Source organism: Lycium barbarum, chromosome 6 (genome assembly GCF_019175385.1).
Source record: "Lycium barbarum isolate Lr01 chromosome 6, ASM1917538v2, whole genome shotgun sequence".
Classification (NCBI taxonomy): Eukaryota; Viridiplantae; Streptophyta; class Magnoliopsida; order Solanales; family Solanaceae; genus Lycium; species Lycium barbarum.
Genome location: NC_083342.1, coordinates 102548821 through 102620909, shown reverse-complemented (window position 1 = coordinate 102620909; position 72089 = coordinate 102548821). Strand labels below are relative to the sequence as shown.

The 72089-nt window shown below is 36.3% G+C and overlaps 2 protein-coding genes across 8 annotated transcripts; one reads left to right on the top strand and one right to left on the bottom strand.

Moving 5' to 3' along the window:
• The first annotated feature begins 24448 nt into the window (after window positions 1-24448).
• Window positions 24449-54723, top strand: LOC132645111 (uncharacterized). 7 transcript variants are annotated; one of them, XM_060361889.1, is made up of 26 exons: window positions 24449-24603; window positions 26210-26290; window positions 27871-28004; window positions 28344-28454; window positions 28704-28754; window positions 28885-28985; window positions 29964-30057; window positions 32934-33065; window positions 33309-33572; window positions 33672-33750; window positions 34669-34757; window positions 34842-34925; window positions 35322-35396; window positions 35514-35561; window positions 36245-36340; window positions 36479-36708; window positions 42818-46302; window positions 46409-46488; window positions 46676-46756; window positions 50553-50624; window positions 50699-50804; window positions 51061-51115; window positions 51721-51849; window positions 51940-52057; window positions 52727-52800; window positions 54004-54723. In XM_060361889.1, the coding sequence occupies exons 2-26, from the start codon at window positions 26260-26262 to the stop codon at window positions 54416-54418; spliced, it is 6234 nt and encodes a 2077-aa protein (XP_060217872.1). In that variant the 5' UTR covers window positions 24449-24603; window positions 26210-26259; the 3' UTR covers window positions 54419-54723. The 7 variants fall into 7 exon arrangements, with proteins under 7 accessions (XP_060217872.1, XP_060217874.1, XP_060217871.1 ...); XM_060361891.1 differs by lacking the exon at window positions 24449-24603 and adding an exon at window positions 24688-25006 and having other exon boundaries at window positions 27867-28004; window positions 53959-54091; XM_060361888.1 differs by lacking the exon at window positions 24449-24603 and adding an exon at window positions 24696-25006 and having other exon boundaries at window positions 27867-28004; window positions 54007-54723.
• A 2625-nt stretch (window positions 54724-57348) lies between these two features.
• LOC132645109 (uncharacterized) lies at window positions 57349-61387 on the bottom strand. The gene is made up of 3 exons (XM_060361886.1): window positions 60919-61387; window positions 58440-59100; window positions 57349-58171 (listed from the first exon to the last, which is right to left on the bottom strand). The coding sequence occupies exons 2-3, from the start codon at window positions 59045-59047 to the stop codon at window positions 57484-57486; spliced, it is 1296 nt and encodes a 431-aa protein (XP_060217869.1). The 5' UTR covers window positions 59048-59100; window positions 60919-61387; the 3' UTR covers window positions 57349-57483.
• Between the last annotated feature and the right edge of the window lie 10702 nt (window positions 61388-72089).

Here is a 72089-nt window from a genome sequence, read left to right as displayed (position 1 = left end):
GTCGCAAAGCGGTGCTGGCAGCTATGATTAGCACGACCAGCAGTGATATCATTGATGCCATCAAGCAGGGGATGCAGCATGATCCAGTGGCCCAACAACTTTTTGCCTTGGCCAGTCAAGGCAAAACGAAGAAATTCTGGGTAGATGACGGTGTCCTCTACACTACTGGCAGGCGCATTTATGTGCCAAAATGGGGTAATCTTAGACCTACCTTGTTCAAGGAGGGGCATGACACGGCCTGGGCAGGCCATCCAGGACAGAAAAGAACCATGGCGTTGCTAGAGGCATCATACTACTGGCCGCACATGAGAGACGACATTGAGGTCTATGTCCGCACATGTCTTGTGTGCCAACAAGACAAAGTAGAAAACAAGGCACCTGGAGGCCTACTCGAGTCGTTACCCGTAGCTGAGAGACCATGGGACAGCGTCACCATGGACTTCATCACATGCTTGCCCAATTCCGAGGGTTTTGGCACCATTATGGTGGTGGTTGATCGGTTCTCAAAATATGCAACTTTCAGCCCCACCACAGCTAGTTGCAAAGCAAAGGAAGCTGCGAGGTTGTTCTTAAAGGACGTGGTCAAACACTGGGGCGTGCCGAGGCATATCATAAGTGACCGCGACCCACGATTCACATGAGCGTTTTGGAAAGAGCTATTCAGTTTGTTGGGGTCTGAATTACATTTCTCAACTAGTTTTCACCCACAGACTGACGGCCAAACGGAAAGGGTCAACGCGCTGCTGGAGTTATATTTGCGGCACTTTGTTAGTGCCAATCAGAAAGATTGGGCCAAATTGCTTGACACCGCCCAATTTTCATACAACCTGCAACGGAGCGAGGCAACAGGGAGGAGCCCCTTTGAGTTGGCTACTGGGCAGCAGCCCAACACACCGCAATCGCTGCCTGTTTGAGCGGAACTGCGGAACCCAGGGGCATTTCACATGGCCAAGGCTTGGGAAGAACAAATGGATATGGCCAGGTCATATCTGGACAAGGCAGCCCGGAAGATGAAGAAGTTTGCTGACCGCAAGCGTCGCCCGACAGACTACAGAATCGGCGACAAAGTCATGGTAAAACTCAATCCGCGACAGTTCAAGTCCTTGAGGAGCTTGAATCAAAGTTTGATTCCACGATACGAGGGCCCCTTCGAAATCGTTGCCAAGGTGGGCAAGATTTCTTATCGGTTGGACATGCCTCACCATCTGAGAATATACCCCGTCTTCCATGCAAGTCAGTTAAAACCATACTTCGAGGATAAGGAAGACGAGGGTCGAGCTCAAGCCAGCCGCACCAGGATCTTTGAGACTCCTGCTGCTAAGGACAAAGAAATTGAAGCTATCATTGACCATCAATTAGTCCGAGGCAAAGGATGGGGCAACTCGAAAGCTCAATTTCTTGTGCATTGGAAGGGACAACCACCCGAGGAGGCTACATGGGAAACATACGAGGATTTATGGCAGTTCAAAGATAAGGTCCATGAATTCTTGCAATTGTGTGGCGCCGCGGTCGTCGCCAAAACTGTTGAGGGAGAGTGTGCCGCCCCGCCTTCCTCCGCCCCTCATAGTTCGCAGCCAGCACCAGGCACGGGTCAAAGTCATCATGCCAAAGGGTCCACAGGAGCGGGACACCAACTGACCAGACAAGAGTGGGAGACCAGCCGCCCATCTGTCTGCACAATAATGGGAGGACAGTTTGCTAGACAAGAGTGGGAGACCAGCCGCACACCTTTCTGCTCGTGGGCCACTCTCCAGCTAAGGCAAGCACTGAATCTGCCAGCCTGTGGTTCATGACAACAGGCTGTTCAACAAAGGCAGCCACATGCGTAGGGCCTACTGGCCAACTTAGGGAATATTTTCCAGCTATAAATACTGTAAGCCTTGAGGGCAGTAGTATTCATTCAATTCACCTTGCTTACTTGTAAAGATAGATATAGGAGATATATCAAAAACGGGCATTTGCCTCCCAAATCCGTGTGCCTCTTACTTTCAGTTCTTGTGTGTGTTTGCCTTTGTATTATTCACTGTTTCCGCCAGTGACTAAGAGTTTGGGCTGAAGCTTTGAGCGGTAGTTAAGACCTTCATCGCTGCCCCACGCTGCCTTAGATTTTAGGCCCGTGACACATGGCTTGACTGTCGTGCAGGGGCAAACCTCGCACTGTCTGACACTTAGCTTAATTAGAGAGGCTTTGAGATATGCGTAACTTCTAACCTTGTGTGTTTTCAATCGACTTGCATCTTGAAAGCAATGATTTAAATGTGATACCATGCACGTGAAGAACAGATTTGCATGATTTATTCCTTAATTAAATTGTGATTATTTGACATAATTATAAAAGGATGAGTTAATAATGTGTATGATATTTTCTCATGAGTAAATGAACATGATAATGTATAGTAGTATATTGCAATATATACACATTACAAACACTTGTTTGTTAAATAAGATAATATATACATTTTCACAAGACTCTTGACATAGGTTGAAATGTAACACTTGACAATTCTTAACTTGAGAGATTAAATTGGAAAAAAGGTCACGAATCATAAAATGGAATGATAATTGTGAGATTGTCAAGTGTTGCCTATCCACTCGAGAGCGCATATTGGACATTTTGGATCTTTGATGCTATCACGTCCTGAAACTGGGCATGGACGTAACACGGTACTCGGTGCATGACTGCATGTGATCAAGCGAACCACATCTCTTGCTGAATCAAAATGAGATATGTACTGATGCAAAATATAACTTACGACATGAATAGTCTGAATAAAATATTTGACGGCATAATATTACTAAAAAAACAGTTTTAAAACATAAGTGTGGAAATAGTCTGAAAACATGATAGTGTAGTCCACAAGGCTAAACATAACTGAATAGCCAACATGACATGATTGACTGGTCTATGAAACCTCTGACATGAGTCTGTAATACTGAACTGTTGCTGGGATAAGGCCCCCAACATGCCTGACTCTAACATGACTACTGAAAATAAAAACGGTGCTCCGAAGAAAGTAGGGCTCACTAATTAGCTGATACGCGCGAATCCTAACTCGTGGTCTTGTCGTCTTGAAAATTAGTACCTACATCGTGAAATGCAGCCCTCGGGCAAAAGGGTCATAAGTACATTTGAGTTGTACTTGTATGTAAAACCAACTGAATGAATAAATAGTTATGGGGTACTCGGGGAAAGGGAAATCCAAACCAATCAACATGAACATACTGAAACTGAAACTAAACATACTGATAGATGAACTGAACAAGAGAAGAATAATAAGTGCTCCCTATTCTGAATATGAAATCACCTATTTTAAACTGAGTTTATATTCTATGGCCTCGACCAAGAATAAGTGCATAAATCGGTGGCCTCGGCCAAGTATACGTATACATAAAGTTGCGGCCATAATATTCTAATGTAATTCGTAGTAATCATGATGAACGTGGCGTGGGGAAGATCAATAATATTCCCACACATAGAGAGTTAGCCTTACATACCTATAATCTCTCCAATCTAACGATCTAAGCTGTTTCTTTAACGAAGAACACCAAAACCCTATCTTTGAATCGCTTGAGAAGGATTTACCTTGAAAATCCTATATTTTGGTTGAAGAATCATGTTACTAATCATGAATTAATGTTAGAATTTCTTAGGAATTGTTAGAGCAATATTACCTTGGCGTTGGAGGATGAGGACAAGAGAGAAACGATTGCTTAGGGCTTTAGAATGAAGTTGGAACGTCAAAAATGACATAAAATCGTCTAAATGTCTCTTTTATAGGCCTGTGGCTAAGTACCCCTTGGATTTCTAAGTGAGCTCCAGGGCGAGCTCAAGCCTTGCTTTGGCACTCGCTCGGCAAGCTTCCAGCTCACTTTGGGGCCTGTCGAGCACGCTTCAGTAAAATAGGGATAATTTTTTGTACAAAGATCTGTTTGCCATCTATTTTATGTGGATGGAAAGCTATTTCAAAGGTTTACAACTTTCATACAGGAAGTTTCCCAAATTCCTAATGAATTTTCACAAAATTAGGCTGGAAGGCAGACCTACAGTAAACTTAGTCGATTCTATCGAATCTTATGCACCTCACGATTCGTCTTGATTTCAAAACAACTATTTCCATCCAAACTCATCCCGATGGGACTTCATATGGCTAAAATATCACATTAATACTCATTTAACATATTGACACCTAATCCGAATTTAGGAGTGTTACAGATGCATACAAGATGAAATCTGGCCAAGGTATAAATGTGCAACGCGTTTTGCCTAACCACCCGAGGTGGATAATGGGTCTTCTTGGATTCTTAATAGATATGTATAACCTATATGACGGGGATGAGCACACCAAACATCGTAGATGACATCCCGATGCATATATCACCACTGTTATGAAAATCTTGAGACATGCACATTGAGAATGAGAATTAAAAAAAGTTATAATTGCAACACTAAATTGGTTCAGTAAATGCTTTGAGACAGAATTGATGCTTTTATATATTATTTTGTCAATCAACATGATTTTAGGCACTCGTGATAATTGAAATATTTATATTAAATGCTTTGGTAAACTAATATGTCAATTATTTCCTTTTATATGATTATTATAGTTTTTTTGCAAAACTCTTGTTCCATCTTAGTGGTCCGACTATGATGCATATCCGACTATTTTGATATTCAAGCATCGTTTGTTTAAATGGTGTTAGATTTGACAGACGGTTAGATTGCAGGGCAGTTAACGTATGAGCTAAAGTTCATGCAACTTGATTCTTTTGGTGAGCCCACATTTCGTGGATCACTACATTTCAGTTTTATATTTTTGTATAGTCAGGTTAGTCCCGTAGATTTATTATTTCATTCATAACATCATAAAGGTTTTATAGATCACTTTGTTTCTCTCATTATTAAAATGTTAGTATTAATTTAATCAAATGAATTATGTGAATACAGATGAGATATATATTATGCTACAATGGTTCACTCGGTGCAAGTTGGTAGGCATTGGATGCTGGTCATGTTGCAAACCGTTTTGGGGTGTGACAATAGGTATGTTTCGTTCCCTTTTTAACACCTGCACTCACTATAGTTATACACCTTCAACTGGTGTATATGCAAGTCAACACAAGGCATGACCAAATCATTTCAAGGGACCTTTTCTTATTTTATCTTAAATATTGTTACTTGATTCTTCTAATTAACAAAAGTGATTTATTCTGTGCCACTTTTTATTTTACCCTTTTCTTGATATATTGGGAAAGATAAAAAAATAACCTACAATTTTTGATAAGTCAAGAGATCTGGGTCCGTCCGATAACTTCCAGCACAATCTCTCAAATTATATAATCATATTTATCTTCTGAAAGTTTGTACTTGTGTGCCTCCATCTAGGTATTTATATTCACAATATTATTAGTTTTCAGTAAATACTTACAATATTCAATAATAGCCTAAAAGGATGTTATTGTATGCATATTTTAATTAGTTTTACCTTAATATATGTTTCCCCTTCTAGACTTCTTTATTTTACTTACGGAAAAGGTTCAAAAATACCCCTAACGTATGAGAAATGACTCACAAATACCCTTCATCTACCTATTGGTCCAAAAATACCCCTTCATCCACCTATTTGGTCCAAAAATACCCCAACCTATTTTTTTGGCTCAAGAATGCCCCTCAAACTAACACCATAATTTTGATGGTATTTTTCCAATTTTAAATTGTCACGTGGCTTGTTTTGATTGGCCACATATATTATTTAATTTAAAAATTGCCCCACCCATTAAATCTAACTGGGCAATTGGCGCGAATGCCCCTCTTTTGGGCTGGTCTTTAGATTTTGCCCCTCAAAATGGTGGTCTTTAATTATTGCCCTTCCGAGCAAAACTAACATAGTAAAAAGACATTACTACCCCTAACCGTTACATATAAAACACAACAAAAATCGTTATTCTCAAATCCTTCTATCGTTAACCCAGCCCAACTTCGTTCCCAAACTAGATTTCTCAATTATTCAAATTGTTGTTTCAAGCCAGATTTCTCCATTGATTTTGCTGCTACAACATCAGTAAAAGGTACAAATCTTAATTCAACTCAATTTAACGATTTTATTGAGTTTAGATTGTTAATATTTGAAAAATATCATCTTCTACGACCTGATTATTAAGAAACAGATGACATACAGCTCAGATTGAACATTACGCATGATAAAATTATTCAGCAAAATAGAATCGATTGGATTTAATGCTTTGTTCTGATTTTAATTACTTTATACCTTAATTAAATTAGTATACAATGCTTATTTACTTGAAATTGTAATTATAGTAAATTCAATTTAAATCAGGCAATGCTTATCGATTTAAACTTGAATTAAGGTAAACTGTGTGCAAATTTAGAACAAGTATGCCGGAGGAGGCAAAAGTTCAATTTACAAAAGAGTAGAGTATGCCGTTAACGGCAATGTTTTGAACCAATTTCATAAAAAGTATGCCAGAGAAGGCAAAAGTTCTGGTTTATGTAGAAGTATAAATTAGTCCAGTTGCGTCAATCCTCTAATTGGAATAACTGTTGCAGGCATTTGATTTAAATTGGATGAAGGTAGAGGAGGTTTTCATTTTTATTTTATTTTTTTAAACCAAAAACAGTTACTGCATTATCATCAGCAAAACAAAAATTGATTATGCCGGAGGAGGCAAAAGTTATATTTACAAAAGAGTAGAGTATGCTGTTAACGGCAATGTTTTGAACCAATTTCATAACAAGTATGCCGGAGAGGGCAAAAGTTATGGTTTATGTAGAAGTATAAATTAGTCCAGTTGCGTCAATCATCTAAATTGGAATAACTGTTGCAGGCATTTGATTTAAATTGGATGAAGGTAGAGGAGGTTTTCATTTTTTTTTAACCAAAAACAATTACTGCATTATCATCAGCAAAACAAAAAGTGCTTATGTCGGAGGAGGCAAAAGTTCAATTTACAGGAGTAGAGTATGCCGTTAACGGCAATGTTCTGAACCAATTTAATAACAAGTATGCCGGAGAAGGCAAAAGTACAATTTACAAAGTAGTAGAGTATGTCGTTACTAGCAAAGTTCTAAACAAACTTCTGACCAAGTATGCCGTAGAAGGCAATACTTCTCTTTAGAAGCCATTAAAGTAAAATTCTACAAACCTAAAGAAACTTACACTTCATTAACATACATTTAAATATATATAAATATATATATATATATATATATATATATATATATATATAATCCTAACTTCATAAGTACCAAACTACCATCATCAGTTCTAATTTCACGTGTACCCATTCCAAATTGCCTCATCGTCAACTTGGCCAGTGTGCTGGAATAACCTCTGCCTTACAAATCGTAATTCTCTTCGCAGATCATCATTTTCTCTACTTAGAGCACCGTAAAGAGCCCTCAGAAAATTTATATCTCTTTTGATATCAGCAATTTCATGAGTAATTTGTAAATTTGCAATATTAGGATGGATTTGGTTATGAGGATGGGCATGTTCATGTGCTTGCCCGTGGCCACCATTAACATGTACAATATGTTGATTTTGGTTCATTTTGTATGTGATTATATCTGGTTTTCAGAAGTAAAGTGTTTTTTTTTCCTTCTTCCAAAAGTTGTGTTGGTTTATATAGAAGTATAAATTAGTCCATTTTAAATTGGAATAATTGTTGCATGGATTTGATTTAAATTGGATAAAAACATAGGAGGTTTTTCAGTTTCATGAAAATAACTGTTGCAATTTCATTGGAATAACTGTTGCAGAAACAGTTACTCCGTTTTTTAAGAATGCTGGTAGCAGCAGAACTTCTGTTTACAAAATGGTAGAGTATGCCGTTTCAGGCATACTTCATGACTTTACATACAAAGCCTGCTGGGAAGGGCAGAACTTAAATTTTCAAAACTAACAACTTAAATACATTTCATTTTGGTTTTTTCTCAAGTGAATCTCTCTTTATGCAGGAAGTTTAACAAAAAAAAATGACACCAAGATGCATCTACATAGCCTTCAACGGCAAATGGGACGCCGCCTACAATTATGTTAATCATGAAACCAAGCTAATACTTGTCAATGATGGTGTAAATTTTCAACAATTCACTCAACAGATATTTGCGGGGCATACACAAGATACTCAGCAAAAAGAGGCCAACATATGGTTTGACACCAGTGAGAAAACATCCAAAGGGATGCGTGTAACAAACGACATTGATCTTCACACTTGCTTGTACCTGCTCAACAACAATGACAACTTCAGGAATTCCCGTTTCATATTAGAGTTCGATTCAGCTGATGCGGAGGACAACCCATTACAAGAACATCATAATGAATCTATCCTAATGACAGAAGGACAAACCATAGAGGAAATTGACAGACAACTCTGCATTGCTTATGAAGAAGACATGTCTGAAGTTGGATTGGATGACGAACAACACAGCCCTATTGGACATAACCTTGGGATTCCACTTGAGCAGAGCGAGATAGTAACTCCTAACCAGACACCTCAGCAGCTACAATGGCAACCGCCAAACATTGAGCAAGTTGTAAACAATGACCTTTCTCAGCATCCAACTTCAATGAATGTTGTATCACTTACTCAGAGCATGACAGTTGAAGAGACACAAACACAGCCATGCAACAAAACAAAGACACTAAAAAGGAAGAGGATACAAAATGATACACAAATTTTGACACCTAGTGCATCGATTGATCAAATAGAAGTTGTCATTTTATTCAAAGACAAAGATACCGTGAAAAAGTGCATGAATAACATTGCAATTACTCGTCATCAACAGTACAAGGTAGAAAAGTCATGCACGCAACGGTATTACATCAGATGTGTTGATCCAACCTGCATTTGGCGTTTCCACAGTTCAAGGTTCAGAGGATCAGAACTTTTCAAAGTAGTTAACTTTGAAAAGAGACATAGTTGTTCAATAAATTTCATCACCTCTGACATGAGGAATGCAACTTCAAAAGTCATAGCGGAATACATTACAGACCTAGTACGCCATACACTACAAGAGATAACACCCAAATTTGTCATTGAAGAAATGAGAAGCAGATATGGCTTGCACATTGGTTACCACAAAGCATGGCGTTCCCTCCAACACGCTTATAATGTCATAAGAGGAAGCCCAGAAAATAACTACACACTTCTACCGCAATATCTTCACATGATGAAATTAAGAAATCCTGGAACAGTTGCTAACATCAAATGGACCGCTGACAATAAGTTTAAATATGCTTTTTTCGCGTATGGAGCATCAATTGAGGGTTGGAAGACCAGTAATGATGGTGGATGCAACCTTCTTGAAATCAAAATACCGCGGTGTGCTCTTGATAGCAGTAGAAAAAAATGGAAACAACAGCATATTTCCTCTCGCATTTGGTATTGCTGACTCTGAGAATAATGAATCCTACAGGTGGTTCTTCAGACACGTGAAAAAGGTGTTTGGCACGCGCAAAGACCTATCAATTCTTTCCGATTGCCACTCGTCAATTGCAACTGCAATCAAAGAACTGTATCCAAATACCCAGCATGGAATATGCATTTACCACATGGAGAAGAACTTGCAGAAATATTTCCCATCCGAAGCGATCCTATCACTGTTCTACAATGCAGCAACTACCTACAAACAGGCAGAGTTTCGTACCTATATGTCACAGATACAACAAATCGACCCAAAAGCTGCAGAATACATAGAAGCAGAACCACCGTAAAGATGGGCACGTTCATTCCACACCAACAGGCGTTACAACATGCTCACAACAAACAATGTCGAGACAATGAATTCTGTATTGAGGAAAGCAAGGGAGTTTCCAATAATGGCATGTATTGATTACATCCAGAACAAGCTGCAAAATTGGTTTTACCAGAGAAAATTGGGCGCAACAGGACCGTCCCATGACCTGACATGTTGGGCTGAAAAGATTCTACTTGAAAAGATAAGTAGAGGCTTCACAATGAAAGTAAGTACATTTTACCAACACACACTTCAATATTAGTTTGGTGAGAAATACATAGTTTAAATTTAACCAAACACAAAAGTTATGCTGGATAAAGGAAAAACTATCACCCTATTTTTATACTTCGTTCTGCCGGAAGGGGCAGACACTTATATTAACTAGCATGGAATTATGCCGGTGAGGGCATAACTATTACACTGTTTTTATGCTCACAATGAAAGTAAGTAGATTTTACCAACACACTTCAATCTTAGTTTTATGAGCAATGTATAGTTTAAAATTAACCAAACACAAAAGTTATGTTGGACAAAGGAACAACTATGACCCTATTTTATACTTAGTTCTGCCGGAAGGGGCAGAATCTTATTTTCAATGTACAGGAAGTATGCCGGAAAGGGCATAACTCTCATATAATCTGAAAATTGCCACAAAAAATATCACTCATTTATATTGTCAATTTCCACAGGTAGAAAACATAACTCCCGTCAAATTTGTTGTGAAAGATGAAGGATATCAATACAATGTAGACCTGAAGAATATGACTTGTGAGTGCTTGGAGTTCCAAACTGACGAGTTACCGTGCACACATGCCATGACAGTTATAGACAAAAGAAGTTTGCCAAAATCTACATACTGTGCGGACTGGTTCAAGAAACAAGCCTGCCAAGAGACATACAAAGGTGAAATACTATCAGTTGGAAATCAAGACTCATGGATTATTCCACAAAACATTATGGATATTAAAATAACGCCGCCTGATGTTAAAATAAGACCTGGAAGAAAACAAACAAAAAGATATCGCCCAAGAAGAGAATCAACAAAGTACACATACAGATGTGGTAGATGCAAGTTCTTTGGACACACTAGGGCAACCTGTAACCACAGTCCAGCTCTCAATCCATATTCAAGAAGATACAGGAAGAGGAAATTGTCATCCTAACATCACACTCTTATACATGGTTTATATGAATTTATCTTATGATTCTTGACGCATAATGCACACTCTGCCTGAAAGAAATGGCAAAACTTTGGTATTACTAAGACTGAGACTTCAAGCATCTTATCACTCATTTATTCTTCTGTCCATTCTTTCTTTTATTATTTTCTTTTATTAAGTTGTTATCTTCTTGTTGCTGATAATAAAAGACTATATAATAGCAACAGATAAATGTCCCTACATGAAATTTACAATTCTCTACCATAAAACATTGAGGAAAAAGAAAAAAAATCATCAACTTTAATTATCCAGTTTTATAATTTATGCCTCCTCTGACAGGTATAACAGTTTTTGCCGGGGGAAATGGCAAAACAAAATTGGTATCTCAAAGACTACATCCTGGTAAGTTTAATAAATGTGTGCCTTGGGACATAACAATATTCCTTCTCTCTGTTGTTTTCTAGTTTTACATTTATGCCGGAACTAGCATGTCTTCCTCTTACAAAATAAATAAGTATGCTGTTAGGGGCATACTTATGTGCTTTGTTGTTTATAAGATATTTTAAAATGCTGAAAAATTGGAAAAAACATTCAGCACAGCACAATTAACATTAAGTAAAATATTTCATTCATTTATAGTAAAATTTCATTCATACAAATTTTGGAGAGCAACAAAAAAAAAAAAAAACATAGACTAAAAATAAAAATTCATTCATACTAAAACAAAAATTATGAGCAGATCTAGTCTATAACTACAATCTCCTCCTTCTTCTTAACAATAATCCCGATGCTAGCATTGCACTCAACAAGCCTAAAGCATAGAGTATCTCCTTCCTGCAGCCCATTGGTATCAACAAAGTCTTTCCACCCCTGGCAAAGGCGTCGATATGCACCAACTTTGTAAGTCATCTTGTAGTAATGCCGACCATAAAGCACATAGGCTTCACATTCAGAATTCGGAAGACTGTCTGAGATGTCATTTGGAAGGATCTGCAACGAAATAAACACACAAAATTATTACTAAAAATAAGGATGAATGGAATAAAAACCCAGATGAAAACAAAAAAGTTTCTTGATAAAATTTACACATACAAAGTCATCGTTAAGGACATAGGACCAGCTTAACCTTTTCTCAAAATTCACATCCATTGTTATGTGGCAAAAGTTGTATAAGAAAGAGATAAAATGTGAGTGAATGTAAAAATGATCTAATTTATAGTGTAAAATCATAAGTATAGTCAAAATACATTTAATTAAAGTTAATAAATGTGTTTGACTGCCCAAATAGTTGGCGTCTCAACTAATCCCAATAAAATGCATTCTGACTGGTCAAAAAAGTTAAAATGTTTTGTCTTTCTTGCTGATTGTGGCAAGTTCTCTGAACTTAATTTCTGCCTGAAAGGGCGGAACTTCTATTCATAAAATGACAAAGTATGCCGACCCCGGCAAACTCCTATTACATAACCATCATAAAGTTGTGATGCAAAGGGCATAACTTTGGTTTTCAACAAAATAACAGCATTACGTGACAAATAATCCCCAATAAATGCATTTTGGCTGGTCAATAACTTCAAAGGGTTTGTCTTTGTTGCTGGTTTTGGCAACTTTTCTGAACTTAAATTATGCCGTAATGGGCAGAACTTCTATTTACAAAATGAGAAACTATGCCGACCCCGGCAAAATTCTATTACACAACCACCATGAAGTTGTGATGGAAAGGGCATAACTTGGATTTTCAACAAAATAACAGCTTTTATGAACAGATAAGTTGAGATTAAAAATGAACACCATCAAATTACAAAAGGGCTTAAAGTTGAAATTTATAACACAAACAAACTATACAAACTTAATTTCTGCCGGAATGGGCGGAACTTCTATTCATAAAATGACAAAGTATGCCGACCCCGGCAAACTCCTATTACATAACCACCATAAAGTTGTGATGCAAAGGGCATAACTTTGGTTTTCAACAAAATAACAGCATTACGTGACAAATAATCCCCAATAAATGCATTTTTGGCTGGTCAATAACTTCAAAGGGTTTGTCTTTGTTGCTGGTTTTGGCAACTTTTCTGAACTTAAATTATGCCGTAATCGACAGAACTTCTATTTACAAAATAAGAAACTATGCCGACCCCGGCAAAATTCTATTACACAACCACCATGAAGTTGTGATGGAAGGGGCATAACTTGGAATTTTCAACAAAATAACAACTTTTATGAACAGAGAAGTTGAGATTAAAAATGAACACCATCAAATTACAAAGGGGCTTAAAGTTGAAATTTATAACACAAACAAACTATACAATCTTATAACATTTACAAAAAACACAAAGGGCGCACGAAAAAAAAATTACATGGTGCAAAAATAACTAAAACAAACTATTTTTTTTCTTTCTTCACAGATCTAGCTCAACTAAAACAAACTATATTTTTGCTTTCTTCACATATCTTGCTCTCTTTTTCATCTCATAATCACACTCCATATTGTTATGCTCATGATAATCACTTCAAGCTGTATCTGGTGGCGTGTCATAACCCTTTTTCAGCTTATCTTTCACATGACAAACCAAATTAATTGACCACTCTTTCATGTAGTCCATCAAACCAGAACCATCCTAATCAGCAGGATTTTCACCACTAATCAGCATATCAGCAAACTTGATCAAAAAACGACCACAATTATAATCTCTGAAAGTCATAAAAGAGAGATGTTTTAGAACAACAGAAAACCAAAAACAATAAACAAAAATAAAAATCAACAAAAAATAATGGAAAAAGCTAAAAAGGATAAGAATGAAACGTACGATCCTTGCTTTGGACAGGCAGCCCAGGTATATGTCAGATTACTGAAGTTATTGTATGATGGCCTGAATAATTGAAAATCATTGACCTCCAACGACTTAGGGATCATACCACAGTAGGCCTCGAGAATGCGAACCAAACGATCATCATTATGATTGAGTGAGTTATAAACTACCAATTTACGCTCATCAATCATAAAAATAGCAAGTACATAGTGAGAAATTGCTTTAGGATCATCAGATCTTGGGCGAATAGGAATTAATACCCTGTCGACATTCTCCCACGATATACCACATTTTCCTCTTTGCCCATACACAATATTACTCAGCAAAAATGCATCATCACTGCTGCCAGCATACCAGTGGTAATTAACCGGGTCTTGGTAGTATCTATTGATGTCAAATTGCACAAGCTGATCAAACATCATATCTACGGTTGTGTACTTAACAGCATTGGTAGCTGGAGGATGATACATCATTTTCTTCCTCAAATAATATAGCATCACATCAATATGTTGTGTTAAGGAGAAAAAAAAATAGCGATTCAGCAATAAAGAAAAAAAAAGCAAGAAGCAATAACTAATAGAAAAATAAGAAAAGAAAAAGTAAAAGACAATCACGAACCTCATCATTAAGCGCATAGACATCATGGTACAGCTCCAAAAAAAACATCCTATATTTTGGCTCAACATCACCCAACTTATAAACTTCACTCAGTTGGTTCAACTTTCCAGGATACATTACCTCATCTTCTTCCCTAATTAAAGAAAAGGGAACAAAAATTAGAAAAATACAAACAGAAGTTTGGTTCACAGAAAAGAAATTTTATGAATAAGGTTTGCCGGAAGAGGCAAACCTTATGCTTGAAAAAGGGAAAAGTATGCCGGAAGGGGCAAGATTTGGGTTTCAAAAAGTAAAAGTATGGGGAAGTGGGCAGAAAATAACTTTTAAGAAAGCACGCAATAACTAAAAACTTACCCAGTAGGTCGAAATCTACTTGCTGAAAGATTTTGAGGATTGATAAATTTTTTCCAAAAGGTCACGACAATTTTGCTTTTGAAGTAATGGAATGGACACATCCTTCTGTACTGTTCATCCCAGTCACTTTCGTCCTTCCGTGACCCAAAAGGAAGATCGTTTCGTCCAGAATATAGCATCCATCCGGGTGCTGGGGTATCACCCACTACTTTCCTTTTCCTCTGGCGCCTTGTCTTCAAGGAAGATAGCACTTTAGCCACTTCAACAACAGGTTCTTCTTCAGCAATAGGAGGGGTTTGACTAACAGTACTCTCTTTGACAGCGGAAGAAGCGACATTTACAATATCTTCAAAGGACACATATCGAAAATTGTCCTCCATTCCTTGAGAGTTCTCACCCTTTCCATCAACAACAGCGGACTCCCTTGGAGTACTGACTTGAACCGGGTCTGCATTGGCTGGTTCGCTCCTCAATGGCTCAATCGTATTAATAGGCTCGGGCAGGTCTGCATTGGCTGGTTCGCTCCTCAATGGCTCAACTGCATTAATAGGCTCGGGCATAACCCCAATATGAGGAACAACATCGTGTTCATTACCCTCGTTAGAAACTTGAGCTTCAGGTGTTTCATGTCTTATATGCTCAAGATTTTCAAGTGTTGTTTGCTCAAGATTTTGAGCCATATCTCCTTTTGGTGGAGATACAATGGATTCTTCGCAATTGGCGTCACCAAACTGTTCAACGCCCAATTGATCCTCCTCAACAACCTACATAAAGTAACAAATTAAGAAACACAACATCCGTCATCAAAGCAAAAATATTAAAATAAAAAATAAACAAATTCTGTAAGTGGTAAAAGATTGAAAATTATGTCGAAACAAGCAGAAATTAGGTTCACAAAAAGGAAAATTTACGAACAAATTTCGAAAAATATGCCGGAAGGGGCAAACCTTATGCTTGAAAAAGAAAAAAGTGTGCCGGAAGGGGCAAGATTTACGTTTCAAAAAGTAAAAGTATGCCGGAGACGGCAGAAAATAACTTTCCAAAAGAGATGAGTATGCTGGAGAAGGCAGAACATGAGTTTCCATATAAAATGTGAAAGAGTGCCGGAAGGGGCAAGAGCTAAGTTCAAAAACTAAAAGTATGCCAGTGTAGGCAGAAATATAACTTTGCGAAAAAAGATAGTATGACGGAGTAGAGAGAAAATGAGTTTGCAATAAAAGGGTTGATTATGCCAGGAGGGGCAACACTATCATTTGCATAAGCAAAACAGAAAAGAGTAAACAAAGTATAGAATGTAAATTTACCAAAGGCAATTCAGCCTCAACATTGCCAGTTGCATTTCCTTCAGCTTGAGATACAATGGATTCATCATGATGAGGCGACACCAACATATCACCCTCTTCTATCCTATCATCTCTGGCGGGAGATAAATCTCGTTCGAGATGATCAGAAACCACCACATCTTCATCTTGAATTTGCTCAAGATTTTCAAGCATATGTTCTTTCGGTGGAGAAACGTTGGATTCCTCACGATTTGCGTCACCAAACTGTTCACTGGCAAATTGTTCCTCCACAACAACCTACATAAAGTCACAAATTAATAAACACAACATCCATCATCGAAACAAAAATATTAAAATAAAAAATTAACAAATTCTGAAAGTGGTAAAAGATTTATGAACAAGTTTTGAAAAAATATGCCGGAAGGGGCAAACCTTATGCTTGAAAAAGGGAAAAGTATGCCGGCAGGGGCAAGATTTAAGTTTCAAAAACTAAAAGTATGCCGGAGTAGGCAGAAAATAACTTTCCAAAAGAGATGAGTATGCTGGAGGAGGCAGAACATGAGTTTGCATATAAAATGTGAAAGTATGTCAGTGTAGGCAGAAATATAACTTTGTGAAAAAGGTAGTATGCCGGAGTAGGCAGAACATGAGTTGCAATAAAAAAGGGGATTATGCCAGGACGGGCAAAACTATCATTTGCATATGGGGAAACAAAAAAGAGCACACAAAGTGTCAACTACCAGAAAAGTGTGTCAGGCAACTTAGATTTAGAAAACAACAAAGTATAAATGTAAAATTACCGAAGGCAATTCAGCCTCAACATTTTCGGTTGCATTTAGAGATTCAACTTGTTCAACATCTGTCTCCATGGGACATGTCACATTTGCTTGGCCTTCTCCAAAAACATCTTCAAATGCCACATTTAGAGAAGCGTTTGCATCTTGTAATGTTTTGCGTAATTTTATTCTCTTGTAAAACAGGATTTTGCCTCCCAACTCTGTCTCATCAACAGTTCTTTCACTAGAACCGGCTTGCACATCTTCCATCTGAATTTCTTCATTACTTTCACCCTCAACATTAGACAAATCAACACCGTTGCCCCCCTCGTCTCCGGTGGCAGTTTCAGATTCCCAAAATGCCTGTTCAAGATCAGCAACATCTTCCTCAACATCAGACTGCATCAATCTTCTTCATTGCCCAACGGAAGATTGCTCAACATTTTTACGAGGCATGGCTTGTTTAGTTTTCCTTTTAGCAGCAGCACTTTTACGAACAGATCTTGTGCTCTTGCGCCTACCCTTTTCAACATGACGAGGAGAATCAACATGTCGACGAACATTTTCAGCATGAGAAGCAGTTTGGGATTCAAAATTTAACCCTGCTTTTTGCAAAGCAGAAATCAGCTGATCCATCCGGGCCTTCTCCTTCTGTTGGTTATTCAAAATCCTATCCAATTTAACATCACAAACATTTTCCAGGAACTGTGAATATAAACAAATACAGCAAAGTGTTAAACTCGAGAGAAAAAAAAAAGGAACAAAACTTTTACAGGAAAAACAGAGAGGACCCGTGAGAAATACCTCAATGTGACGCTCTAGAGAAGAGCTTTCACTGGATTTGCCAGCAATATTGGCATCTTCAGATTCACTTTCATCAGCACTTGAATTGTCCGGAGATTCATCAACCACCCCTTTACCTCGCTATTGAAATAAAATCCATACAACAATAATAATAAATAATGACATCAAAATAGAAAAATAAAAACCACATTAAAAGTTAAACGAAAAGTAAAGGGCAATAAACACCATTACCTTTCCACTCATGTACTCTTCGGATACAAGCAATTTCTTCACCTCATTGAAATGTGGAGATTTCTTGCTGACATACGACAACATCAGAGGTTCACGACAATTGCCAATAATATCAACATATTGTTTGCGATAGTCATTGAACCTAGACCAAACCCAGACACTAAAGCCAAAAACAAAACCAACAACACCATAATCAATGGTATGTTTGTTTGTCCCTTGCTTATATATTGATTTGAAACACCTCAGGAGTTCGGCAAAACACAAAGACCCCCAATTAAACTGCTCAAACAATTCAGTGTCCTCTATGTATACAATATGCTGCCACAACACCTTTTTATCATTTCTACCGCCCAATAAAACACGACCAAGAATGTATACCTCTGCTAGCATCACCGCATCAAGGTCATCTTCAAAATCTACATTTTCAGCACTCATCACATTCTTCAAATCCCTCATTTCCAAATTCCTTTTACCATCTCCAACACCAAAATATCTTCTCAAAAGACGACTGCCATTGGTTTTGTTATATTTAGCATAGAAAGATCTAGGAGGTTCAGTAATTCATAACCCAGTGACTCTCTTAAATGATTGCTCTGTAAATGTCACAAGTTTATCTTGTATATTAAAATGCATTTCATTGGTTTCAGAACACTGAACTTCCGACAACAACATAAAATTCACCAAGATACCCGACATTTTTATATTATGTAATTCCATAAATTTCCCAAAAGGACGATTCTTCAAAATTACCAACTGTTCTTTTGTAAGAAATTTCTCAACAAATTTAACAAACTTTTCATCCCCTCGCCATACAACACTGATGCGTGTGTCCGTCCACTCTTCCGGAGGAATATAATAGTCAGCAACTTGTCCAAATTGTCGTCTCATGATTTAGCACACTGACATGAGCAAAACATAAAATTCAATCAGGAAAAAAAAGGAAAAAAAAACACATAAAAAACATTACCATCAAAAATACATTACCAAAATGCATTACCAAAAACGTAAAAAGGAAAAAAAAAACAAAAAAAAACAAAAAAAAAAACAAAAAACCCTATTCAAATAAAATACAGACACAAACAATTGAAGGAAATAACTTATCAACAAGTAATGAAATAGTAACTAATAACTTACAGATGAAATTGAAACCCCACTAAGAGAAACCAATGAATGATAAAGATGATATAGGAAACGTGACAAAGCAACTGCCTTCTTCAACTTTAAAGTGAACAAACGAAAATAAAAAGTAAAATACAGGAAGAGCGGGCAATATATATTGAACAAAAAAAATAATTAAAACTGCACACGTGCTAACCACGTGACAAAACTTATGCCGACAGCGGCATAATATAAGTGTGTTAGGAATAAAAGTTTGTCGTTGTAGGCATAACAGTGCGGCTTTATATAGAAGTTCAAATTAGTGCATTTTAAATTGGAATAACTGTTGAAACGATTGGATTTCAATTGAATGAGGATATAGGGAGTTTTTGCAGTTTTTTCTAAAAAACAAAAAAAAAAAAAACAGTTAGTGAAATTTGAATTGAGGTAACTGTTGCAATTATTGACAAAAATACAAAGAGTTTTCAGTTTTTTTTTTTTTTTTTTTTTTTAAAAAGAAAAAATTAATACATTTTCAATTGGAAGTAAATGTAGAAATACCTATTAGAGATATTGGGAATAAGAGTCACTTTTTCATTATCTTTTTTTATTTCTAGCGAAAAAAAAAACTGTTACTACGAATTTAGAAGTATGCCGGAAGGGGCATAATTTTTGTTCCCAACGGGTAAACTTATGCCGGAGGCGGCAAGATTAAAATTATTGATTTTTTTTTTTTAAAGCAAAAACAGTTACTAAAATTTAAATTGGAGTAACTGTCGCAACTATTGACAAAAATACAAAGAATTTTTCAGTTTTTCTTTCCATTTTTTTTTAAAAAAAAAATTAATACATTAATTGGAAGTAACTGTCGCACTTATTGGAGATGTTTTGGAACAAGAGTCACTTTTTAATTATCTTTTTTATTTTTAGGAAAAACAGTTACTTCCATCTTAGAAGTATGCCGGAAGGGGCAGAACATCTATTGAGAAAATGGCAAAAGTATGCCCGTTAAGGCAGACTACAGAACACAGTTTGAAAAAGTGAAACTTCATTAAATGTACAGAAATGAAAGACCAATTTACATATACATCATTCGAAAAAGGGAGAAACACAATAACATAACACTTGCCGTAAATAACAACAAAAAAATCAATTCACTTTCCTAACTCTTCTGCAGTACAGTATATATCTTCAGCAGCAGAACTCAACCGTTTCTCAACTGGAGTACTGCTTGGTGTAAGCAAATACCAATTAGGATAACCATCATCTTCTTTGTTTGCATCTTCGCATCTCAGACGTTTTCTACTACCATCTTCTTCTTTGTTTCCATCTTCGCATCTCGGACGTTTTCTACTATCTTCAACAGCAGCTGCTACTTCATTTACATTTTGTGATGCTTCATTAGAAGAAAACAAAATATCTCCGCGTTGAAAAGCATCATTAATTGCAGCAATTTCTTTAAGTGCTTCTTTTTTTTTGCGTGGTCTTTATTTTCTTTCACATAATCCTTTTCAAACTGAGAAATAGTTTGAGTTTTATCAGACAGTTGACTTGATGAAGAAACAGCAGCATCACAGAGCATATCGAGCATGGGAGACGTCTCATTTTTTGTAGACCTTGCTTTACAAGCTTTACAAGATTTCTTTTCGCTATGCAGTCGAACTAAACTTTCAACACAATGCATCACATAATCAAATTTACTTTCCAAACTGTCAAGTCTACTTTCTAAACAAGTTCTTTTAGCACTTTCAGAAGCTGCTACACCTGACTTTGTTTCATCATGTACACAAACTAAGCTATCCACAGCATTAATCGCGCCAACAAAATTTTTATCCAATTCTTCGAAACGGCTATCCAAAGACTACAAAAAAACGAAAAAAAAAAATTAAACAAAGAATAAAAGAAAATGAGAATAAACAAAAACAACGAATGCAACATGCAAAGTATACATATCATATTAACAAACTCAAAAATAAAAAAATAAAAGGCCATACCTTTACTTGATTGACAATTGTAGATCGTTCATCATCAAGTTGCTTCTTCACACTAGACAAAACACCCTGTATAACAGATCAATAAAACAATACATTACTTTTGATGTCACTAAATTAATGTTGAACAAGTATGCCGGAACCGGCAGAACTGAAGTCTGAAAATGGAAACAGTTTGCTGGTAGGGGCAGAATTCAAATATGAAAGGAGAACTGTATGCCAGAAGGGGCAGATTTTAAGTTTGCAAAACCAAAAAATATGCCTCAAGAGGCATAAACTTTCATTTCCAAAACCAAAACAGAGAAGACTGCAAAATGTGTTACCTACAAAAATTAGTCTCAAAATGAGAACAGTATGCCGGTAGGGGCAGAATTGAAAATATGAAAGGAGAAATGTATACCGGAAGGGGCAGATTCTACGTTTGCAAAACCAAAAAGTATGGCTCAAGGGGCATAAACTTTAATTTCCATAACCAAAACAGAAAGACTACAAAAATGTCTCCTACTAAAATACTATACCACAAGGCCTCTAACTCAGAATTCAGTTAAACAACCAAAAACACAAAAAGCAAAGTACAACTTACATCAACTATCTGAGAAGTAACTTCAGATGGCAAAACCGCACGGGAAGAACAAGGGCCTGAATCATCAGGAAATTTAAGTGCAACTGGATAATCCAACATCTCTTTTTCCGTACCAACAACAACAGCATGGACAATAAATTTCTTGAATATCTATAACACAATATAAACACATCAATTTAGACAAAAACACAAAAAATAACAAGAGGGAAAAAGAACCAAGAAAAAGAAGCATCAACAAAAGGGGAACACATACTTTTTCAGCATGGAAGAAATTATCAGTAATAACTTTATAATCAACTTGCTTTGAAGGACCCCAAGACAACATACGAGGAGACTTCAGACCATGAAAACTTGAAAACCCTCGAAAGATAGGGAAAACCTCCAACAGCCACACATTTAAAGCGTAAGGGAAACCACTAATCATATAACGTGTAGATGGCGTGCTCTTGAAAGTCTTCACACAACCACGAATCGACCGTACCAACCAATTAAAACTAAGAGAACCCCAAGGATAAGACACCCGAAGACTGTCATCGTCAATTATCTTCATTAGATGACCTTTAACAACACATTTCTCGTTACGACCCAACAAAACCCTCTCCAATATATAGACCTCAGCAAGTCTAACAGGATCACTAGATCTTTCCCAAAAACCACCAGTACGATTACTTGACTTGATCTGTAAAAAACTCCTGAGATCACACAACATTATTCTATCCTGATTTGGAAAATAAAGTCTCAACAATCTATTTGGTCTGCTAGACACAACACTAAAATCGCCAACACAAGAATCCAACCCAGTAATAAGACGGAAAGACTCGGAATCAAATACACACACGCGATCAAAAATCTTAAACTTTAACGCACTATCATTACTAGATGAAAGTTGCGATAAGATCAAGCAATGGAAAATACTATCACTCAGGCGGACATCAACCAAATCCATAAACTGTCCAAACACACCCTTTTTCAACAACTCCAATTGAGAGACACTCAAAAAGGACGAAATCAAACTCCGAAAATGAAAATCACCACTCCACATGCCACCTCCTTCAACCCAATGTTCAAACTTAACCAAGGGATGTTCCTCCTATAAAAGAAAAATTAATGTCAACAAAAACCAAGAGTTTACATAAGAATAAACCAAAAATGAGAACGAAAATAATTAACATATACCATGATAAAAAATCAGCCCCTAGACTGGTACACAAATACCTGCATAATAGAAGAAAGAACCAAAACACATAAGATTGCATAAAAGGCCAACATTATTAACAAAACAACACCAAAACACATAAAGATTGCATAAAAACCAAAATTATTAACAAGAAAACACCAAAAAACCAAGACACACATAAATTAACTTAATTCATGAAGTTATGCCGGAACAGGCATAACTTTATGCCGGAACCGGCATAACTTCAGTTTCAAAAAGCAACAACTCTGCCGGACCCGGCATATGTTGCCTCAGACAAACACATTCTTCACAAAACCTAGATTATTAAACAAAAATAACAGCAACAACATAAAACAGCTGTTCACATACAAAACTTCAAAGATTCAACAAAGAGAAAACCAAAACGCATATCAAAATCAACTAAAACATATTACGACATTCATAATACGACATTAAAAAAACCAGAATATATACATGGGGAACGAAACTACAGTTCAAAAAATCATACAGACACTGTAACAAAAACACTATAATTTTAAATAAAAAAGGATCAATTAAATATAAAAAACGACGAAGACAAAGATATCAATTCAACATAAAAACAAATATTGAAACGAGCAAAATATCCAAATTCGTACCTAAATTTTAGAACAGATAAGACAGACACAAAACAGATGAGGAACGAAGAAGCAAAAAAAGAAAAGAAAAGGGCAAATGACGAAATAGAAAGGGTTTTAATGGGGTAAGGGTAATTTCGTCAAAAAATATTCATTAAACAGACGGCAGGGGCAAAAATTAAAGAAGGCATAAATGAAGGGCAAAATATAAAGACCAGCCCAAAAGAAGGGCACGCGCAAAAAAAAGAATCTAATTATCCTCCTTATAGCCTCTTCACGTTGGGCCATGCTTGTCCGAACATTCGTCCTTCTCCTACCAAGGCCATAGCCATTTCTCTTCTGCCGGTGCATTTCAACCCATATTGTTAGCCACAACTCCATGACAATGATCCATTACAAAAGGTAAAACTATGGACAGAGAGAAACATAGAACACCCTCCATTTTAGACCTCAATAACAACTATATCCTCCTCACTATATGTTTTTGCATGATACCAACTATGAAATTTCCGAGTATTAGTTGTGGATTAAATTTACCATACAAACAACAAACAGGAGAACCTAACATTTGCATATACACCATTTTCCAGTTGCTACTAAATGAAAAAACAAGATAAATTCATATATGGGTTTAATTTTTAAATTAAATAATATATGTGGCCAATCAAAACAAGCCACGTGGCATTTTAAAATTGAAAAAATACCATCAAAATTAGGGTGTTAGTTTGAGGGGTATTCTTGAGCAAAAAAAAATAGGTTGGAGGTATTTTTGGACCAATAGGTGGATGGAAGGGTATTTTTGGACCAATAGGTGGATGAAGAGTATTTGTGAGTCATTTCCCATATGTTAGGGGTATTTTTGGACCTTTTCCGTTTTATTTATCTTGTAAACTCTAAATGGTCGCATGGTTTGATACAAAAATATACTTTGGTTTGTAATCACACATCTAAATGAGACAAATTATATTCTCTCTATTTTAATTTATATGTCTTAGTTTAACTTAAAGCAGAGTTTAAGAAAGCAAGAAAAACTTGAATTTGAAAGAAAGCAAGAAAAACTTGAATTTGTGGTCTTAAATGAACGATATGCGTGCCAAAATGTCTTTGAATCTTGTGGTCCTAAACATGCCATATAAGATGTTGAAACTAAACGGTTACTGCTAAATATGGAAAGTGAAATTCTTTCTTAAACAAACAAAAAACGAAAATAAAACACATAAACGATGCAAAGGAAGTAACCATATTTTTTAATGGGAAAAGGCTTCTCATTTACTTGACCCTGACCTCAGAAATCACTGGTCCACTGGTACTAATACTAAAGAGTGGATTTTGCTCGAACTTGATGTATGTATCTTTCCAGTTTTTTTTTTTTTTTTAAAATATTTATTTACTGTTTAGTTTGAACTTTAGCTTCTAATGTCTTATGTTGGATTTGGGGTTGCTTCATTTGTTTTCCATGTGATGAATTTTGGGCTAAAGTGAAAAATTGTGGCTTCTAATAGCTTATGTTCTTAATTGGGTTTGCTTATTTCTTAGAGTTAATGGTAAAAAAAACACCTGAACTATCACCTTTTCGCCAATTTCACACCCCAACTATCAAGTTGTTCCTTTTTCCCACCTGAATAAAGTAAAGGGTATGTCTAGAGAATTACCTTCACAAAAGGCTTTTCATTTACTTGATCCTGACCTCAGAAATCACTGGTCCACTGGTACTAATACTAAAGAATGGATTTTGCTCGAACTGGATGTATGTATCTTTCTAATTTCTTGTTTTTTTTTTTAATGTGTAGTTAGAACTTTTAGCTTCTAGTGGCTTATGTTGGATTTGGGGTTGCTTCATTTGCTGGTCATGTGATGAATTTTGGTTAAAGTGAAGAATTTTAGCTTCTAATAGCTTATGTTTAATTGGGTTTGCTTATTTTTTTAATTTCATTTGATGGATTTTTGGTTCAAGTGTAAAATTTGGCTTCTAGTAGCTAAATGTTGAATTGGGTTGCTTCATTTTCTTGTTATGTAGTGAATTTTGGGTTCAAGTGTCAGTTGGCTTTTAGTAGCTCAACTTGAATTGGGTTTGCTTCATTTACTTGTCATCTGGTGAATTTGGGGTTCAAGCGAATATTTAGCCTCCTGATTGCTTAATTTCAATTGGTTTGCTTAAATATCTTTTCATGGGGTGGAATTTGGGTTCAATTGAAGAAACTGGCTGCTAGTAGCTTATGTTGAAATAAGTTTGCTTCATTTTCTTTTTCATGTAGTGAATTTTAGGTTCAAGTGAAAAAAAATGGCTTCTAATAGCTTTAGTTGAATTGAGTTTGCTTCATTTGCTTGTCATGTGGTCAGTTTGGGTTCAAGTGACAATTTTGCCTTTAAATGGCTTAAGTGGATATAGGTTTGCTTAACTGGCTCGTCTTAAGGTGGATCTGGTTTCGAGTTAAAATTTTGCCTTCTAATGGCTTAAGTGGAAATTGGGGGTTGCTTTATTTTCTTGCCCTGAGATGGATTTTGGCTTAGTGTCTTTTCACATATATATTCATGTTACGTGTAAAAAATAATAGGTTCGGTTGAACCCATAGCCAATAAGCTACGTAGATGACCAGTTATCGTGGTGCTTAAACGACCATCCTTGTAATGCTTGCTCAATAGAAGCCTAAAGCTCAAAATAATTCTTCTTGTACTCAGAAAATGCACCAGTTAATAATGAATATTTCTCTTAGAATGTTCAAGTGTTGCTGGTCAATGGTTTGCTTTTAGATAACTTCACCTGCAACAAATGATTAAACTACTGGCTTCAGAAGTTTGCTTTCTTAAGCATTTAACTGATTTAGGTAGATGAGCTTACTGACTGCTGGTGTCATTTTATATTGTTACGCCTATTTCCTTTTCCTACTGATAACTATTTTTTGGAGTTAACTGATGGTAGTTTTTGGTGTCATCATGTTTGTCAATACAGGAACCCTGCCTGCTTTCACATATTAGGATATACAATAAGTCTGTGCTGGAATGGGAAATTTCAGCTGGCTTGCGTTACAAGGTTTGGCATAAAGATATCTTTGCATCAATGATCGTACTGATTGAAGTTTTTCTTTCTTGTTTCACATATATGTGCAATATGAACGCGTTTGAAGTTTAGAATCTCTATGATTGCCATTATGTTACTCCCATTGAGTTCTTGTATATGTCTTGTATACTGCTAGTTTATCTTGCATTTTTTCTTGTTTATCAGCCAGGATGGGATTAGGGAGGGTGTGAAGGTGGTTTGCATAATCAGTAATTATAGTCATCGTCCTCTCTGAATGAATCATCTCCCAGAAGATCTATCGGAAGGGTTCTACTTTTTATCAGAAAAGGATCTAGTTTATATAAGCAGCATTTATTATCTAGTTTATATAAGCAGTATTTATGATTAAAAAGGAAGGGTTAAAAAAGGAAGATGTATCCCTCCAAGTGGCTGCTTCCAAAAGCCTCCTACCAAAGATGTCTGATAAATATTGTGATGAGACCCAAAATCACCTTGACTTGTTTCACCAAACTAAGAAAGGTTCCTTTTCTACTAACCGAAGCTACTTTAGTACCCTGTATAGAGGGAAAACTATTGTCTTCACTTTTGGACTAAAAGGATTGAGTACTCATAAAGGTGTGCCACGGGGGAGAGGGTGGGTCTTGTGGAGGTTAGTGGTTGATGGCTTTTGCTGAAAGATGGTTTATGGTCCAATAAAGATCATGACAAATAATTTCTTCTTTACTGAAAAACCTCCAAGAGCTTCCTTGAAGTTGCTTGTGGTTGCTCCTCGGGCAGAATGTGAAAAACATTTTATACTTTGAGGTGTACCGGAGCAAGCCCATTATCCACCTAGTTTCGGGACATGTGCTACCAGCTCTCAGGGATTTCTCGGTTATGGAAAAGAATTATTATGGAGGTGCTATAGGTTTTTAATTGGCCCCTTGATTGTAAGCTGGAGCCTAGTGCATGAAGAACATTCGAAAATTACTTAACCTCTAGTAAGTGTCGCTTAGTTTGCTTTTCACTCTCTACTTAAGATTAGTGGACTGGACAATGCAGTAATTATGTCCCCCCACTTAAGGGTCGTTTGGTTGCTGGTTAAGTCATGCAGGTATTAGTAATGCAGGGATTAGTTATGCAGGGTTTTGTTATTCCATCTTCTGCCTTGCATAAAATAATACATAGATTTCCTCATAAATTATGCATGTATTGGTTATGTGGAAAAGAGATTGTGCTAGATATGTGGAGATTATTTCCTCCATTTCTGTAACCAAACAATGTACAAAATTATGCTAGTTTACATGGATAACTCCTCTCTAACCAGCAACCAAATGACCCATTACTATTATTTTACATTTTATAATGCAACATTTTCTGCTTTGTTGGAAATTTTTGTCAAGTTTTTTCATAAATGTTTTTTTTAATGAACAAGTTTTTTCATCAAAGTTATTATCCTTTTCTTCATTTGCTGATTATTAATGGCTATTTGTTTTATAGCAGTTTTTTACTTCAATGGCTGTGAAGCTTCCAGATATTTCTCATAAGAATTCTCCCCTTGATTAACCGTGCCTGTTTTCTTGATTATCTGTTTGTGTGTTCTTCATAGCCAGAGACATTTCCGAAAGTTCGCCCACGCTGTGAAGCCCCTCGGCGGGACATGATGTACCCTATGAACTATACTCCATGCCGTTATGTTCGGATATCTTGCTTGCGAGGGAGCCCTATAGCAATTTTCTTTGTTCAGGTGAATTTCTTTTGGGGCTTGTCTTGAGTTTAATAATGCTTTTGCTGTGTTTGACTCCTTCCCTCCTATTTTTGTTCTTCAGCAACAGTTTATATAAATGTCACCGTCCATATTTCATATTACTCACAAAAATATGAAAGAATATCCAGTCTACTGTCTACCCTTAGATGACACATAAAGGAAAATGGAAATTAAGATATTATTGCACAGATCTGGGCTTGACTTTTACTCTCTTCATCTTTTTTCTAGTTTGTTGGTTGCTTGCTGTTATAGCTGGTGCTAGTTAAGTTCGGGGCTCTAATTTCATCGCTTACTTATTCCCTCTCTTCTGCTGTGCAGTTGATTGGTATTACAGTTACTGGTCTTGAACCGGAGTTTCAACCGATTGTCAACTACTTGCTACCCCAAATAATATCAAGCAAGCAGGACGATAATGATATGCATCTTCAGGTAAAAGATAGGTCTTGCTGAACTTTGCTTGCACATATTATTTGTAAGATGCATACCTGAACCTTGACCGCTGTCATTGTCAGATAAATTTGTGCTGTGGCACATCATTCCTTAAGTCTTATCCTTTTTGTTAAGGATAAAACTTCTTGGATTGCTGTCTTGATGAGCATTGATATGTTACTTATTTAGATGTATGCAAGCATGTTTGTAAATATTTCAGCTCTTTCTGTCTAACCTATGATTTTATAGCTGCTTCAAGATATCACAAACCGGCTTGGAATGTTCCTTCCCCAACTAGAGGTATTTCCTTAATCTCAAGTATAGACATAGGAGCATCTTTGTTATTCTGAAATATGAAATGTGGCAAGCTGGTAGAGCGTAGTTTTGGTGGATTACGTGGTTCTGTTGAGAATTCTGTTATATCGTGCAGGCTGATCTTAACAGCTTTTCAGAAGCTGCAGAACATGCTACACGTTTTCTTGCAATGCTTGCTGGTCCCCTTTACCCAATTCTTCAAATTGTAAAGGAAAGGTTGGTATCCTGATTTCTCGTGCAAGGTATTGTCTGTATTGGCTTTTATCAAAGATATTACTTGATTATTAGCTATCTTCTGCACAGTGACAATTGTATCTTTTTTTTTTCCCCCCTTAAAATGTTTTATTCTTTTGGAATTTGGAGATGTATGATCTGATTCAGTGCTTTCATTGGTTAAGGCTTTATTCCTAGCATTCAAGAACTCATTAACATAATGATAAACAAGATATCTAATTTTCTCGTCTAGTAAATTATCATTACTTTTTATTCCAGTTTAAAAAATTATTACTCTGTGATACAGGAAAATTATTGTTTGGAGGTGTTCTTGCCAGGTTTACAAAACTACTGTTAGGCTCACTTGTAATGATGATTGGTGTTGCCTTGGCTAATAGAAAGGGAAAAGTGTGGTGATACTGAACATTCCGGAATGTTATTGATTCCGTGGAGACAAGCTCTTGCCCAGGCTGGTCAAATATATTTTTTAGGGGAAAGAAAAAGCGAGAGATTTAACAAATTGCTTGATCTTTGATTAAGTTCAGAATATTCACTTTCCTAAGCAAAGATAAGTGCTGTGTGTCTATGTCCAAAAATGGAGAGTAAAACTGATAAAATGTCATTTTGTGAGAGAAACATATGAATGAAGCCTTAATCTTGCATACCCCTTCTATAGATATTATCTTGTATAAAATTAACTTTTTTATGAACCCTTTGGTAGCTGCTATATTGGTGCTACTAATTATTGAAAGGGGATTGCCTATTCATTTGGGTAAAATTCTCTTATTGTGGATTTGTCCACATCTTTTGGGTACCATTCGCTATTGGTGATTTTATTATTGAACCTCTTCGAGATGGTTCTCAACCTTGATTTCAGTGAAGGAATATTCATTTCTCTAGTATTAGATGTCAATATTATACAAGCTTCATTACTTGAGGTAACAATTTATTCGTTCACTGTTGTTGTTTCTGCTTAAGCAGGGAAACGGCAAGGTCACTAGGCAGTATTTCAGAATCTGAAGCTTCAAGAAACAGTCAATTTGTAATAGCTTTGACTGTATCATCAAATTTTGAGGTACACATAGGGTACTGCTCCTCTGCTTTTCTTGCCATTCAGTTTGTGAAATGTAACCTCATAAGTAACTGTGTAAAGGAAATATAGTAGGACTTTCCTCCTTGTACTCTTGACAGGAAAGTGTTCTTACCCTGATTGTTAATCTCTAGCCTATTTTTTAATATCGATAAGAAAACAAGAGGAACCTTTACTTTAACAAGCTGAACATATAATGGACCAATTCCCATTAAGCATATTGGGCCAAAAAAAGCATCTTCATATAGTTGTTTAATGAACAATTCTCATCTATACTATCATACTACTATTGATTAGGTAGTTAAGATGTAAACTTGTAAAATAAGAAGGGGATAATTTCTCAGTTACCAATTTCCTTGAAAAAAAAAAAGAAAAAAAAAAAAAAGGGGGATAATTTCTGAGACCTCCCTTGGGTTTGGCATTGAGTTAGATTTAAGGACTATTTTTATTAACATGGTATCAGAGCTAGACATGTTCTTATTACTGGTATATCAAATATCGGGCCACCCATATTATTTAACTATATGATCTAGATGTCTAGCCGTAAGTATTGGGGATATGTTAAAATCCTACATTAGTTAAGTGTATAGGTTGTAGTCTCCTTATTTGAACTTGGACAATCCTTACCACTTGAGCTAGTTTTGGGTTGAGTTAGGTTTAAGGTCCAATTTCTTAACATGGCATTAGAGTTAAATCCATGCTTATCCCTGATGTTGGGTTAATCCTATGTTGGCCTCAATGTTATGTTATTTACGTCCCTATGTCTAGCCTTGGGCATGCATGGATCAGAATCCTACATTGGTTGAGGTTAAAGTTGTAATCTCTTTATACGTTCTTGGACATTTCTACTTAATGAGCTTGCTTTTGAGGTCCAAAGTTCATTTTTCTTCCTATGTATTAGAGCCAGACCCATTCTTGATGTTGGAGTATCCAATCTTGGGCCACCCATGTCTTATTACTACACGTCGTAGATGTCTAGCCCTAGCCGTAAAGAAGTGTTAAAATTCCACACCGGTTTTTTGTATAGGATGTAGTCAACATAATACCTGCTTCCTGAAAAATTCTCACCAAGGTCCTTTTTCTTAACAAAATTGCGCTATGCTAGTTCTTATGCAGCATATATGGCTTGAGTTCAATGCCAAAGACTTCTGAGCAAAAGCATGCTTCAAACTTCAGTTTGTCAAAAGATTGGTTTCTTGTCATTGCGATGGTGTTAGGCGAAATGAATATTCTATGTGTTATTATATTATTGCAAGGAATCGGACTTGAGTCCCAAATTGGTTAAATGGGGAGCTGATGTGGGGCTTATATAGCCTTGAGCTCTCCCATCTCAATAGCTAGCTTTTGGGATGTGGTTCTCCTAAAGTTGTATCAATGGTACCAGAGCCACCCCCCGCTCTTGGTGCCCGTCGTGCCTTGGATGGTGATGCTGGTATTGCAGTGTTATCTCGGGGCTAGAAATGGTCTAGCGCACAGCCGTAGACGACGATGGATGCGGAGCCTGGTTGTTTTGTTATGATATTATTGCAAGAAATGGGACTTCAGTCCCACATCGGTTAAATGGGGAACTGATGTGGGACTTATATAGCCTTGGACTCTTCTACCTCAATAGCTAGCTTTTGGGGTGTGGTTCTCTTGAGGTTGTATCTCTATGATATAATGTTAATAGACCTTAAAGCAACTGGCATGCATTTCCTGTTTAGGCTTTTTTTTTTGTTTATCCTGTCCTTCTCTGTACTCTTCGTTTGAGCATGTCATGACTTCACATATAAAGAAACAAGATAAAGCAGCAAAGTTTAATCAGGTTGGAATAGATGAAAAGAAAAGATGAAGGTGCGTGCAAGCTAACCCAGAAACCACGGTTATCAAAAAATAAATAATAAATAGAAAAACTGAAATACAAGAAAGGCTAATCTGCCTTAGAAAGTTTAAAGATTTTACTCACTCCTAAATGGCAGAATCCACTCATAGGGGGTGGCCGGGTGGGATACATCCGTTGGGAGTTAGGTGGGGAAAAAGCAGGGCAGTTCTTAGAGACAACATCCCACTGTGCACATGAATGGAATTCATCTTCTTAATTTAGCACGTGTTTTGTAGTTTATTACCGTCATTTAAAAAAGTAAAATGGAGATTTTGCATGTGTTCCCTCTCATTTGCCAAAACACGGTAACTCCCCTTCTTCCCGCAGTGGAGTGCTTAGCTAGCCTTCCTCGTTTTTATTGGCAATAATTTGAAAAGCAGAAGGGATTTGGCTGGCTTCCAAATTCTGACATGATCACCTTTTCTGTCCAAGTGTATGTGTGTATGCTGTATTCATGGACCCTATCCTTATATTCTTGTAATGTTTATTTTCGGTGTGTGAAAATGCCTCTTATAAGAGTGGAGGGGGAAGTAGACTTATTGCATCCTTTGGAGTTTGGGGAGGTTTTCCTTCATATTTATGTGCTTACTCCACTTTCTGGCACAACACTTGATGTATACTGGGGTTCAACTTTGTATCGTGCTCGGGTAAGTCTCATTTTTTGTTCTTTTTTATCAGTCATTTTTATTTTTATTTCTGATCCTCTTAACCTCTATATAGAAAAGAACTTTGCCAGCCTTTGTAATTCTGCAGGCTCAGCTTAGGAACTTATACTATGCTTTATTTCATACAGTTGCTTACATGTTTCATCTGTTGATGAGGGTCTTTAAATGTGCTCTATTGTTTCGTCTATTACCGGTTTTGGTCATCGTGGAAAGAAATCAAGTGTTACTGCCATGTTGTTGACATGTAGAAAAATAGGCACAGTTTTCGCTGAGGTGGTTACATTGCTTGCTTATGTGTCACGGCTGATGGCTAATTGTATATTTTGTCATGACAGCCTAGGAGATCACGCAACATGGCATCCTTGATTTTTCCTACATCTTGTTACTTAGCTTTCCGTCCAGATGCAATCTTCATTTTACTAAGGAAAGCTTACAAAGATTCTAACCTGGGAAATATTTGCAGAGTGGTAATACACTTACTCTTTCTCCCTATTAAAAAAAGATTGTCCTTTTCTTTTCCCTCTGAGCAATTAGAGGAGATAACAGAAAGAAAATAAAGCATGATTGAACTAGATAAAAATATTTCCTTGTGCCTCTTCCATCTTTTGTTTCTAAAATGTTGTGAGTTTAGAACTGTGTTCTTTGAAGTTTCTTGAGAATAAAAGAAGCCTTTAGTTTTATACTAATTTCTGTTCTTGTCTTTTAACTAGGCCTCTTGGATTCTGTCGAAGTTTCTGGAGCCTATAAAAGCACCAGAAGCTTCACTTTCTTCTAGTAAAATTACAACCTCAGTGCCTGATGAAGGATCACATTCTGAGCCTTGCACTCCTGCTTCTTTTGCTGATTACTCAGATCTGTTTGGAGATGAATTTCAGATACCAGAATATCAGTGGGACTCCAAGTTCACTAATATCTTAGATATTGGGCTAGTTGAAGAAGGGATTTTACATGTGCTGTATGCTTGTGTATCCAAGGTCAATCACAACCAAAGCTTTCTGCTACAGATAAACCACCGTAGTCATATGTGTACTACATGTTTCTTCTTTTGACATTCAACATTTTGATTTTAACAGCCTCTGCTCTGCAGCAAGTTGGCAGATAACGCTTCTGATTTTTGGTTGGCATTGCCCCTAGTTCAGGCATTGCTGCCAGGTATATCGCTTTTGCAGTCCATTATTACTCAATCATAGCTTGATAGTCTGTGTCGGTGATTTAATAATTGCTCAAAATCAAATATCTTTTTTCCTTTGTCACTGTGAAAAAAAAAAAAAACTGACATGTTTTATACTACAAGTGCATATTAGTTTGAGACCTTAGGGGTCGTTTGGTAGCTAGTAAAGAGACCCTTTATTCATGTATTAAAATCCTGCATAACTTATACCTTGTTTGGTAGCTAGTAAAGAGACTCTTTATTTATGTATTAATTTCTGCATACTTATACCATGTTTGGTAGCTAGTTAGGAAGAAAGTTGTTCATGTGTAAAATTAGTACAATGTTTGGTTCGCGTAACTAATACATGTATATGTTATGAGGGAATCTATGTATTATTTTATGCGGGGTAGAAGATGGAATAACTAATACATGAATAAAAAGTTGAAATGATGATATTACCCTTATCACTCACCACTTAATTTACTTTCCCTGTCTAAACTAATATTTTTATATCATTTTTTAATATAATATATTACTATAATATTATAATATTTGTAAAAAATATATATAATATTTTAATTTTAATTGTAAACAAATTTTTAATTTTAAAAATTATATAATTTTTATTAACTTTTAGTATAACAAACCAACATCCGAAGAAATAATATATGCATAACTAAACCCTGCATAACTAATACCTACATTACTAATACCCGCATAATCCTAACCAGCTACCAAATGACCCCTTAAGGTTTTGTGGAAAGTTCTTTTTCCTCTCTGTCAGAAGTGTTTTCTAAGTGACCAGTACTTTTCAGTCAGTCTCCCATGGGTCAGATATAAGATGTGGATCATCATCAAGTTCATTTATTAATTCTTTTTCCTTCTCTTGTTTTCTCTTGCTTTTTTATGATCTGTAGCACTTCGGCCTAGTATCAACAGTAGTGACCCAATTGATGACGATTTATCTCAGTGGAAACAACCTTTTGTACAGAAAGCCCTGTCCCAGGTTGTTCCATGATCTTATCATAAACTTCGTTTTGGTTGTTTTTTAATTTAGGACCGCAGTGTCATTACTGTTGCTATTGTGCAGATTGTTGGGACTTCATCTTCATCAGTTTATCGTCCTCTACTTCGTGCTTGTGGAGGTTACCTATCATCATTTTCACCATCAAATGTAGGTTCTCCCACTTCCTTTTGGGTTCCCTTCTGTCAACAATATCTGCACTTTTGTTAATGCTGAACATTTTTCATTTGTCTTTCCCAGCCTTTGCTTTGTTATCAGTTGAATTTTTATCTGGCAAGATTAACCAAGTTTATTTGTCATTTGCTTCATTACCTGTGAATTTTAGCTGGGAAGATGAACGAAGTTTATTTGCTCTGCTGTTTGGTTACCGTTCAACATGGTTCCTATGCAGTTATGTAATTATATATAGAGCTAGTGAAGAACGATATTATACTCTATGATGTTACAAATGAATTGAAATAATACTTTACTAAGTATCTAATTCTGTTCTTTCTTGTTCTGAAGTTGGTTCTCTTTACTGAAAATCTATTTGACATTTACTGGCAGGGGAGGGCTGCATGTGTGCTCATTGATCTTTGCTCTGGTGTCTTAGCTCCATGGATTCCTCAAGTGATAGCAAAGGTTATTCAAAATTTTAGCCTTAGTCCCTGGCTGCGTAGGCTCTAGTAGAATTTAGGTCTTACCTTGCAACCTTGCTTGTGAAAATTTTCTAAAATTCTAAGGTTTCTTTTAATACAGATTGACTTAGCACTTGAGCTTTTGGAGGACCTTTTACCTATAATCCAGGTGTGTCTTTTTATTATTATTTCATTTTACTTGAGTAAGCCTTTTGTGCTTATCTGATTGACTAGTAAACACTTGCTTGCGGACAATGAACCTTTTTAACTTTTAACACAAGGAATAATGGAGAGAATATTGGTGCAGTACCTAATGCAGCAACAAAATCCCTATATAATTTCTCATCTCTTTGTAAAGGCCTAGAAAAAGTTGATTTAGTGGAGATTTGCAACTAGGAAGATGAATTTTTCATTGATGAGTGCAACTGCCAGATAGAGTACAAATTCTGCAGGATCTCATAGTACAGATATTTGAAGACAATGCTTCTTGAACAGGATCTGTTCTCTAGTCTCATATACTGTATCATTGAGTTCAGAGGAGACCAGTCAACATTGTTCTAATAAAGATGCTGGATGACAAATCAAGTCAAAAGGGTTTAAGGTTGGCCTTTTGACTGCAGTTGTTTACTGGTAGATGCTCTACATCTTTGTAATCCTTGCACATAAAAAGCATATCTAATTGATAGCACTGACACCAATCACGAACCCAATACAGAGAAGTCATAGCTGATATGTGACGGTAGTGCGGTAAAAATGGGATATTTAGCAAAGATCCTTTCTAGCTGTTAGCATATTCTTGCTGTTGAGATCCCGTTTTCATTGTATCTTACCTTTGCCCAAAATGTGTATCAGGGTGCTCGCCACTCATTTGCTCGTGCACGTGCAGCCCTTAAATATATTGTCTTAGCTTTATCTGGGGTTATGGATGATATTTTGGTCAAATATAAGGTAATCTTTTGACTAAAAATTTCTGTTCAACTGTTATTCAGGGGAATCATGCAATTGCTCTGTAGTTTATGTGGGAAGAATCACCGTAAAGTTTTAACTGTTTGATTTGGCACCTTTTTTGGAATTTTATCATTTCAGGATGCTAAGCAGCAAGTGCTTTTTCTTGTTGAGATGCTAGAACCGTACCTTGATCCTGCAATAACCCCTGTACAGAGCATTATAGCCTTTGGGAACGTTCCTTCAGTTTTCCTTGAAAAGCAAGAGAAAAATTGTGCTATTGCATTAAATGTGATCCGCACAGCTGTACACAAGCATGCTGTCCTTCCCTCTCTGGAAGCTGAGTGGAGGCGTGGATCCGTTGCTCCGAGGTAATAGAAGGCTGCAAAAGTCTTTCTTAAAACATTGAGTTTCTTTGTGGGAACAACTTCATTCTATGCCCTGTTTCAAAATTCAGAACTTAGCCTGTCTTGATTCTATGCCATTTTGATTTTAAGACTGATTTATAGCATAATTTAAATACTTTACTTCCTTTTGGGGCTTGCATCATTAGGTTGATGTAACAGTGCCGTTAATTGCTTTTGTATCCTGTTGTATTTGATGCTATCTTTTGAAAGTTATGAAATTGCAATATGGTCAATTGAGCTGTCTATCTATATACTTAAGAAACAATCCAACCCAAAGAAAGAGAAATCTGATTGCAGACTTTTTCCAGCATGACTTCCTTTATGCTGGCCATGGGCCCATGGCAAAAGAATCAAAACTGGTACTTCAGTTTCGAGGTGTTATGTAATTTGAAAGCTAGTGATTTTTCCTCTCTGGACCCTAATTTGTAATTGAACCCATGTTATCAAAGGTGAAAAGCGAAAAAAGCACGGGCTTCAGTGAAGGAAGGCCTAATTGAAGGGAAAGATACAAAATATATATGTAGTTATTATAATAACTATAAACCCCAACCAAAATGATGCAGACAAAAGAAGAGAAAAACTTATAACTAGGTGAAATATTTATTGGACAGTTTCGCTCTCTTCTGGACAGAGCCCATGGGCGATGAAGTACATGCCTTTGCGCCTTTTCTTGATAATGGTAACATTCATATGAATATCCACAGGTATACTACACAAAATGTGTAGTCCCCCTCAAAAGTGTTTCACTTACAAAAAGGCTACTATAGCTATTGTTAGTTACAAACTGCCTAAAACATTGTAGATATCTTCTGTCTGAGTTGCTAACTCCTGTTTACACCAAAAATAAAGAAAGCCTAAGCAGTTCATCTTGAGCTTCTGAATATTGCAGCACTTGGTTCTCAAAGCATCTCTGGTTCCTTTCTGCCCATATAGACCGCCTTAGTACTTGCAGCAAAGCACTGCTTAAGTGAGGTGAAGAATATGACCTACTTTGCCCAACTTTTTTCGCACCTAACTTCAGTGGTTAACCCTTCTTAAGCGAGTCTGTATGAATACTGAATAGCACACCAAGACTTGGTGGATACTTTGTTTGCTAGATCAGATAGTGCTTTGAAAGGGGTTCTAGTTTTACGAAAGGAATCTTTAACTTCAAAGTGACTTTTGGAGTCTGTCCTCTGTATAGAGTAAGTGTTGATTTGGTATTAATGATTAAGATTGAGATGTTGATTTGATATTGATGATTAAGATTGATAGCTTAATTTTAGGAATATATTGTATTGATGTAAATGATTAGGAATTGATTGTGTAATATTGTCTTTTCTTATTTAGTCTTAGAACTCATGTATAAGTACCCATTCTTATGGATTGTATATTCATTCAGAAATACAAGAAGCCCTTTCTTCTTGCTAAAAAACTTCATGGTATCAGAGCCATTGCTGCCTTTTTGAAGTGAGTTTTCTCCCTCGCAGCACTAGGGTTCCGTGTTTTATCAAAGAGGTCTGAGTTTTTCTCTCTCTTTGTGGCTGTCCGCACAAAAAACTCCTCCCGTTCAGTTCGTTTCAGGATTATTTTTCTCTGTTGGGGTCGTTGGAACATTCTGAGCCTATCCCTATCAGTTTTGATTTTTTTCGATCACCGGAATTAGGATTCCGGCGTGGCAGCCAACTTTCCGGCGGTTTTTTTCTGGATTTTTTTTTCAGTTCTCGGGTCGTAGGCCTATTCTAACCCTTCCCATCCAGATAATATGGGTGACACTACTTCTGGAGAGACTTTGTCTCAAGATGAAGTTCAACATCTTCGCAGTCTTCTGAACAAACTTGACTCTTCTAGTGTTGCTAGCCCCAATTATGTGCAGTCAGGTATTGCTTAATGCTCAGCTTAATTGTTGGATTATTGATTCTGGTGTAAATAGACACATGACAGGCTCTTCTAAAGGCCTTCAAAATTACTCTCCTAGTCCCAAAGGGGATTATGTCAGAATAGCCAATGGCTCCCTAACCCCCGTCTCTGGAATAGGTTCAATCTTTTGTACTCCTGATATTACCTTATCATCCATTCTTCATGTGCCTGATTTTCCTATTAATCTATTATCTGTTAGCGCTATCACCAAAGAACTAAACTGTAGTGTCAGATTCTCTCCTGATTATTGTGTTTTTGAAGACCTTCATACAGGGAAGAAGATTGGCAGTGGTAGATTGCATGATGGCTTATATTTGATCGATGGAACTCGAGACTCTGGTCAGGCCTTTTTTGTAGGAAATAAGGATGTCAACCGAGAAATAATACAGTGGCATAGACGGTTGGGACACCCATCTTTTTTGCTTTAAAAAAGTTATACCCTGGTTTATTTTCTAGAACTGAGTTTGAATCTTTGTCTTGTGATGCATGTGAATATGCCAAGCACACTAAAAACTCTTATCCTCTGAGTGACAATAAAAGCACAATTCCTTTTCGACTATTCATTCTGATGTCTGGGGTCCTACTCAAACACTTTCTTTGTCTGGTAGTCGATGGTTTGTTACTTTTATCGATTGTTGCACTAGAATGACATGGGTATATCTGTTAAAAGCCAAAAGTGAAGTTTTCTCCTGTTTTAAGTCATTTCATAAGATGATTCGTACTCAGTTTGAGGCTAAGATAAAGATATTTCGAACTGACAATGGCACAAAATACATGGATAAAACTTTTGGAGCTTACTTGGAGTCTTTTGGGATAATCCATCAAACTAGTTGTCCTTATACTAGTGCACAAAATGGGGTTGCTGAAAGAAAAAATAGGCATTTGTTAGAAGTAGCAAGATCCCTTTTGTTTACCATGAATCTGCCGAAGCCTTACTGGGGGAATGCCATTCCAGTAGCTGCCTACCTCATCAATAGAATGCCACTTAAAACTCTTAATTTCCGGAGTCCTTTAGAAGCTTTAAAGGGTAAAAATGACTATAATGTTCCTCCAAAGATATTTGGGTGTGTTTGCTTTGTTCACGCTAGGAACTCTGGGAAACTTGAACCTAGAGCTCTTAAATGTGTCTTTATTAGATATTCTCCAACACAGAAAGGGTACAAATGTTATCACCCTCCTTCTAGGAGATTCTTTGTCAGTATGGATGTTACCTTTCGGGAATCTGAGACCTATTTCAGTATTACACCATCACCTCTTCAGGGGGAGAATTATAAGGAAAAAGAGATGGTTTTTCCTAGTTCTATTGTTGAAACTACTGCCACAAGGGAAAGTGAAATTGGAGAAAGAATTCAGGGGGAGACTATTGAAACTACTGCCATAAGAGAAAGTGAAATTAGAGAAAGAATTCAGGGGGAGACTGTTGGGCGTTTGGATAGGCCTGATTTGATAACTTACTCAAGGAGAAATAGAGCAGAAGAAGCCATCATGCAACCTGCCGAAGCCGAACCTTCTTCTTCTGGTGAGTTATCTGTACTTCTTAATGAGTTAGATTTGCCTATTGCTCGTAGGAAAGGAGTCAGATCTTGCACTAAACACCCTTTATCTAACTTTGTTTCCTATAATTCTTTATCGCCCTCCTATAGAGCCTTTGCCTTGTATTTTTCTTCTGTGTCTATTCCCCAGAATTGGAGGGAAGCTTTTGCAAATTCTAAGTGGAAGCAAGCTATGATGGAAGAAATGAAGGATCAAAGAATGAGACTTGGGAACTTGTCGCATCACCACCAGACAAGAAGTTGGTTGGTTGCAAATGGGTCTTCACTGTAAAACATAAAGTTGATGGTTCCATTGAAAGGTTCAAAGCAAGATTGGTGGCTAAAGGATTCACTCAGACTTTTGGAGTGGATTATCAAGAGACATTTGCTCCTGTTGCAAAAATGAATACTATTAGAAGCTAATCTTGACTGGGACTTGCAACAGTTTGATGTGAAGAATGCATTTCTTCATGGAGACTTAGAAGAAGAGGTGTACATGGAGATTCCTCCTGGTTTTGGTACTGAACAAAGTCAAGGAAAGGTATGCAGACTGAAGAAAGCCTTGTACGGATTGAAGCAATCTCCTAGAGCTTGGTTTGACAGATTCTATAAAGCAATGATCTCCTTTGGTTACCAACAAAGCAATGCGGATCACACCCTCTTTATACGACATTTAAAGGGTAAACTCACTCTTCTCATAGTTTATGTTGATGACATAGTAATGACAGGAGATGACAAAGAGGAGATGACCCGATTGAAGAAGTTGTTGGCACAGGAATTTGAGATCAAGGGTCTAGGAAAATTGCAGTACTTCTTGGGAATTGGAGTTGCTAGATCAAAAAGAGGAATCTTTATTTCTCAAAGAAAGTATATTCTGGATCTCTTGAAAGAAACAGGTATGACAGGTTGCAAACCAGCAGAATCACCCATTGAAAGCAATCACAAACTACAAAGCGGAGTTGGAAAGTCAGTTGATAAAGAGAGATATCAGAGGCTGGTTGTAAGACTCATTTATCTCTCTCACACTAGACCAGACATAGCCTATTCAGTCAGCCTAGTGAGTCAGTTTATGCATGATCCTCGAGATCCTCATACACAAGCTGTCTTTCACATTTTGCGGTATCTGAAGTCTGCTCCAGGAAAAGGTCTACTTTACTCCAGACATGGTCACCTCCAAATAGAAGCCTTTACCGATGCAGATTGGGCTGGATCTTTAGATGACAGAAGGTTTACATCCGGTTACTGTACACTCGTAGGAGGAAACTTAGTCACTTGGAGAAGCAAGAAGCAAAGTGTAGTTGCTAGATCAAGTGCGGAGGCAGAATATAGAGCTATGGCCCAGGGTGTTTGCGAACTTTTGTGGTTACAAAAGTTACTAGAAGAATTGAGATTGTTTGAAAAAAGGAAACTTTCCTTGTATTGTGACAACAAGGCTGCAATCAGTATAACTCGAAATCCAGTCTAGCATGACCGAACAAAGCATATTGAAATTGATCGACACTTCATCAAAGAAAAAGTCACGGGTGGTGTCTTGAGTTTATTCCACGTGTCATCAGAAAAACAACTAGCTGATGTGTTTACTAAAGGCCTCAACAAACGGACTTTTCATACACTGGTTTGCAAGTTGGGCATGTGCGACATCTTTGCACCAACTTGAGGGGGAGTGTTGATTTGGTATTAATGATTAAGATTGAGATGTTGATTTGATATTGATGATTAAGATTGATAGCTTAATTTTAGGAATATATTGTATTGATGTAAATGATTAGGAATTGATTGTGTAATATTGTCTTTCCTTATTTAGTCTTAGAACTCATGTATAAGTACCCATTCTTATGGATTGTATATTCATTCAGAAATACAAGAAGCCCTTTCTTCTTGCTAAAAATCTTCAGTAAGATGTCATCAATCTGGATGGTATCCTGATATTATAAACTTAATGCATAGAAGATATTCCAATGATCATGATTATCTAAACGTGAAATCAAGGTTTTCGGTTTCTTCTGAATATATCCTGCATCTTGTTCAATTCTGCTGCCAATCTACTTTGGCATTTTCACACTGTTTTCCTCTCAGTAAGATAGATCTCCTTTATGAAGTAGACTACTTGATTAAAGCAGGGTATCAGTACTATAAGTCTAATAGAAAAATGATATTCTACTTTGAAATTGATGCTAAACACCTAATCAACTTTTTTAAGGACAGGTGCTAAGAAGTAAGATCTACTGTCCTATGACTATTCTTATTCTTATTATCATAATTTGCAAAAGACTGACTGTTTAGTTGTTGGCGCTAACTTGCCTGGCCCCGACAAAGATAGTCCATGCTGTTGATTATCTTGGAAAGAGGATTTCTGTACCTCTGCAAAAGTTTTGTCAGGTAAAAGAACTTTAATGGGAATGATTGCTGTGGCGAGATCTGCTTGGGCTGTCTTGCCAGCCATAATTGGTGAACCAAATAGTTACTATTTCATTGAGCTGATTCTATATATGGAGTTTTTATGTGTCATAGTGAAAGATTTATGTGGTATCCTGAACTCTTATCTGGTAACTAGTGCTTTAGTGCATATGATAGTAAGCTTTTCCCAAGTTATACATGCTGCTTGACTGCACTGAATTTGCGTTGAATCAATAAATATGCAGTGTCCTTCTCTCAGTTTTGGAACCTCACATGCAGCTTCCTTCTGACATCGACCTACGCCAATCTCCCACTGCTGAGCTGCTAGGATCACAATTGGTAAATGTTTCACCTCTTTCTTCTGTCTTCCACAATGGGGGAGCTTCTTCCAGATCTGGTATTCATGATGATTCTGATGCAAAAGTTGATTCTGATATGACTGGAAAAGCGGACATCCCTGAGGAAGTGAACCTTCTTTTTGCTCCCCCAGAGCTCAATAGAATCTCTCTAGTCTCTGGCAGCCTGGAGAAAAAGTGCACAGCCTTAAGTTCTGATGTCAAGAAGGAAATTAATCAGATTGTTGAAAAAGTTACATACAATCAGTTTGACAATGGCTCGCTATCTGCTATTGATTATACTGTCGAGTATTCTAATCTGCATGCTGACTACTTTCAGCTTGTGAGTTATCGAGATTGTCAGATGAAAGCTTCTGAATTTAGGCGTTTAGCTGTGGACTTGCATTCTCAATGTGAGATCACTCCTGAGGGTCATGATGCTGCTATAGATGCTTTGCTTTTAGCAGCAGAGTGTTATGTTAATCCGTTCTTTATGATGTCTTCCAGGGACACTTCACCTATTATGAACAAACTGAGTACTAAAAAGCCATGTAAAAACCATGAAGCCTCTGTTCTTCAAAAACTTTTTGAGGAGGACAATGACTTCAAAATTGTAGCTGACCTTGAGAGGAAAAGGGACAAATTTGTTCTTGAGATAATGCTTGAAGCAGCCGAGCTTGACAGGAAGTATCAGCAGAACTCGGACGGGGAATGTCCGACTCCCTACATTGAAGGGAACAATGAGAAACTAGAGTTATCTCAGCAAGATATAAAATCAGCAGATGCTATCACCTTGCTTCGTCAAAATCAAGCACTTTTATGCGACTTTTTAATTCATCGTCTGCAAAAGGAGGAGCACCCGACACATGAGATACTATTGCAAATTCTGCTGTTTGTATTGCACTCGGGAACTAGATTAAACTGTCCTCCTGAGATCATTGTTGACACAATAATAAAATCTGCTGAGCACTTAAACAGGCAGCTGAGATCATTTTATTATCAATTAAAAGAAGGAACTGTCCAGTTGAATGAGTGGAAGCTGCATGCAGTTCGACGTCGGTGGATCCTTCTTCAAAGATTAATAATTGCTTCAAGTGGTTGTGATGAAGGGTCCGAGCTTTCAATTAGCTATAGGAGTGGTTTTCGGTTTGCTAATCTAGTTCCTGCTTCAGCTTGGCTGCAGAAAATACCTGCATTCTCATCTTCAACTTCTCCTCTTGCCCGTTTCCTTGGCTGGATGGCAATATCTCGTAATGCTGAACAGTATCAGAAGGAGAAACTCTTCCTTGTCTCAGATCTTCCACAATTGACATATCTTCTGTCTATATTTTCAGATGAGCTTGCTGTAGTAGGTTACCTGGAGCAGAAAGATGACAAGAAAATTGAAGAATCTGGTAGCAATTCAAGTTCTAGGAAAGGGGGTGAAAGTTGTAGTCCACAGATTGGAGATCAGTCTTTTTCTGTTATATACCCCGACATAAGTCAGTTCTTCCCCAATTTGCAAAAGGAGTTTGAAGTTTTTGGGGAATCTATATTGGAGGCTGTTGCTTTGCAATTAAGATCTTTTTCTCCTGCTATTATACCCGATTTATTATGTTGGTTTTCTGATTTTTGTTCGTGGCCGTTTGTTCGAGAAGAGAACCAACTTTATTGTAGAAAATCTAGTGGATTTGCAAAAGGTTTTGTTGCTAAGAATGCAAAAGCAATTGTCTTTTATGTGCTTGAAGCCATCGTAGCTGAGCACATGGAAGCACTGGTACCAGAATTACCGACGTTGATGCAAGTTCTTGTTTCCTTGTGTGGGTCTTCATATTGTGATGTGTCATTTCTCAGTTCGGTGTTGCAATTGGTAAAGCCAATTATCTTATATTCCTTGGGAAAATGTTCTGCCGATGAAAACGTCGTGAGTGATGATTCATGTCTTAATTTAGAATCATTATGCTTTGATGAACTTTTTGAAATTATCAAAGATGAGAACCAGAGCACTCCAAGAGAGGATGGACTATGCAGGGCAATGTCAATTTTTGTTTTGGCATCAGTGTTTCCTGATCTATCCTTTCAACGCAAAGTTGAACTATTGCAATATTCTATATTCTGTGCTGATTTTGCTTCTTGTGAGCCAACAACGTCATTTCATGATTATCTTTGTTCATATCAGGCTCTAATAGGAAATTGCAAAGTTTTGCTCCTCGAGACATTGAGAGGCTGGGGTGTCATTCCCTACACTATGCCTCAGTTGTCTGAAATTGATATTTCTGCACCATGTGATGATAGATCTGAACATTCCTCAGATTTTCTTTTGGATGTCCATTGCTGTTCAACTGAGATGAATGAAATGAACATGGATGATAATGCTGTTGTGAACCAAAAATCTCAGCTCAAAGTTGTGGAAGTTGGAAGACTCCTAAAGGACCTAGAAGCTCTCATTTCCAAGCTCAATCCAACTATTGAACGATGCTTTAGGATTCACCATAAATTAGCAAAGAGTCTAGCCCTTGTTTCTGCAGAAAGCTTTATGTACTCAAGATGCTTAAGTTTGGTTGCTGAGAAATTTCCAGTTTCTGAAGGCAGTGAGGAGCGAATTCTTCTCAAGGCAGAATCGATTTCTAATTTCATTGATTGTTGGAAAATCAGTCTTGAAGGACTTGCAGAAACAATTCTAGTGCTTCAAGAGAACCATTTGTGGGAGCTTGCTTCTGTGATCCTTGGTTCTGTACTCTCTGTTCCTCGACACTTTTCTTTGCATAGTGTAGTTCGCAATGTATGCTCTGCAGTTAAAAATTTCTTGCATGGTGCTCCAAGTATTGCTTGGAGGCTTCACAGTGATCAGTGGATCTCTCTGCTATGTGAAAGGGGCATCCATAACTACCATGAACATGAAGGTTCTCTGATTGATCTGTTCTCTTTCACGCTTTGCCATCCGGAGCCTGAACAACGGTTTATTGCACTTAAGCACTTGGGGAAGCTCATGAGCCAAGATGGACATAGTGGGTCTGCTTTATTATGTTCTAGTATTCGCGATAAAGTAGCCTCATCAGTAAGTGAGTCTTCTGTATGTGAGCCGATTATATCTGCTCTTGTTTCTGGTACATGGGATCAGGTAGCTCTGCTGGCTTCATCTGACCCATCACAGCGTTTGAGAATCCATGCAATGGCACTTCTTGTCAACTATGTACCATTCTCTGAAAGACGCAACTTGCAATCATTTCTTGCAGCAGCAGATACAGTTCTACAGTCTTTGACAAAACTATCGCAAGCAACCTGTGAAGGACCATTAGCACAACTTTCGATTATACTTTTTGCCAGTGTTTGCCTGTACTCTCCAGTTGAAGATATTTCACTTATTCCTGAAAATATTTGGAGCAGTATTGAAACTTTTGCATTAGGACGAAATGGTATAGTTTATTCTGCTTCTCTATTATAACCAAAAGCAGATATAAGATTGAATTGGGTCAGCATTGCGCTAATTGTGCTATCCAATTTGTCTCATTTTTTTTCCAGAAAGATTTCCCGCCGGACTTGAGAAAAGAACTTGCCAAGCTTTATGCAGACTGAGAAATGAAGGGGAAGAGGCTAAAGAGGTAGTGGACCAAAGGGGTCCAATTTTCATTTGTCATTTTCTTAGTAATCTATGTAGGGTATTTTCGAACATCCAACTATCGAATTCCTTCTCTTCTTTTTAATTTTTTCCAAAAAATTAGTACTATTAGCTTGACAACATTATTTTTGTGAAGTGCATCTAATGTGAACTTCTTGTATGGATAAAAGATGTTGAAAGAAGCTCTGTCTTCAAATTCCCAGCAGCAAATGGATCCAGATTTTGGCCATACACGCGAAACAATCCTTCAGGTATAAACAATGTTACTCCAATAAATCTCTTGCTAATGATCTATATTTCGTTAAGGTTTCCCACTTCTCATCTGACATGATATGTATAAACTCCAGTTGTACCTTTGAACATTGTTCAGAACATATATTGTATTAGGTTTGAATAAAACTAGTAGTTCCTTTACAGCAACAACATACCCAGTATTGTCCCACAAGTGGGGTTTGGGAGGGTGGGGTGTACGCAGTCCTTACCCCTACCTTTGTGGGGTAGAGAGGCTGTTTCCGATAGAAAATTAGTGGTTGCTGTCTGTGATAAAAATATCAGCTGTTTTATATTTGATTTTAAAAGTAGCAATTAGCATCAGCATCATTCTTTTTCAGTTCAATGTCTGATGTGGTAATTTCCTACTCCATGTTTGTGTTGATATCTCTCCTGTGAGGAACTAACAGAGGAGGAGAAAACCATAGGATACAAAATACATGTGTTCATAGGATTATGTACAATACATAGAATACATTTCTTCAATGTGGGACAATATATTTAACATCTAAGTACACAAACAGTCTTATGGTCTTAACGATGAGTTTACAAATCACAAACGCACCAGAGTAGTAAAATGTTGCTCTTTGGTAAGAGACACACTGATGAGTTTTCTTTAGGAAATCGTTGTAGTTGCACAACGCTAGAAAAATTACTGGCAAAAGTGCTCTGAAGCAAGTTTAAGCCCTAAAGCGAGGTACAATGCAGATTGGACGCTTTGCCTCAAGTATTCGGCACTTCAGTAAAGGCCCTAAGGTCTCTTAGTGTGAAAGAATCCGAGCACCCAACTCACACTTTAGGATTGGTTGGAGACTTTTAGTAGCTTGAAACAATTTAAACCTCTTTGGAGACCCTTATATGACAAGTGAGGGACGAGTGTTGCATTCTCTAGCACCCTCCTACACGTGTAACCAAGTTCTAGGTTTTACATGTTTATTTAATTTTCTTTTACCTGTCTTTATTTTATTTTGAAGTAGAGGGAGGAAGCTCAACGTGAGTGGGCCTCAAGTAAAGGAAGAAAAATTAGACTTAACATGCTAATGAGTTGGCCCGGAGCAATGAGAGTTATCCAATGGGCTGAATTGATGGAGAGAAGAGCCTAGAGCAATATAACATGGAGAGAGAAAGCAATTGTTAAAATGGGCCCTGATACCATGTGAAAGAATTTGAGCCTAACTCAAAACCTTACAACAACGTGTGGAGTAGCTCAGGACCGTTTTAACCCCTTTGAAATCCTTACACAACCAATGATGGATAAGTGTAGCATTCTCATAGTTAGATTAATTTATGAGGCCCATGAGTTCTGTCTTCAAAAGAAGGTGCTAAACAATAAATATAGTATGCAAAATGATATATTAGTTGTTAAAAAATTATGGATGAATTTAGTTGTTCTTTTGATAGGTAAAGTGATTTTATTAATGAATAACCAGGAGGTACTGCAAAAGTACAAAATTTCCAAACACGATAACTACAATAGTTACAGCATTAAGGCTTCTAAAGAATCCAAAAGAAAAGCTGGATGTTCTGGCGTATTGCTCCTACACCACAAGTATAAATTTTGCATGTATCTATACTTTATGGAAGAAACATGCTGTTTTTCCCTTCAAAGCATCCATTGTTCCTTTCCAGCCAACTGGTCCATTTGATGCAAAGTGGAATTGTCTTCCAAGTTGGTTGAGCTTCTTTCAATCTTCTGACTCTCCCGGCATGTGAAGAAACCTCCGAGATCTTGAGGCATCACCCAGCCCACTCCAAAAATATTTAAAAATAGGGAGAAAGTAAAGTCGCAATGAACTGAACGATGTCTGTTAAAACATGGAGAGAAACCCTTTTCTGTAGTACATCCTGGGTAAAGCAAGCCTCCATTGCAGCTATCCAACCAAAGCAAGATGCTTATGAAAAAACTAGTTAATCAGGAAAGGAAATTTGAGATCTATTTACTTGTGAAATGAAAAACTAATGTTTGGATCTATTTAGAAACTTAAAATCAAATCTTTGCTTATGAATAATAAGTTTGAGATAGTGTTTGAGCGTGATGACATTGTGTTTACTTTGTACAATTTATTTACTCGTAGTAGCCATTTCAATATTCTTACCCATACAATCAGTGGTTTTCTTTATGGTTCTGTTACTTGCATTAAATATATGTACACATCAATATACGTGTGTTTATTTTTTCGTTACTTCTTCACTGAAGTGTGTGCTTAGATGCATTTTCTGTTAAACCTTGTTAGACCTTAGCGTATTTATGTGCTTTGCCATAAACAGCACCAGCGATGAATGCTCTTGTCAACGCACAACACAAACATCTTAAATCATCAGAAAATCGTGGTGATAGTTTTTTTTTCTTAACAAGGTTGCTGTAATTGTGTTGCAAGAGAAAATGTTGGTTAATATATAGCACAACCCGAGGAAAACCTATCTTCAATACTAGAAAGAGGTCCCTGTCAAAAAAAAAAAAAAATACTAGAAAGAGGTCTTTTATAGTCTTATAAAAACTAACTAGAAAGAGGTGAGGTGGCAGAGTTCCGGCAATCACATAAAGAATCACCGAAGATGTGCAGACATTTGTCGCATGAGGTGGTGTTGCTGTGGCTTAAAATGAGGCTAAACAGTGACCAGAGCAGTGTCCAGACGGGAACAGGGTAGGATCCAGGGCAAAAATGTGGCGTCCAAAATAGATACGCCATACTATCGGAATGTTCACCTGAAAGGTGCGGGTCTTGTCACATTGGTCAACTGAAGGGCGAAATGTTGTCGCGCTCCTTGAAAATAGGCAGGTATGCTCGAAACAGGTAGAGGATAGAAGCACAACAGCACCGGATCCACTGAAAAAGGCAGAAATAATGTACTTAGAAAGGTAACTAAAATTCTTGGTCAGGAAAGTGGGATAAAACTGCACGCGAATAAGGGAAAATCAATTTAGTTATAATAAATCATTGACTCCGGTACTGTGTGAGAAAAAGAAGAATTAGAGAATGCTCTATATATTTATATTGGAGGGGGAGGCACATATTTCACTTGTCAATTTGGACATCATATCTAGCATTCTTTCTCTAACACGGACATTCTAGGAATAAGCTAGACTATTAACAAACAACTAAAGACCCTGCAATGTAAGAAACCATATTTGGTGGACAATATGGGAGGGAAGGGTTGCAGACGAATCCAGTAACTTGCAGAAGCTGAAAATGAAGTGCTTAGCCCTTTTTTATTTCTGGTGTAAAGGATGTCCTTGAGTATCATGTCTCTATTTTTGATGTTTCAGATTCCTTGTAAGAAGAAAAGGATCTGGAGTGCTGGTAGCACTTACTTTTGTAATTATGGGTGACTCCACAGTTTTAAGAGGGTCAATCTTATATTTATATAAAAAATGTTACCATTATGAAAAAAAGAAATAATAACAACTAATCTAACATGAAAATGGAATATGAGAATATAATCAAAATGCTAGCAAGAGAAGTTAGTAAAATACAGTTCTCTTTATTTTAGCTAGTTCTTGAACCTTTCGTGGCCTTTCTTCATATTAGTGTCTTGTCTCTTGTAGAATAATAAGCAGAGGCAGCATATATTGATTCTTGTTTCTGAACCCTTAATTATGTCTCTTTCTGTTTGTCTTATTAGTTGCTTATTCCGTGGTTTGGGGATCTTCAGATAGTTCCATCAACTTGTAATTAGTACCCTCTTGCATTTCTGTAAACCACATTTTCACTAATTTTACCTTAATAGTCTTTTAGAATGCCACGTTGAGTATCCATTTTTTCGTTCATTTTTCAGGTCATAGCAGATTTGTCTGCTGTCAACTCATACTTTGACTTTTTCTCAAAGGAATGTGACCGGAAGGTTCTGGTAAGGTTTTGGTAGCTTTATGAGATCTATTATTACTTGAGCTTTTCTATTGACTGTAGCTTCAATTCTTCAAGGAATTGGAGGAGGCCGAGATTGAAATGGAACTTCTTCAGAAGGAAAAAGCAATGCAGGAATTATCGGCTGAATTTAAAGATATGCATCAGCTTCCCTTCCTAACTGGTAATACTATTTCTAGTAATATGTGCATATTTTGTCAAATGCTTCGGAAGGCAAAATTCTGTCTGTCATGTCAGTCCATGTTTACTTGTTAAGTTTGACTGCTAGGTGTTCTCACTGAATAAAAGTCTGACTTGATACTGTTGCATGAACTTCCCTAGAGCATAGTGCTACAGCTAATTTTGTGTTTCAAGTACACCGATTGATGAGGGGAGATTCATATTTACTGACATTCACCTTTCTAAATTCTGTTGTGCAGATTCGGCAAGGCAAGACAACCGCTTGCAGCAGATCAAAGAGGAAATTAAATCCTTGTATGCACCAACTACAATCTTTGTATACATTAGATGAGAGTTGTATCTCATAGCTGTATTGATTGAATAGTTTTTTCTTTTTGTTTCTTCTGACTGCTAGTTGAGTACTCAGCATAAGCTGATCATTAGTTTATCATGGCTGCTGCATACATCCACACTTCACTGTCACTTTGTTGCCTCGGGTGTCACTTGTTTGTCTGGGCATGCTGACTATTTCTAACTAGAGTTTTATTTTTATCCATCACTTTGAAAATTGTTTGTGAATTTCTGAGATTCACTTGTATAAAATGTGGGGTTGGTGGTCTTCTCTGTGTAGTTTGATGCAGTATAAAGGTTGTTTTTGCATTAGACTAATAGTGTTTTGTTCTCTATTTATCATTCTGGGTAAGTTCTCTCTAATCCATGCAGCTGTGTTGGATTGGGCTGATGTTAAAAATTGAACTTTCACTAGAACATCTTGCCTTTCATCTCCTACCTCTGTCCCCACACATATTCTATCTGAGAGCGCTTATTAGTTCTAAACTTATATTCCCAATGGGGAAAAAAGAATGAAAGGAGATTGGGAAAACTTCTCTTTAGCTCCTCTGTCTATCTTGTCTTACCAGAGAAAAGGCCAAAATCAAAGAGGAGGTTATAGCACGCAGGCAAAGGAAACTACTCAGTAGGCATGCCCGTCAAAAATTCTTGGAAGAGGCAGCTCTTCGAGAAGCTGAACTTCTACAAGAGTTGGATAGGTATTTCTACTACTCCCTGAAATCTCTTGCTCACATTATTTGCCGATTACATGTTGATAGTAAAATGTCTACATGATGCTACTGTATCAGAGAGAGGATAGCTGAAATAGAAAAGGAGATCGAGAGACAACGTATGCTGGAGCTTGAACGCGCAAAAACCAGGGAGTTGCGACACAGCCTTGATCTAGAGAAAGAAAAGCAAACACAGGTAAGAAAGATGATCATAGCTTATTTATCATCCCTTGCTTATATGACAGATCGACGAAGTGTTTCAAACTAGACCTATTGAAATTTTGCCTAGTGGAAGCTTAGGTTTAGTTTGCATCAATGATATTTACCTTTATGCCGAATGATTTTTCTGAGTATAGTGAGATATCTCGTCACACACTTGTTTTTAATATGTAAATTAGTAGTACACCATCATATCAGCTTCATAAAAAAATAAAAAAGTAATAATTAAAAAAAAAGCTTCTTTTTGCACGGGGAATTTCAGACTCCTAATCTGCATAAATTATCTTTTTACTTTATTTAAGTTTCTCCCCGAGTTTTTCTCTTCTTGGTTTTCCTTTGTCTCTTCCTTTCAACTTTTTAACATTGCCTCGTTTCCTGGTTGCTCTCTCCTTTGAATTGTTTGTTTAATCCAGCCTTCACAGCCTAATGACACATTTTCATCCAGCTGAGTGTGTGGGGACCTTTCACCCTCACCTTTATACTTGAATTTAACCATATCCTTGTAGTCTTAAAAGTTAACGTGAGACAGGTGGTATTTGTAAAGAAACTTCTATCTTCATTGTAAGTGATTATGTTAAAATTAGATTGAAGTTTCATATGATGGACTAGAAGTCTTACATGCCTATTTCACTTGATCTTCTTGCAGAGAGAACTGCAACGAGAACTTGAGCAAGTTGAATCTGGAGTTCGACCATCGAGACGAGAATTTTCATCTAGTGGGTAAGTTTTGTTGCATATACTTTTGTTTCATGAGACTAACTACAACGATGTTCTGTCTTTGCACCCCCACCTTCTTCATCACTGAGCGGTCATTTAGGGCCTTAGCAGGTGATCCAGGCTGTTGAGCAAACTATTTTTGGTTAATCTTTGGCTCAGACTCCTTCCAAAAACCTGCCGCCTCCCGGGGGGGGGGGGGGGGACTCTCACCTCCTCCTTTTTCAACTTTCAACTGCAACATTCGCTTTAGTTATTGCCGCTGGACATACGAATTCTGCTATGTCTAGGTTATGTGAGGATAGGGGTGAAATATCAAGGCATAAAGGGGTGGAAGCACTTGCCATGCACAAAAAGGCTTTTTTTATCGGTCAGGCTTGTCGTTTGGATATCATATTAGATTACAACAAGATTTACCTTGGTCCAAGATGAACATGGGATTACTTTACTCTTCTGGCAAATAATTTTATTTTTATGGACAATGAAAATACTGCATTTTCCAAATGGTTGAGTCGGCAATTCTTTCCTCTAGCTTTTCTTGCTCATAGCTATTGAATTTTCTTCTAGACAAAAGAATTCCTACTGTCCAGTGGCAATAACTCAAGCAAATGCATGCTAGCCATGCATATAGATGGTGCAAATTGATCAAGCACGTCATTTAAATGTCATGTAAGGTTGGAAGAGTCCCTTCTTTGTTCCAGGATGAGAAGAGATGCCCTCTAATCTTATGCAAAAATGATTTGTTTTATGAACTGTGAACGCACTAAAGTTGATGGGTAGTAGAATAAGTAATTCTTTTCTAGTGTTTGTTGCTCATGTGTATTGGATTCTGCTTGTGGTAACTGATATCATGGTCCTGACAGCATGGTACATTCAATGGCCATTTAGTGTAGATCTCACATCATAGCCACCAAAATGGTGGCAGTGGGAGTAAATGAATCATGTTTGTCCTATATATGCTCTCTTGGCAACAAAAAGGTTGCAACATCAAGTAGTAAAATATTATCTTGCTTGGCAACGAAAAAGTTGCAACATGAAGCAGCAACTAACTTCGTCTTCATAAAAATCAGTATTAAGTGTCAACTGGGAGTGCTATTACTGACTGCACTTTTGGATTATTTTTTGGTCTTGACAATTGATAAATAGAGTGGTTTGGTGCAGCAGAATTTTGAAATCCAAGCTCTTGATGTGTTTTTCAATCTAATGCAGTAGGCCACGAGAAAGATATCGTGAAAGGGAAAACGGAAGAGCAGGTAATGAAGGGACCAGAACAAGTACGGGGATGACACAGCCCGAAAGTGCAACGAGTTCATCAATGGTAACCATGCCTACCGTGGTTCTATCAGGGGCTAGGCAATTCTCTGGCCAACTTCCAACTATTCTGCAATCACGCGACAGATCAGATGAATGTGGAAGCAGCTATGAAGAAAACTTTGATGGTAGTAAAGACTCGGGGGACACGGGGAGTATTGGGGATGCAGACTCGGTGTCAGCACTTGAGGGACCGTCCACGAGCTTTGGGTCGTCTCAAAGGCATGGTCCCCGGGGGAGTAAGGCCAGGCAAGTTGTGGAACGAAGAGAACGGGACGGCAGACGGGAAAGTAAATGGGAGAGAAAACATTAGGAAAGCACCAAGAACATCAATGGCATTGCCTACCAAGTTTGATGGAATACACACAGGTATTAGTGCTATTGAATGGTTATCAATTTTCGGATAACCATTTATCAGCATTAGTAAAAATGTTGTTGTAGCTATATTTATCTGTAGAGGAAGAAGCTATTGGAAGACTGTAAATTCGGGGCATTTTCCTCATATAGTTAGGAGAGTACCTGGTCGAACTTCAGGCCAATTTGTAAAAGTGATTGTACCATTATCTATTGTAATGACGTGAATTTTATGTTTTAAGATTTAGGCGATATCTTGCTGTTGCTCTTGGATTGTTTTGTTTACAGTCTAGCGGCCTTTTTTTTTTTTTTTTTTTTTTTTTCCTGGAGAAATATGTAAACGTTTTCTTAAGTTTTTCCTCAGTAAAGAACATACGACCAAATGCCCTGTTGGGAGTTTGAAAGAACATAATACTATAGTACAGGCAACTAGGGGAATGAAATTTTATTCTTCTTCATCATTATTTTACCATGGATTGTGATAATAAATTATTAGTAACTTGATGTTATAATAATTTTAATCAACTCGAAATAGGATTAAATTATTTTAAATTGTTGAATTATTATCTTACTGATTCGCCACCATTGTTTTTCATAGGCCAGTGTAATTAGTTTTTATGCTTGTTCTTAAGAACAACGCCAGATGCGACATCCATCATTATAATTTTTTTTCCGTAGAATACCTCTATAATATTCTTACTCAAGTATGTGTATTTATTATTTTATATTCCATTTCAGTTTACTTGGCTCTTACACAAAATAGATTTTCTTTTTACTCGTCAATTTTAGCAAATCAAGAGATTTACTATGTTCCTCCAATATTACCCTTGCTATTAAGTAAATATATAAAGTAATAGTAGTAGTCAATTTTGGATTTTCAAAGCATAATTAATAAGGATAATTTAGTAAAACAAATCCATAAAAAATACTACTTTCTTAAGGAAAGTGTCAAATCAACAAGGACAAAGTAAAGTGAAACTGATGGAGAAATAATCAAAGAAATAATGGAGTACATTTTATTGGAGATATAACTTTAATAAATCTTGTAAGTTCCAATAAGGAATCTGAAATGTTAAAACTCTCGTGAACGAGGAACATGAGAAATTAAAAGATGACGTTGGCGGGTATATTCTGTCATTTTCCCACACATTTCAGCTTGTATTCCTTCATCCCAGTTTGATTTTTATTCATTATCGTTCATCCGATCTTTGGGGTAATTTTGTCCATAAAATTCAAATAAGATCTGAGTGTTAAATATTGTTATTGGTGTATATAATTCATTGATATAACCTGCAGAAAAAAAGGAAAAAAAAAAAAGAAAAGAACGGTCAAATGAGATTATTACACAAAGATTTGACAATACGATATAGTAGTATATACGTCGTCCCATGTTCTATCACAAGAATTTGTTTTCCTTCAGCACCTTACAAATTACAATAATCTACCTCCTCTTCTTGTGAGGTTCTTTTTTGTGACAAATTGAGCACAAAAATTTGATCGATACGCCAGACACGTAAAAAGAGATTGTTTTGTCTTTATTCTTAGCCTTCTTTGCTTTTTTTTTTTTTTTTTTTTTTAATGTTTTACTTAAAGTGAAATTGAAAATTTAAAGTTTAAAAAAAGATAGTTGTATGTTAGATTAGACCCAATAAGCACGCTTAATCAGAACCGATGGATCCTTCCTATGAAATGTGGGACAGTGGCGCCATTTGGACCACTAGTTAGTTCTTAGACCCAACAGAACCGATGGATCCTTCCTATGAAATGTGGACAGTGGCGCCATTTGGACCACTAGTTAGTTCTTAGACCCAACAAGCACGCTTAATCAGAACCGATGGATCCTCCCTATGAGATGTGGGACAGTGGCGCCATTTCAACCACTAGTTAGTTCCCGCAGCCCTGGGGCTTTCGAGCTTTACCCCGAAACAATTGATTTTGATTTTGTAATGCTACCAGCTCATATAGAGCTGTGACGTGCCCAGTTCTACCGGGAGTAGAGAGGCCCAACAGAGTCCGCATTACTGGGCCCATTTATCTAACATCCAAACCACTTTAATGCCCCACTTGGTTACAAGCCCATGTTACCTGGCTCGGCAATTTGTCGCGTTCGGCTAATTAGATTTAAACCTTAAACCAACTTTATGATTCTCTGGATGTGGGATTAAAGTAAAACACACAAGAGCTTTATACAATACATAAAAGCCAAAGAAAAAGAAAGATAAAAATACACCGAGACGTGTCCAATCTATTACCTAATTTGACAACTGAATCCAGTTTAGGGTTTCCCATGTTTTCACAGCGTTGCCTATAAGGATATAACGATGAGATTTAGGAAAAGTACACCCTTCTACTATATACAATTGCTCATTTCTATGCACATTATATGGCTTGGCCTTGACCCCTCAAAGGACTTCCTCCTTGAATTGAGCTGAGAGCTATTCAATTTTCAAACTCAATTTTTCCTGGTCTTCTCTCAAACTGCCTCTCTTTTTTCTCTCAACAAATTAAATCTCTTTAACTGTAATACATTTATTGGTAACTTTTAGTGTCGTCGATTCATTTCGTTCAGTCCCTAGTAATTTATACTCGAAAATCTATATTTGTACGTGAAAAACTCTTGTTGATGTGTATCAGTGATATTTGAATCTACAATGTCGTCTTTCATGATACTTTGTTGTCGTACGTGAATCAACTACTCGTAAAGAGGAAGTCAGTTTTTCGGTCTGTACTATGTACCATTTTTTTTTTTTTCCTTCTTAAAGTTTGCATTGTGATAATGTTCATTCAGAATTGATTCAGATGGCAAGGGCATAATAGAACCATGATGGTCCTCAAGATTTCAGCCATTCGATCGCGTGGGGCCGATTGATCCAACCGAAATGAACCAACTTTTGAGAAGAAAGTTCATATAGATTAAGTTGGTTCTATACAGCAAGTGAAGTTGTTACAACAATCAGGAGAAATACAGGAAGGGCTTGGCTTTACTTCATTAGACAAGGATATCAGTATATCATTGTGTATACATCACCAGGAATGGCGAGCACTTCTCCGTAGTCTTCTGCGAAAAGGCCTGCATGCCTCAATGCTCAGATCCACTGCAGCAGCAAGCGCCATGAAAATGGCTGCATCTTCCACACAGGTTACATGTCGCATGGCAAGTTGCACGAGGGGCTTGCTGCATTTCCCTTCCCCTTGTACTCGACAGCTCATCACAAAACCGCCTGCAACAGGACTTAGTGCTGCAAAGTCTCCGCTGCTTCTCGGACTAGGCAATGGACTTGCTGCTGCTCGAACCTGTCTGTCCGTGTCTATGTAGAACTCACCGCCCTTTTCTGCACTGATCAAGATCTCAGACATGAGAAGATCACCGCCACATTCCTGCCCGCCCTCGGATAGAAGATGGAAGCGACAGTAAATGGTATCTCTGATCCCACGTTCACGCCATGCTTCGAGCTTTCCCCATGGCTGCCAACATCCGGGCCTGCAAACATCGGGATGAACAATCAACCAAGCTCCTGGGTTGGATTTGGCCACCCAATCACAACCTGTTGATGGCACAAACGGAGTTGTTATGAACGCTGCTGCAACAGCTGAGCCTGAGAGATCGTGTATCTTCACCTTCCATCCCTTCCTCTCTCTTTTCTCTACCTCTAGTTCAGAACCGTCAACTGAGTTGGACCAAAAATTATTTAATGGATCTACCGGAGATGTCCTGTAAGTTCAGTATAACACAGAACAATTACAGAAAAGACCAGAATTCTAGATCAGTTGTGGAAGGAAACAGGGTTAGATAAATCACTTTACACCGTCTCTGGCGAAGGACTACAAACAGATAGATTTAAGAGTAGGGGATAGAAATGAACTAACTTAACGTTAGTGCCCTTAAAAAAGTAGATAATAGTTCTATTTATATGCTAATCATCCCTAGGAAAGGGTAAAAAAAGCATTTTTTAAATATAAAAGGCAAAACCATATATTACCTGTCCTGACTAAACTTGCAACTGAAAATAGGTTGCTTGATGGTTCCTTGAAGTTGCACGATCTGGGGACTTAGTTTCGTCTTATCTTCAAACTGGAAAACATATCTTGGATCAGGGTCCAGCTTCACTCTCAAATGAAGCTCCGGTCCAGGTTTACCAGTCTCCTGCTTGTTCTTGCCAATTCCTATCCAGCCATTAAACAGAATGACTGGCTTTCCTTCACCCCACTCAGGACCTACTTCCAACTTAAAAGTCCCAAGTTGCTGCCTCTTAATACCAACACCACAGTGGCCACCTTTGCGTCCTGTGAATACAACTATCTCCAGACATGCATGAGGCGCATAAAAACAGCCAGGCTCCAGTAAGGCTTTCAAATCAGATTCTTCAAGATAAAAGCTGGATGCAACGTTGTGAATATCCAAGGTAGCTTCAGGTGAGGAAATAAAAGGAACAGATGATGTCTGCACAGGGAAACCTCGAAGACGGATCTCGCACACACAGGGAGAAGAGAGTGCACTTATCCCTGATTTTGTACCCTTTAAAGTCGTCTCAGAGAGTCTCAATCCCAACGACCCTATTGACAGCCTAATAAAAGCCTGAGGATCCATTCTGGTCAAAACACCGCCATTTGTTGTACGCTTTGATCTCAGTCTATTAAATCCTGTATGTCAACAACTGATAGTCAGGATGGGGACATTAGAAGTAGTTAATAAAGGTCAACAAGGAATTATCACAAATTCCACATTCAATTGCAGAAAGTAGGTTTCCCTATTATTCACTCAAAAGTAATGAGAATCATTCATATAGCATACTTCTTTTTATAACCAAAAAATCCCTGAGGGCTAGTGGCTCATGGTTCGAAATTCGGTGGACAATGGGTCAGCTCCTCTACCCTTCACTTAAATACTAGGCTTTTGTTTACCGATAGGTTTAAACCGGTGATGTGCGCCTAACCCACACATCACAATGCTAGGAGAAGTTGACGGTGTAATCCTTTTAGAATATAGGACATTAACATCTCCATGAAATGCCCATGCGAATAGAGATGGCAATATAACTACTACTTTCAAACCTTTTTTGCCACCTTCGCTAATAAGAAAATTATACTGCTTGTAACTAGAGGGGAGAAGATGCGTGTGGAATAACCTACTACATATAGTCACCATGAAGAGGAACTGATGTGCAGGAAGACTTATCAGCTATTTAGCGCAGAGAGATTACAGCAAGTAAAAGCACTTCATTTTGATTGATATTTTTCCACCATTTCACATTCTCCAGTAGAATAAAATTGGACCTCTACATAGCACAATAGAGGGCTCTTGAAATATAATATACTTGTATCTCGAAAGGAAAGATTAGCTCCCTTGTTACTTAACATTGCAAAGACAAAACAACCAGTATATCAAGTGCAAGCTAATCTCCTTACTGAAGTGCATCTGATAAATAACTTACCTCATGGTTCAAGTAAATACACCTGAAATAAGACGGGCATGTTTGGATAGTCCGAGAAAACATGAAATACATTGAGCAAACTGTAATCTCCCCAGTATCAGCAAGAGATAATGCATCAAATTTTACCACAAGAATGGTCACTTACATTGAAGTTATAAACTTCGTAGGTAGCCTGCTCATTCGATTACACCCCCCCACCCCAGCCCCTCCCCCCAAAACCCCACTCTCCCAGTATACTTTACTCAAAAATGACAAGAGCGGCAACAACTACGCATTAAAACTATCCTAAGTACAAATATTACATCCCTTTCAAAATTGCACTTCTTGAAGCTTTTTTCACTATAATATGTAAAAGTAAGAGCCAGCGTATTGTAATTCGTGCAATCATATTATTGACTCCCCATCTTTGAGCTGTCTACTTCCATAACGGTCAAACCGTCTTGCAGATCTGAATTATGTTGTTTTATGTGCTGCTATCAAGGTTAAGAATAAAATGAAACACATTTGCAAGTAAATAGAAGTTTACTAAAAGCTGCTCAAAAGCATGTATGTAATCTACCTTTGCCTTAAAAATCTCTTCTTTTCCAACTTTTACAGATGCAATCATTTTCTGGTGACAATTTAGGTACTTCATGAAAAGGATGTTCACTGTACTCATGAAACATCACACTTCTAAATAGCAATCAAAAGTTTACCAATAATAGCTTCTGACAAAAAGAATCAGCTGAGTTAGCATTTTACTCACAAAACAGCTAATTAGTACTATCACAAAAACCCTTAAAAGTTCCAATCATTCCTTTTGGGTCTTTAAATTTCAATCCCTCTAAAAGATACAATTTTTACCCATTAATTATGCTTAACTTGTTCAAACAAGAAACTTGTACAGTCATGAAGGACAACCAACTTAACATTTACTCAAAGTTAGCACAAAACCAAAGTCAAATCCACACAACACACAAAAAATTAAACATGGGATTAAAGATTAATACTAGTGTAATAAGAGAAGCAAACAAACCAAAGAACACACCTTTTATGTACTATGAAGCTTTCTCTTCCTTTATAGCAAAACCAAAGCCACTTTTGAAGCTGCAAATACTTAAATCTTTCTTAAAGCCTGAGAAAATCCTCATAACTTTGTCATTCAAAAACTTTTTTCACTTTGAGAAAAATAAAACTATCCCAAAACTCCAAAAATGGGTCTGACCCTTCTATCTTTAGTAAATCACAATTATAAAGTGAATGATTCAAAGACAGGTGGATATATAGCAATGATTGAACAAACCCACCAAAACCCAAGAATTAGTATCATGTAGACTCTGCACAGATCACGAGATGAACCGATCTTTAAATTATATAGGAGTATATTATCAAACTTTATTGTTTATAACATATATATGCATATTTGGAAGTGTGGGAACACTATCTGTGTATTTTTAACAGCGACTTGAGGAAAGAGAGAGTGACAAGAAAGGAGACATGGGGCCTCATTATTTAGAACGAAACAAGCGGAGAAAGTAAAGGAATATTATTAATTTAATGCTACCATACCAAACCACTCAACAATTATGCATACATATTTATTGCTTGTATTTCTTGAAGTGTATACTACTAGTAAATTGTAATTTTTTACATAGAGAGTAATAGAAAACTATTTTGATGTTTATAGAAATAACCTTGATCTTGGTGATAATTATTTGGTCTTTTCCTTTTTAGGGTCTTAATAGGATTTGAATAGCAAAATATTTTATGGCAATGCTATTTTAGTCTAAGCAAAGTAAAAGAAAGTTTTAAAAAAAGTCTTTGAACACATGTCACAAACTTACAATTACTACTAAATCGTGCAGAAGAGATTAAAAAAATAAAATCCATCTAGTTAACATTTGAGTAGGAAAAAGTTTTAACTAAAAAAAGTAGAATTAAATTGGTCATTCATTGCTATTGAGATTCAAATTTATGATTCGTTAATTCGAATCATAATATATTAATCGTTATGTTGTTGTTTTTACAATTTTTAACAAGTCATTTATGAGTCGCGACATCACGTTTTGTATATCTATGACAGAGAAATTACATTTTTTTAGTAGTTTAATTTATATATACTGATAATATAAAATTTTATCAGATCATTATTAATATAATTATAAGTAACTATTTATAATAGGTAGTAAGTTATTTTTTTCTTTTTTTTAGCAAAAAAAAAAATGTAGAGACTTGTGAAACCTTTTTGTGCCTTTTTTTCACTAATTTTTGTTTCCTTGTAGGAAGTGGAGAAAAGGGGCTGGAAAATGACTAAGGAGTTGAAAGAAATTAAAACTGGATACAGCTGTAACCAATCTTTTTATTGTAAATGAGAGAATCATTTTCAAGTACAGCTAAGTTGGTGGTGAGAGTGACTTCATTTCCCTAACCAACTATTCATTTTTAAAATAAATTCTAAAGATAAGCTCAATATTGGGTGGGAAATGGAGAAATATATATATGTATATGATGAGTTAAAAAAAGGAAGATAATATACGACGTACATCTTCATTATAAATTAAAATATTAAGAAAGAGATTATGTTCATTCTAGCATTCAATGAAAATAGGCAAACTATCGATTTGAAGAAAAAACACGTAAAGGTCATTAAAATAAGCTTTAGGATTGGCATTTTAGAACCCTAATAAAACATTCTTTCTCGTAATATAAGTTATTTAGTTTAATAGTACATATTTTAGGTAAGATAATTTTCGAAAAGGATAATAGCACTTCTAGTCCTCCAATCATTGGTAAAATTCTGTATTCTGCTTATTGTAAATATGGTAAATATATATAATTTGTAATTAAGTGTAATGTGCACTTTTGATCCCTTTTTTCATCCATTCTTAGTTCACGTGCTTGTGGATTCTTGAAAATTTAATAAAGTATTAATTATATCTTAATTTAAATGCGTATTGTTACTTTATTTTTTGAGGATAGGGATTAAAATAGTCATAGATAATGAGTAAAAGAAATAAGAATATGGGAATGACCTTAGAAGAGATTTAAACTTTGTATTTCATGATATAACTTAGATTTGTCTGTGCCCAACTGACAATTAAACAACCACGCACCCCATAATTTGAGTTAGATAAAATTGGAAAAACAAAAAAGAACTTCTAGCTTTTCTAATTTTTTTTTCTCATTTATACAATTGCATGTTTATTTTTCCTTTGTTCCTTTTTCATTTCTGACATTTTATTTGAACTAGCTAAACAAGCTTAGTATCTAGGAGGAAAAGTATTTTGTCTTGTGATATAAAGACAAAAAACTTTCCGAAAAAAAAGTTTCCCTATAAATTTGAGTAAAAGGATGTTTACCCATTTCCTCGTCTAAAAGTGTGAGTTTTTGGACATAATGACAAAAACCATCCAATCCTATATATATTTAGCACATTCTGGTGTACAATTATGCACAATTGTAATATTCCCACCGTACCGAAAGAAGTGTCACTTTAGCAAAAATCATGTTCATTAAAAAAATTATTAAATTAAATGTAGAGTTTACTGGATTATTTCTATATTTTTTTTAGAGTTAAAGCAATATTAAAAAGGACTACCTCTTTAATGTTAAGGGCATAATTGAAAATACTTGTCATTTTTTATCTTGAATTCCTAAGATAACACTTATTTTGACACAAATGCTTTTGCTAAAGTGATAATTATTTTGGGACGAAGGGACTATAAAATTAGATATACATTTCCAAAAAAGTAAATGTAAAGGAAAAGAACAAAACTTTGTAATCATCAAAATGAAGGCGAATGTGAGTTCAAACTTTACCAGATAAATACGAAAGTTCAAGAGCACTTGTCGACATAAGATTTTAAATACAACTACTATTCTATGTTAGTAGTTTTGAGAAATTATCCTTGCCAAACTGTTCTTACTGTTATAAACTTTTATCACTTAAATTGTAGTTGATATGAATTCTTACTCTTTTTTGGATATGTATTCTTACTTTAATGTGCAACTTTCTATTAAATTACTTTATCTAAATACCGAATACACATAATTATTTAATTTTCGTCAAATATATGCCAATTCAGACGTCACAATAGCATGTCTTTTAAACATCGTTTTTTTCTTTAAGGGACAGACACGAAGAGCGATCAGTTGAATGCTCTCGCAAGAAAAGTATATTATGTATATAAATTAAATATCATCCTTATACCTATAAATTTTAAATACTATCAGCAAAAATGCTACTTCTCCACTATTTTCACTATCATTTACAAAAAATAGAGATGCAAAGATGGTAAATACTTACTCGTATCGGGTGTTTATACCTAATTCGAAGAGTTAACAAATTAAAGTGAAAGTACATACTTATCATTAGTCCTAATCAAATAATACAAAAAAAATATATATAGATACACATGACATATTTTATATTTATTAATTTAATGCAAACACCGCGACCAATACCGAATAGATGTTTATCTACGAAGATAGTGAAACAAAGAAATTTGGAAAGCTCCATAGTCAACTTCACTAGCCATTCAAAAGCTTGGGATTTCTAAACTGAGAGGATGTGGGGTTCCATCTTAAAGTGAAAAGACAACATGAAAAATCATAAAATTTGACAATCAATGTTCGCAACACAAATCCACTTGGACCACTAGTATTGACATTAACATTCAAAATATTTCTTGATGTCGGATTTTCTTTTAAAAATAGTCATTTAAATCACATCCTCTAGCGGCTTATTGGCCTTGAAACTAAAACTAGATAAGGAGTGAGAAAATAAGGACAAAAAATCCACTGTGGATTTCCCTCTTCTTTTTTTTTTTTTTTTTTGTTTTGTTTTGTTTTGTTTGTGAAATTGACCGCTGCTTCACCGGCTCTTTATAGTTTATATGAATAAGACAGTGGGAAAGGCGAAAATAAATAATTAATGATGCACAAGAATTGTTGTGCTAAGTTACAAACATTAACAAATATATATGGTGTAATATCCAAAAGTATTTTGTTGGATAAACTAAAATTGATTTACTAAATTTTATAGTGAAAAAAAAAATGAAAGCGGATTAAAATATAATGCAGCTACACATCACTCCCAAATAAGTTGCGTCAAAGGCGGGGTATAATATCAACATTATTATTTTAGCTCAATAAAAAACAAGTTTGGGGTCCAATCAGGGGCGGAGCCACATTGGCTCCAGGGGTTCGTCCGAACCCCCTCGACGAAAAATTACAGTGTATTTTCAGAATTAAAATTATTTTGTTATGTATATATCGTAGATGTTGAACCCCCTGACTTCTTCGTGTATTTACCTTTTAGAATTTTTGAACCCCTGGATGAAAATCGTGGCTCCGCCACTGGGTCCAATGCATGTAGCGGTACAATACTATTATTTGGACAAACTAAAATTGCTTTACTAAAAGATTTTAATGAAAAATAAATGAAAGAGGGTCGACAGATTTTTGGTGCCACCTACTCTTTTTTTTTTTTTTTTCTGGTTGAAAGTATTAGGAGTTTTATCTGTTTCTAAAAATATAATCGTTGTTCATAATACCATTTTCTTGAGGCTGTTTGCAACTCCTTATCCTTAAATGGCAGTGCCTTTTTATTATTATCGTTTTTTTGTGAACCTTTTTCTTCCCAATTTGGATGTCTTTTATACCTTTTTAACAAATAAATCGGATCTTCTTTAGACAAGAATTCTTAAATATTCCATGCAATGCAAGCATATGGTTTTTAATTCTTTTAAAAAATATAATAGTACTTTATAATTTAATCTTTTGAAGTACTACAAAGAGTATTTTTTTTTTAATCTTACGGTAAACTTTGGAAAAGGTGAAATACGAGAAAAAATGTAGGGAGGTGGAGTAATTTTTATAACAAATGTTATGGGAAGATATTAAAAGAAGGGTACCAACATACCTGAAAGGTCTAGTCTGACAATGCTTAGGAAAAAAACAGAACTACGACAACATTCACTCGTGAATTCTAGAAAGGAACATAATAAAAATCCAAATGGTCAAAGAAAAACATAAAAAAATATAGTAGTAATATTTTAAATTGAAATGGGAAGAAAACTTTAAAATTGTGGAAAAATATAGAAGACAGCTCATGTCCATGTGAAAGTAGCGGCGCAATGGGTCCTCTTTAGCCTTTTGAAAGAACTCTTTGGTTATTTTGCTATGAGTTTTAACTTTTAAGTATTGTGCTTAATAGTGTAAATAATATTTACATACTCAGGTTATTTATGAAAAAAATATAGGAAATGGCGAATCTATATTTTGAGCGAAGGGTTCATCAAATATTTAAATTGCGATACCATAATTTCATAAGTAGAATAAGTTGAGAAGTAAAAATGTTAAAAGTTAAATTTGTCAAGTTCAAACACTGAATTCGTTCTCGATTATAAATAAATCTCTATGATAAACATTAACTGATAACCAGATAAATTAATAATGAACTTTCCATAATATACTAAGTTATACGTTGATAATGTATTCAGATTTTTAGAATAACTTAACAAATGTTTTTGCTATTTGTTTGTGCTTCTTGGGAAGTGTTGGATTCATTTTCCTTGCCTCTCTTATTTTCTCGAGATTCAAACAAGAGTTTGCTATACTACATGAAGAGTACTTTTCCACGATTTTAGCCGTGATTTGATCAGCTAAAACTAGTTAATGGGTTAAATGGATTTGAGACTAATGTAATTTCTAGGAAATTTGGTACTAGAGTTTAGTGTTCGTGTACCTTGGATTCTTTCATTGTGGCCCCTCCATGTTCTTGGAAACTTACGCATTTTCACGTGGTTAGGTTTTATCCTCACCATTCTCTAAATGGTTTATGTATAGTTCAGTCAATCTATCGGGGAATTCTTCCTCCCTTCCTACTTCACTTTTCAAAAGTTAAATGGTGATAATGTTAATGTTTAAACAATTAGGAGTTGTTTGGTTACTAGTTAGGAAGTGAATTATACATGTATTGAACTAGTATCATGTTTGATGGCCTTTTAGTTGTTATGTATAAAATTTAACACATCAAGTACGATGTTTGGTTATTAGTTTACAATCGCGGGCATAAATAATACATGAATAACTAAACCTTTCATTACTAATACATGCATAACTCTAACCAGCAATCAAACGACCTCTTAGTTATATACGTTGATAGTGTAAAAATATATACTGCTCATATAGATTAATCAGGGATAGCAAGTTATTATGCTATTCTCGAAGTTACCTTATTAGGATGCTATGAAAAGTCACTTAGTTTCTTGTTGTATATAAGTTTATTCTAATGGTGTAAACAATAATAGAAACATCACTCATTGTCTACCTTTTGGCTTGTCTTTAAAAAACAGGCATTGTCCAGGAGTTTGACATTTCACATACAAAACTTCAAAATAATCTGAACGTGAACTATTTTTCAATTACAAGGGATGAGAATTGTGAATATTTTTTCTAGAAATATATAGACTCTTAGTACATAGAACTAAAACCCCTTCAGAGTTTTATGTTCTAAACCAAGTTAATTATTTAAAAGGTCACTCAACCATGTTATCTGCGGAAATGAATTGCCATTCTCTCAAAATTGCAAACCTCTTTCAGGTCCCCCATAATTAATTTAATTATTTCCCCTTTCCTTTTTCAAAGTGGTGGATGGAAAGTAGGAATCGAGTGACATACAACAGTTTTTCTTTGTCCTTTTTTAAGGGTTTACTTTTGAAGCATCAAGAATAAAGTTTGGTGTGATATTTTCTCAGAAACTAATAGGATGATCTGGTTTTCAACTACCCAAGAACAAAAAGATTATATATAGGTAAACACGAAGACTATTTCAGCAAATGAAAGCCTGGCATCACATTAAGAAGCAATTAAATTAAGTACCACATTTAGATCAGCCAAGAGGGGGTACGAAAAGAAAAACAATATTTTCCACAAAAATTAATTCCACGTATGGATATTGAGAGATTTGAGAAATAAAAATGTCAAAACAACACCTTGATGTGAAATGAGATAGTTTGTGTTGGGTGCACGAACGAAGTCTCACATGGGTAATTGAAAAGAAAAAAAAATATTTATAAGAAGTTGAATACTTTTAATGGTGTCAGACCTTTTGAGAAAATAGTCCGGGCTTGGTCCAAAATGGACAATATCACACTATGTAAGAGTATCTTGAGTCTATTTTTGCCCAACAACTAGTGCCAAAACTAATAATTTGGCAGGACGAGTATGAAGATGACGGAGTGCGGCATGGGCCCCAGTTTAGTGCCTTTGCCCATCTATGGGCTGGTTTACGATATTTACTCGTAGCTTTGAAGATGCATACACAACATTTAGGCTTCTGTGACCGTAAATATTTTGACGATATAGATGGCACGCAGACAAGTTGAATCTCTGACCCATAAATTATAGCAATGAGTATGTGAAACTTAGTTCGACGGGATATTGTTGGTGTGGAACAAAGTTCCACATTAGTTACTGAAAATGGTAGTCTTGACAATTCACATGTAAGAGTATCTTGCATGGGGCTATTTCGGCCCAACCGGGATTTGTATTGGTGGTCCTTATCAACTTGGCAACCCCGGCCATGTTCTCGAAGCAGATTAATTATCTGTTTGTACTTGTCTGCGGATCATGGTCAAAATCAGATACATACTAACTACTTGATGAAGATGCTTTGGTAGGCTTATAGCCACAAGCACTAATTTTCTTTTATTTTCCTATATTTTGGTTCCATGGATAATATATACAGTAATTCATTACTTTCCGGATGCGATAAAGCTCTTCCTAGTTATGTGTGATAAAACCTGGAAAGGATTTTCTACAGTCCACTATATTTGACATTATGATACATTCTATATTTCCTTACTAATAAGTTTTTAAGATTATAAAAGACCATTCTTTCTTTATCAATTTTTTGTGTCAAGTTAAACTATGACAAAAAAAAAGTAAAAGAGAAAACACATCGGAATCTCCTTGAAGTTGACACTTTTTTTCAATAAGATATCTAAACTTTGCCGGGGTCCTATGACCCTCCTGGTAAACCCGTCAACCGGTCCGGTTTAACCGGTTCAAACCGGTAACCGGAACCGGTTAACCGTCTATTTTTTACCGGTCCGGTTTCGATTTTTTTGAAACCGAAACCGATTAAACCGGTGAAATTAATTTTTTTTTTTAATATAGTCATTGGGGGCTGGGCTGTGTCTGTTATTGGACCGTTGGCAACGGTCCATTTGCAAAAATGGCCGTTGCCAAACGGTCATAAACTCAATTTTTGCCCCCCCCCCCCCCCCAACAAACCCCCAAACTTTTTTTTTAACACTTTAGCCTATCCCCCACCCCTATATAAACCCTTCTTCATTTTCATTTTAATCCACACCAATTCACTCTTCTCCTTCTCTCAAATCTCAATCTCTCAATTATAGTTACTTTGCAATAATTAGCCACTTTAAATTTCTCTCAAATAAATATTATAAAGTCTTATTATAGTTTCAATTATTAATTTTGCAATTATAATATTGTTGGTGGAGTTGGTGATTTTGCAACAATCCGAAGTAGCTTTGGTGGATTTGCAATTCTAGCCGCCTTCACTTTGTTGGAAATTAATCTGGCAATTTGGTACCTTCATTCCAACTCTATCTTTATTTTTCGCAATTTAATTTACTCAATTTAATTCTAGCAATTTAATTTGTTGCAATTTATTTTCTTGTGATTTATTTGATTGTGATTTAAATTAATTCTATTTAATAATGGCAAAGAGATTTAGACGTGGTGCCGGTAGTAGTAGTGGTATTGTTAGGGGTGGGCTTAGTGAGGAAACATTTGTGGAAGAAACATCTAATTTAGGTATTGATGTTGGTGGAAATAATCCACTTTTAGGTCATGAGGCAATGCAACAACATTTTACCGATACTTTTAATGAAATTGATGATGATGATGATGATGATGATGATGATGAAACACAACCCCCGAAAATCCCATAGGAGATACATGTCCTGCACAATCACATACACAAGACAAACCGCCTAGAACTCGTAAGCCAACCACTAAAATTTGGAAATTTATGACTAAGGATAGGGAAAACCAATCAGTTACATGTACCCTATGTGGGCAAGTATTTGCTTTTAAGTAAGGAACTAGTAAGGATGGTGAAACAGGTACACTAAATGGTCATATGAGAAAAAAACATATGGATGTTTGGGGAGAGCAAACGGGTTCCAATGTGGGGGGGTATTCAAATGACGATAGACCCACGAACCGGTAGAAATTTTAAGTATGACAAGAAAAAAGAGCGTGTAGAAATAGCTAAAATGGTAGCTTATGATTGTTTACCATTTTCCTTTCCCTCGGGTTTGGGGTTTGTTACTTACATTCAACGTTGTTATAATCCGTTATTTGAGGGTATTCCTAGAAGTACTTGTAGAGCGGATGTTATAGATTTGTATAAAAAATATAGATTTTATTTGCGCCATGTATTTAATTCTTTAAATTGTAATGTTTCTCTTACCGCTGATTTGAGTCTTAGTCTTAACAAGTTAGATTTTTTTGCTATTACATATCATTGGGTTGATGACAATTGGGTTATGCAAAAAAGAATTATAGCTTTTTTATATGATGAAGGAAAAGGTCGTCATGATGGAAAATTTTTAGCGGATTCAATGTCTACTATTATGAGATTTTTTAATATTTATAGAAAAACACTTTGTATTGCTTTAGATAATGCTTCTAATAATACAAAGGCGATTGGTCTTTTAAAAAGAGAAATAAACCCTCCGCTAAGAAATATTTTTCATGTAAGATGTAGTTGTCACATTTTAAATTTAATTGTTAAAGATGGTCTTGTGTGTTTTGACGATTCTATTCAAAAAGTTAGAGATGCGGTTGCGTTTCTTTTTTGTAATGCTAATAGGGGAAGACTTAGAGATTTTAAGAATGCTTGTGTGGAAAATAACCTTAGACCTAGGAAAATTCAAGTAGAAATTGAGACTAGGTGGAACTACACTTACATTATGCTACAACAAGCATATGAGTATAGGATTCCCATACAACAAGTTCACAACAAATATAATATTAATAGTGATGATTGGTTAAATTTTACGCATTGGGAAGATGTTAAAGAATGTGTTGAACTCTTAGAAATTTTTTATAATGCAACTCTTGCTTTTTCTAGACAATTCTATCCCACGGTAACCGGAATTTTAGTCTACTTAGCGGAAATAGCTTGAGTTTTACAAGAGTATAAATATAAACCCGGTTATCAAGCGGCTATTTTTGAAATGATAATCAAATTTAAGAAGTATTTTTTTCCCATCCCAACTTTATTTATTTTGGGTTCTCTTTTAAATCCTTGTTTAAAAGTGTCTTATACTAAAGCATTGGTTGGTCAAATTTATACATTTTTAGAAATTGAACATGGAGTTCAACCATCTTTAGCTGAAGCCGAACTCGCTATTGATGACGAGTTTAGAAAAGTTTTTACTCATTATTCTAATTTGGAAGAACGTGCTACACCCGTTGCTCCACGCCCTACTACTTCTCAAAGTAGCAAAAAGGGCTTGTCGGGTTTGTCGCATTTAAAAGTTTTACATTCACAGCCAACTTCTTCTTGTAATGCTAACTTTGATGAATATAACTTTTATTTGATGCAGCCAAATGTGGATATCAAGGAACTGGATGAATTGGACGTCTTAGCATGGTGGAAGAAGTACAAGGCAAGTCATCCGATACTCTCAAGAATGGCTCGAGATATCCTTACGGTTCAAGTATCAACCGTGGCTTCGGAGAGCGCATTTAGCGAAGGAAGACAGTAAATTGGAGACCATAGAAATTCATTATCCGACTTTAGCTTGCAAGTACTAGTGTGCATTCGCGATTGGATTAGATCGGAGCGACGCAACCAAAACTTAGAAGCGGAGGAAGGCGAAGAGGAAGAAATTGAAGATTTTATAGCAAGTGGACCGGACCAAATGGAAGACTTTGAAGATATCTCCATGGCCGAATATGATATGGGGAAAATTAACGAAATGATTCAGAATTGGTGAATTTATTATTCTACTATTTCTTTACAACTCATGTATTATTTGCAAGTTAAAAAAAAAAAATTACAACTTGCAAATGAATATTATCCAAGAATGAATAAAATATATGGCTCATTGAGCTTTCTTCTATTTATTTGTGTTCATATTTTTACTTATATTAAGTTAGGAATATACCTAAAAT

Bases quoted from the DNA above. Each gene is read 5' to 3' on its own strand.
- LOC132645111 (XM_060361887.1), top strand. From the start codon at position 24,896: ATGTCTAGAGAATTACCTTCACAAAAGGCTTTTCATTTACTTGATCCT. The intron at 26,291-27,866 runs GTTTGGCATAAA...TGTTCTTCATAG, and splicing joins CAGCTGGCTTGCGTTACAAG to CCAGAGACATTTCCGAAAGT. The intron at 28,755-28,884 runs GTATTTCCTTAA...TATATCGTGCAG, and splicing joins TGTTCCTTCCCCAACTAGAG to GCTGATCTTAACAGCTTTTC.
- LOC132645109 (XM_060361886.1), bottom strand. From the start codon at position 59,047: ATGGATCCTCAGGCTTTTATTAGGCTGTCAATAGGGTCGTTGGGATTG. The intron at 58,172-58,439 runs GTAATATATGGT...CTGAACTTACAG, and splicing joins TGCAAGTTTAGTCAGGACAG to GACATCTCCGGTAGATCCAT.